Here is a 72,089-nt window from a genome sequence, read left to right on the forward strand (position 1 = left end):
AATCTGGATCCCAGGTGTTGGGGGGAGCTCCCACTGAGCCTGGGGTCGAGGGCAATCACCCCCCTGAGCAGTGAGCCACCCCAAACCTGGGTGTCAGAAGGAGCTCCCACAGCACCCAGGGATGAAGGCACTACCCCCTGAGAGGGGCAAAACCCCCGAACCTGGGAGACAGGGGTAGCTTCAACCACACACGGAGGCACTCCCCTCCCTGGGAGGGGCAAGACACCCTGAACCCTGATATCAGGAAACTCTCCCACCACACTTGGGGTCGACAGCACTCCCCCACCACTAGGTGGGGTGAGACACCCTGAACCTGGTTTTCGAGGGGAGCTCCGACCTCACCTGAGGTCGAGGGCACTCCCCCCATGGAGGGGCGGGACACCCTGAAACTGCGCGTCATGGGGAGTTCCACTGCACCCAGGGTCGAGGGCATTCTCCCCCCTGGAGGGCTGAGACAACCCGAACCAGGGTGTCAGGGGAGTTCTCACTGAACCTGGGGTGGAGGGCCTTCCCCACCCATATGGTTGAGACACCCCAAATCTGGGAGTGGGGGGAGCTCCACCTCACCCAGGGTCGAGGGCACTCCCTCAACTTGGAGGGGCCAGGCCACTGAACCGAGTGTCAGGAAGGGGAGACCCCCAAATCCAGGTGTTGGGGGGAGCACCCACTGCACAAGTGTCAAAGGCACTCCCCACCCCAAAGGGGCGAGAGTCCCGAACCCGAGTGTCGGGTGGAGCTCGCATGGCACCCAGGGTCTAGGGCACTCCACCCCCAATAGAGGGGAGTCCCCCCAAACCTGGGTTTTGGGGGGAGCTCCCACCTCACCTGGGGTGGCAGGCACATCCTCCTGGGAGTGGCGAGACCCCCAAACCTGAGTGCGTAAGTACTCCCCCTGTCCCAAGAGAAAGAGACTCCCGAACCCAGGTTCGGGGGGAGCTCCCAGTGCAACTGGGGTCAAGGGAACCCCTCCCCCCCCCTTGAGAAGCAAGACTCCCGAATCCTGGTGTCAAGGGGAGCTCTCACCGCACCCGGGATTGAGGGCACTACCCCAGAGGGGAGAGACCCCCCAAACACAAGTGTCCAAAGGACTTTGCCCCCAGGAAGCGGAGACCCTCTAACCTGGGTGTTGGGGGAAGTTCTCACCACACTTCGGGTTGAGAACACTCCACCCTCACCGGAAGGGGCATGATACCCCAAACTCGGGAGTAGGAGGGAGCTCCCACTGCACCCGGGGTCAAGGACACTCCCCCCCAGGAGGGGTGAGACCCCAGAACCTGGGTTCCGGGTGGAGCTCCCTCTGCACCAGGGTTGTAGGGCACTAGCCACCCCGAGGTGGGGCGAGACACTCTGACAATGAACCCGGGTGTCGCTGAGATCTCCCACCGCACCTGGGGTCAAGGGTAAGCCACACCCAAGAGAGGTTAGACCCCTGAACTCGGGTGTAGGAGTGAGGTCCCACCACACCTGCACTCCCCCATGCCAGGAGGGACCAGACCACCCAAACCTGGGTGTTGGGGGAAATCCCTCCCTGGAGGGTCGAGATTCCCCAAATTTGTGTGTTGGAGGGAGCTCCCACTGCACCTGGGGTCGAGGACACTACCCCCTCTGGAATGGGCGAGACACCCCATACTTGGGTGTCTGGGGGAGATCACAACGCACCCAGGGTTGAGAGCACTCCCACCCCAAAGGGAGGGGTGAAAAACCCTGAATCTGGGTGTCAAGGGAATCTCCCACCTCAACCGGGGCCAAGGGCACTCCCCCCGGGAGGGGTGAACACCCAAACTCGAAAGTCAGGAGGACTCCCGCTCAGAAGAGAAGACCCCCAAATCCGGGTGTCGTGGGGAGCTCCCACTGTACCCAGGATGGAGGGCACCCTCCCTCTGGGAGGGGGTAGACATCCCGAACCCAGGTGTTGGGGGGAGCTCCCACCTCAACTGGGGTCAAGGGCACTCCCCCCCCCCCAGAGGTGAGACTCTCAAAACAGAATGTCAGGGGGACTCCCCACCGGGAAAGGGAGACCCCAACATCCAGATGTCAGGGGTAGCTCTCACCGCACTCTGGATTGAGGGGCACTCCCCTCACTGGGAGGGGCGAGATCCCCCAAACATGAGTATCTGAAACAATCCCACCACCGGGAGGGGGAAACCTCCGAACTCGGGTTCCAGGTGGAGCTACCATTGCAACTGGGGTCAAGGGCACTCCCCCCGGAAGGGGCGAGACCCCCAAACCCAAGTGTCATAAGGTCTCCCACCCAGGGAGGGGGAGACCCCTGAATCAGGGTGTCGGAGAGAGCTCCCAGCGCATCCCCGGAGTTAAGGGCACTCCCCCACAGGGAGGGGAGAGACCCCCAAAACCAGATGTCAGGGGGAGCTCCCATCACACTCAGCGACTAGGGCATTCCCCCCGGAAGGGGTGAGACCCCAGAACCCAAGAATGGGGGATCTCCCATGGCACCCAGAGTTGTGTACTCCCCCTGAAGAGTGAGAACTCAGAACCCGGGTGTTGAGGGGAGTTCTCACCACACCTGGGGTCAAGGGCACTCCACACTGGGAGGGGTGATACCACCCGAAACTGGGTATTGGGTGGACTCCCCACCCCCGGGAGCCATGAGAACCTAACTCGGGTGTCGGGGGGTGGGGTGTTGGGGGTTGCTCCCACTGCATCTGGGGTCGAGGGCACTTGCCTCCTGTTGGGGTGAGCTCCCACGCACCTGGGGTTGAGTGCACTTCCCTTACCCAGGAGGGGCTAGACCCCCTAACCTGGGTTTTGGGGGGAGCTCCCACCACACCTGGGGTCAAGGGCACTCCATCTGTGGGAAGGGCAAGACCCCCAAATCCGGGTGTTGATGGGAGCTCCCACAACTCCCGGGATTGAGGGCACTGCACACCAGGAGGTTTGTGACCCCCTGAACCTGAATGTCGGAAGTACTACCCCCCTCCAGATGGGGAGACCCCAAACTGCGTTGTCAGGGGTAGCTCCCCGTGCACCCGGGGTTAAGGACACTCCCCCCCATGGAGGGGCGAGACCCCTGAACCCGGGTTCCAGGCAGAGCTCCCAATACACCCGGGGGTCAAGGGCACTCTTCTTCCCAGGAGGGGCGAGACCTCCTGAATCCAAGTAATGGAAGGTCTCTCATTCCGGGAGGGGGAGACGCCCAAATCAAAGTGTCCCTGGGGTCAAGGGCAGTCCCCCACTGGGAGGGGCAAGAACCCCCAAGTGTCTGGGGGATCTTCCACAGCACCCAGGGTCCAGGGCACTCACCACCAGGAGGGGCGAGACCACCCCAACACAGGTGTTGGGGCAACTCTCACCAGGAAGAGCTAGACCCCCTAAACCCGGTTGTCGGGGGGAGCTCCCACCGTACCTGGGGTCGAAGGCACTATCCCCTGAGAGGTGTGAGACACCCTAAACCTGGATGTCCGAAGGAGCTCCCACTGCACCAGGGGTTGAGGGCACTACCCGCCTGGGAGGGGTGAGATACACTGAACCCCGTTGTTGGGGGTAGCTCCTACCATAGCCGGGGTCGAGGGCATTGACAACCCGAGAGGGGAAATCCCCAACCTGGGTGTCTGGGGGAGCTCCCACCATACCTGGAATTGAGGGCACTCCCCACCCTGGGAGGGACGAGATTCCCAAACCCGGGTGTTGGGGGGACTTCCTCCTTGGGAGGGGGTGAAAACCCCTGAACCTGGGTGTAGGTTTCAGCTCCCACCGCACCCGGGATCGAGGGCACCCACCCCCAGAGGTGCGAGACACGCTAAACCTGAGTGTGGGGGGAGCTCCTACTGCCCCCGGGGTCAAGGGCACTCCCCCCATGAGGGATAGACCCCCTAAACCAGGGTGCTGGAAGGAGCTCCCACTGCACCTGGGCTCAAGGGCATTATCCCCCTGGGATAGGTGAGACCCCCGAATCTGAGTGCTGAGGGAATAATCCCCCCGGAGGGGGAGACCCCCAAATCCGGGTGTTGGGGGAGCTCCCAGTACACCCAGATTCAAGGGCACATTTCCCCCCTGTGAGGGGCAGGACCACTGAAACTGGGTGCCAGGGGGAATTCCCATCACACCGGGGTGGAGGACACTCCCCATCCCAGGGTGTCAAAACACCTCAACCTCAGTGTTGGGGGGAGTTTCCACGCACCTGGGGTTGAGGGCACTACCCCCCACCGGGAGGACCAAGATACTCCCAACCCGGGTGTCTGGGGGAGTCGCTACCGCACCCAGGGTGGAGGGCAGTGACCATCCCCTGAGGGGCGAGACACTTCGAACCCGGGTGTCGGGGAATGCTCCCACCACACCCACAGTCCAGGGAACACCCACCTCCCTGGAAGAGGAGATACATCTTGAACTCAGTTGATGGCGGGAGCACCCACCGCACCAGGTGTCGTGGTCACTCCCCCGGTGGAGGGGTGAGACCCCGAAACTGGGTGTCAGGTGGCGATCCCACTGCACCCTGGGTAGAGGGCACTCACCCCCCAGAATGGGTGAGACCCCCGAACTTGGGTGTTGGGGGAGCTCCCACCACAATTCCGGTATAGTGCATGCACTCCCTGGGAAGGGTGAGATCACCCCAACTTGGGTGTTTGGGGACTCCCCTCCAGGAGGGGCTAGACACCCCAAATGCGGTTGTTGTGGGGAGCTCCCACTGCACCCGGGGTTGAAGGCACTAACCCCTTGGAGGTGTGAGACACTCTCCGAATCTGGGTGTCAGGGGGAGCTCTCACTGTGCCCAGGGTCGAGAGCACTACCAAACCAGCAGGGGCGAGATACACCAAACCAGGGTGTCGGGGAAAGGTTTCACTGCACCCAGGGTCCACGGCAATCCCCACCCCATGGAGGGTCGAGACACCCCAAACCTGGGTGTCAGGGGGAGCTCCCTTTGCACCTGGGGTTGAGGGCACACCCCCCTGGGAGCGGTGAGACCCCCGGACCCTGGAGTAGGGGGAACTTCCCCCTTTGGGAGGGGCAAGACCCCCTAAACCCAGGTGTCAGTGGGAGCTGCAGTGCACCTGGGGTCGAGGGCACTTCCCCCCCCCCCCCCAAGAAATCACAAACCCGGGTGTTGCGGGGAGCTCCCAAGGGACCCGGGATGGAAGGCAGTATCCCTCCATAGGAAGGAGACCCTCTGGCCCGGGTGTCGTGGGGGGGATCCCCCCACACCTGAAGTCGAGGGCACTCCCATCCACCTTGATAGGCGGAGAACTCCAAACCCGGGTGTCCGGGAGAGGTCCCAACGCACCTGGGGCGGAGGAGACTCCCTCCCTCCGAGGCAGTAGACAATCGAACTGCATGTCTGGTGGAGCTCCCACCATATCTGGGATCAAGGGCACTCCCACCTAATCTAGGGGCAGACAACCCAAACCTGGGTGTCGGGAGGAGCTCCCTCCACACCCGGGGTCGAGGGAACTCCCACCCCTAGGAGAGGTAAGACCTCCTGAACTCGGGTGTTGGGGGTAGATTTCACCGCACGCTGGCTCAAAGGCATTCCCCTCCTCGTATCCAAGGGGCCAGACCCCACAAACCCGGGTATTGGGGGGAGCTTCCACCGCACCAGGGGTTCAGGGCACTTCCCACCCTGGAGGTGCGAGAAACCCCGAACCTAGGTGTCAGGGGGACTTCCAACTGCACCCGGGTCGAGGGCACTCCCCCACACCAAAGGTGCAAGACATCCTGATCCCAGGTGTTGGGGGAGCTCCCACCGCATCTGGAGTCAAGGGCACTCCCCTCTCCCGGGATAGGGGAGACACCCCTACCCGGGTGTCGGGTGTCGCAGGAAGCTCCAACTGCACCAAGTGTCGAGGGCACTTCCACCCCTGGAGGGGCAGAAACCTTCAAACCCAGGTTGGGGGACCTTCTCCCCCTCAAGGATGGGAGAGACCACCCAACCCAGGTGTCAGGGGGAGCTCCCTCTGCATCTGGGGTCGAGAACCCAGAACCTGGGTGTCTGGGGAGCTCCCATAGCACCGAGTATGAGGGCATTTCACTCCCCCAGGAGGGGCGAGACACCTTGAACCAGGGTGTCCAGAGGAGCTCCCACAGCACCTGGATAGAGGACAATCACCACCTAGAGGGGGGAGACCCCCGAACACGGGTTTCCTGGGGAGCTCCCACCGCATATGGGAATGAGGGCACTTCCCTGCCTTGGAAGGGGGGAGACATCTGGAAACCAGGTGTTGGGCAGAGCTCCCACTGCACCTGTGGTCGAGGGTACTTCCCCCGCCCCCCAAGAGGGGTGAAACGCCCCAACCTTGGTTTCAAAGGGAGTTGCCACTGTACCCAGGGTCTAGGGCACTCCCCCACCCGGGAGGGGCAAACCCCTAACTTGGGTGTCAGGGGGAGCTCCCACCACAGCTGGAGTTGAGGTCTCTACCCCCCCAGAGGCAAAACATCCCAAACCTGGGTTCCGAGGGAGCTCCCACCACACCCGGATTCGAGGCCACTACCCACCAGGAGGGGTGAGACCCCTCGAACCCGGGTGTTGGTGGGAGATCTCACTGAATACGGGGTCAAGGGCCCTTCCCCTCAGAGGAGCCAGACATCCCAACCTGGGTTCTGGGGGAGATCCCACCACACCTGGAGTTGAGGGCACTACCCCCCCCACGGGTGAGACCCCCGAACCTGGGTGTCGGGGACAGCATCTAACGCATCCAAGGTCACAGCCACTCCCCAACCGGGGTGTGAGATGCCTGAACCCGGGTGTTGGGGGAGCTCCCACAGCACCTGGGGAAGAGGGCACTCCCTCCTGGGAGAGATGAGATTTCCTGAACCCGGGTGTGTGTGGGGGGAGGGGAGCTCCCAGCGAACCCAGGGTCAAGGACACTTTCCCCCTCCGGGAGGGCGAGATCCCCAAACCTGGGTGTTGGGGGGAATTCCCACTACACCTGGGGACGAGGGCACTCTCCCCTCTTGGGACTGGCGAGACACCTGAACCCGGGTGTCAGGGGGAGCTCCCACTGCAACTGGGATCGAGGGCAGGTCCCAATGGGAGGAAGGGGATACCCAAACCCGGGTGTCAAGGGTAGCTCCCACCATACCCGGGATCGAGGGCACTCCCCCCCACCGGAATGTGCGAGACACCCCCGAATCCAGGTGTCGTGGGGATCTCCCACTGCACCCGGGGACTAGGGCACTCCTCCCTCTCCCGGAGTGTGAGGCCTCCCCAAACCCAGGTGTACGGGGAGCTCCCTCTGGACCCTGGGTCGAGGGCACTCCCCCTCTCTGGGAGGGGCAAGACATCCTGAACCCTGGTGTAGGGGGGAGCTCTCATTGCACCCAGGTTTGATGGCACTCACCCCAGGAGGGGTGAGATACCCCAAACCCAGGTATCGGAGGGAAGTCCCAATGTGCCTGGGTTCGAGGGCCCTTCCCCCTGGGAGGGGTGAGACACCCGAACCTGGGTGTCTGGGGGAGCTCCACCACACCTGGGGTCAAGGGCACCCGCCAAGGAGAGGCGAGACACCGAGAACCCGGGTGTTAGGGGAATCATTCACCGCACCAGAGGTCCAGGGCACTACCCCTCAGAGGAGCAAGACAACCCTAACCCAGGTGTCAGGGAGCTCCACCACACCCGAGATGGAGGGAACTCCCCCCTGGAGGAGCAAGACACCTCAAACACGGGTGTCAGGTGGAGCTCCCATTGCACCCTGATCAAGGGCACTCCCACCTGGAAGGAGCGAGACTCCCTATACCTTGTTGTCTGGGGCAGCTCCCACCATATCTGGAGTCAAAGGCACTCCCCCGTGGGAGGGGAGGGACCACCAAAGCTGGGTTGGGGGGAGCTCTCACTGCACCCGGGGTCAAGGGCACTGCCCCGCTGGGAGGGGCGAGACCCCTGAACTCAGGTGTTGGGGGGAGCTCCCACCGCATTGGGGGTCGAGGGCACTTTAATCCGGGGATGGGCAAGACCCACTATCCCAAGTGTTGGGAGGATCTCCCACAGAACTCGGGGGTCGAGGGCACTCCTACCTTCACAAGAGGGGTAACACACCCAGAACCTGGGTTTCCAGGGTTGCTACCCCAGGAATGGGGTCAAGGTCACTCACCCCTTTGGGATGGGCAAGACCTCCAAAACTGTGTTCTGTGGGTGCTCCCACTCACTCTGGGGTAAGAGCATTCTCCCACCCAGGGAGGGGTGATATCCCCCTAACCCGAGTGTCGGGGGACTCCCCACCGAAAGTGGAGACCCCAAAACCCAGTTGTTGTGGGGAGCTCCCACTGCACCCGGGATTGGGGGCACTTCCCCCTCCCATGACAGGTGAGACAACCCGAACCCTGATGTTGGGGGGAGATCCCACCACACCCAGCGACGAGGGCACTCTCCACCTCTGGAAGGGCTAGACACCCCGAACCTGGGTTCTGGAGCAGCAAGACCTCTGAACCTGGATGTCAGGGGGAGCTCCCACTGCACCCAGGGTCAAAGGCACTCTTCCCCCAGGAGGGGCGAGACCCCCATACCTGGGTCTGGAAGGAGCTCACACTGCACCTCAGGTTGAGGGCACTCCTCTCCTGGGAAGGACGAGACTCCTCGAACCTGAGTGTTGAGGGGACTCCCCCCCCAAGGGTAGACCCCTGAATCTGGGTATGGGGGAGCTCAAAGTGCAACTGGATTCAAGGGCACTCCCACCTCTGGGAGGGGTGAGATCCTGAAACCGGGTGTCAGGGGAAACTCCCACCACACCTGGGATCAAGGGCACTCCCACCCCCAGAGGGTGGAAACACACTGAACCCCGGTGTTGGGGGGAGCTTCCACTGCACCCGGGGTAGAGGGCACTACCCACAGCCAGGAGGGGCAGGATACCCCCAACCGAGGTGTCTGGGGGAGTTGCCACGTAACTCGGGGTCAAGGACACTTCCCTCCAGAGACAGGCAAGACACTTTGAACTGGGGTGGCTGGGAGAGCTCCTATCCCAGGTTTCAACCGAGACTGGTTGTCAGGTGGAGCTTCAACTGCACCGGGGGTGAAGGTCACTCCTCCCCCAGGGGAGAGACCCCAGAACCCGGGAGTCATGGGGAGCTCCCTCCTCAACCAGGGTCAAGGGCACTCCCTTCCCCGGAAGGGGCAAGACCCTTGAACCCCTGTGTCAGGGGGAGCTTCCACCAAATCCAAGGTCGAGGGCACTCCTGCCACCCGTTGGGTGAGACCCCAAACCTGGGTGTCAGGGGAGTTCTCACTGCAACTGGGGTTGAGGGTACACCCCTGGGAGGGGTGAGACCACCGAAATTGAATGTTGGGGGGACTCCCCAATGGGGAGGAGAGAGACCCTCTGAACCTGGGTGTCAAGGAAAGCTCCCACTGCACCCACGATGGAGGGCAGTCTCCTCATAGGAGAGGCCAGACCCCCAAACCCTAGTTTGAGGGGATTTCCCACAGCACCCGGGGTCAAGGGCACTCTCCCCTTGAGAGGCCTGACATCCAACCCCGGGTGTGGAGTAGAGCTCCCACTAAACATTGAGTCGAGGGCACTCCTCCCCCGAGAGGGGGGAGACCACCCAAACCCAAGTGTTGGGGGGACTTCCCCATTGACAGGGGCTAGACCCCCTAACCCAGTTGTGGGGCGGAGTTCACTTGGGTGGAGGGCACTCCACTCTCCAAAGGGCAACAACCCCGAAACAGGGTGTCCGCCAGAGCTCACAGAGCACCTGAGGCCAAGGGCCCTCCCCTGCCTCCAGTTTATTGTAGGACAGGAGGAGCATATATACATTACACACAGCTTATCTTAATTAACATAAACTAGATACAGCAGTCAACCAATAAGGAATCTCCACACTTAATGGCTTGCTGGCATTACTTCACAAACCACTCCCTCTGCAAAATGCCAGGCGCCATCCTGACTTGTTTACAGACCCTAACAAATCCCCCCTGGGAAGGGGAGAACCCCAAACCCAGGTGTATGGGGAGGTCCCACAGCACCCTGAATCGAGGGCACTCCCCCACCATGAGGGGCGAGACAACCTAAAATCTGGTGTCAGAAAAATTGCCCCCCGGGAGGAGGAGACACCCTAACCCAGGTGTTGGGGTACCTTCCAGCACACCCAGGATCAAGGACAATCCCCTTCTGTGAGGGGCGAGACCCCCTTACTCAGGTATCAAGGGAACTCCCACCACAACCAGGGTTGAGGCTAATTCCCCCTGGGAGGGCAGAGACCCTCCAAATCCGGGTGTCTGGGGGAGCCCCAACCATAACCGGGATCAAGGGCACTTGCCCCTGGGAGGGGTGAGAACCCAGAACCTGAATCTTGGGGGGAATCCCAAAGAAGGGGAGAACCCTGAACTGGGGTATATGGGGAGGTCCCACCACACCCGGAATCAAGGGCACCCCCCAGGAGGGGTAAGACACCTAGAACCCAGGTGTCAGGGTGAGACTCACCACACCCAGGATGGAAGGCAGTGCTCCCATCTGTGAAGGGCAAGACATCCTGAACCCGGGTGTCGGGTGGAGCTCCCACAGCTCCTGGGGTCGAGGGCACTCCCCCCCCCTCAACTGGCGAGATCCCCGAACTCATGTGTCGGGGGCAGCTCACACCTCACCAGGGGAAGATTGTACTCCCTCCCCAGGAGGGGCAAGATCCGCACAAACCAGGGTGTTGGAAAGTCTACCCATTCCGGGAGGGGCAAAAAACCACAAACTTGGGTGTCCGGGGTTGCTCCCACCACACCAGGGGTTGAAGAAACTCCCCCCCCCCTGGAGGGGCAAGACACCCCTAACCCCGGTGTCTGGGGGAGCTCCAACTGCACTGGGGGTTGAAGGCACTCCACCTCCCCAGGAGGGGCGAGACATCCAAAACTCGGGTATGGGGGGAAACTCCCATCACACCCGGGCTTGAGAGCAGGCCACCAACCTAGGAGGGGAGAGACAACCCAAACCCAGATGTTGTGGGGAGCTCCCACCACACCCAGATGAGAGCACTCTCATCTCCGGGTGGGGAGAGACACCCTGAATCTGGGTGTCAGGTAGAGATCCCACGGTACTGGGGGTCAAGGGTACTCACCACACCAAGGAGCGAGACCCCCGACCTGGGTGTCCAAGGGAAATTCTACCAAACCTGGGGTTGAGGGCACTTCCTCCCTCTGGGAGGGGAAAGATCCCCCGAACAAGGGTGTTGGGGGGCCTTCCACCTCAGGAGCATAGAGACATCTGAACCCACGTGTTGGGGGGAGCTCCCACCGCATCCGGGTTGGAGGGCACTCCCCCCACCAGGAGAGGTGAGACACCCAGAACCTGGGTGTGGGGCGGGGGCTCCCACCATACCCTGGGTCGAGGGCACTCCCCCCCTTGAGATGCTAGACCCCCATATCTGGGTGTCGGGGGGAAGCTCCCACCGCACCCAGGATTGAGGGCACACCCCCTCCCTGGGAGGCATGAGAACCCTCTTATCCAGGTTTTGGGGGCAGCTCCCATCTCATCTGGTATTGAGGGCACTCCCCCCCCCCCCAAGGGAGGGGCGAGACCCTTCGAACCCAGGTGTTTGGAGGACTTCCCATCCGGGAGGGGTGAGACCTCTGAACCCAGGTGTTGGGGGGAGCTCCCACCACACCCAGGAACCAGAGTACTCCCCCGTGAGGGGTGAGACACCCCGAACCCAGGTGTTGGGGGCACTCTCTGTCCCGGGAGGGGCAAGACCCCTGATCAAGGGTTCTGGGATGAGCTCAAAGCGCACACGAGGTGATGACACACCCCCTATGAGAGGGTTGACAAAACTCAAACCTGGGTGTCTAGAGGAGCTCACACCACACCGGGGGTCGAGGACACTCCCCCCCCCGTGAGACACCCCAAACCCAAGTGTCAGAAAAACTCCCCCCATGGGAGGGGGAGACCCCGATCCTGGGTATCAGGGGGAGCACATAGCACCCAGGGTCAAGGTATCTACCCCTTCCAGAAGTGCGAGACCTACAAACCTGGGAGTTGAGGGGAGCTCCCACTGCACTCGGGGTCGAGGGCCTTCTCCTCTGAGAGGGCTTATACCCCCGAACCCTGGTGTAGGGGTAGCTCCCACCACACCCGGGGTGGAAGGAACTCTCTCCCCCAACTGGTGAGACCCCGGAACCCATGTGTCAGGGACAGCTCTCACCGCACCTGGGGATGACTGCACTCACTCCCCCTGGGAGGGGTGAAACTCCCATGAACCAGGGTGAAATCCTAAACCTGGGTGTCAGGGATAGCTCCCACTGCACCTGGGGTTGATGGCACTCCCCACTCCTGGAAGAAATGGGACCCCTCGAACCAGAGGGTTGGGGGGACTCCCCCCTTAGGAGGGGAGAAACCCTCCGAACCCAAGAGTTGGTTGGAGCTCCCACCCAAGTGGTGGGGAGGGACACCCCAAAACCAGATGTTGTGGGGTGCTCCCACCACACCTAAAGTTGAGCTTACATCCCAGGAGGGGAGAGACATCCGAACCCAGTTATCAGGAGGAGCACCCACCACACCCAGGGTAAAGGTCACTCCCCCCCTCCCAGGGACAGGCGAGACCCTCCGAACCCATGTTTCAGGGGGCCTGCCCCCCCGGAAGAGGAGACCCCCCGCACCTAGGAAAGCTCCCAGTGCACCCGGGGTCAATGGCAACCCCACCCCTCAGGGAGGGGCGAGACACCCAGAACCCGGGTGTTGGGGGCCTTCCATCTGGGAGGGGTGAGACTCCCCAAATCTGGGTGTCTAGAGGAGATCCCACCACACCCGGAGTCTAGGGCACTCCCAACTCGGGAAGTGTGAAACACCCCGAACCCAGATGATGGGGGAGCTCCCACCACATCCAGGGTCATGGGCACTAGCTTCCCGCTGCAATGGGCAAGCAACCATGAACCTGCGTGTCAGGAGGAGCTCCCATCACACCTGGGGTCGAGGGCACTCCTCCCCCACAGGAGGGGCAAGACCCCCGAATACTGATGTCAGGGGTACTTATCCCCCCGGGAGGGGTGAGATCCCTAACTCAGGTGTCTGGGTGAGGTCCCACTGCACCTGGGGTCGAGGGCACTCCTCCCCCTGAACGGATGAGATCTCAGGAACCCGGGTGTCGAGGGGTGCTCTCACTGCACACCTGGTAGAGGGCAATCCACTTTCCAGGAGGTGTGAGACACCACAAACCCAGGTGATGTAGGGAGTTCCCACCGCACCCGAGGTCAAGGGCAATCACCCCCCCACCGGAAGGGGGAGACCTCCCAAACCTGGGTGTCAAGGGCACCCCCTCCCCAGGATTCGGGAGACCCCCGAAACTGGGTTTCTTGGGGAGGTCCCACAAGCACTCAGGGCGGAGGGGACTCCACTCGCCCTAGAGGCGGGAGATGCTTGAACCCAGGAGTCAGGTGGAGCACCCATCACATTCAGAGTTGAGGGCCCTCCCCTCAACGGGAGGAAATACCCCCAAAACTGGTGTCGGGAGTATTTCCACCACTGGGAGGGGTGAGACCTCGAACTTGGGTGTCCAGGGGAGCTCCCACTGCACCTAGGGTCGAGGGCCATTGCCCCCCAGGAACAGGGGAGACATCAGGAACCCGGGTGTTGGGGGGGTATCCACACTGCACACAGGGTCAAGGGCACACCCCACCCCAAGAGGGGCCAGTCACCCAGAACCTGGGTGTTGGGGAGAGCTCCCACCATACACAGGGACCAGGGCACTCATCCTCCCTGGGAAGGGAGAGACACCCCGACCCCTGGTTCAGGGGAGAGCTCCCACAACACCTGGGGTCAAGGGAACTCCAACCCCCGGGAGGGGTGATACACCCCAAACCCGGGTGTCAGGGTGAGCTCCTACCGCACCCGGGGTGAAGGGCACTTCACACCCCCCGGGAGGAGTGAGACGTCCAAACCCGGGTGTCAGGGGGAGCTCCCACCGCACCCTGGGATGGAGGGCACTCTCCCCTGGGGGCAAGACACTCAGAACACGGGTGTTTGGGGGCCTTTCCTCCCTGGAGGGGCGAAACACCCCGAACCGAGTGTGTAGAGAAGATCCAATCACACCCAGGGTCGAGGGCACTCCACCCCCTGGGGAGGGGCGAAACACCCTGAATACAGGGGTCATGCAGAGCTCCCACCTCACCCTGCACCCTTAGTCGAGGGCACTCCTCTCCCTGGGACAGGCAAGACACCCTGAATCCAGGTGTTGTGGAGAGCTCCTACCACATCCAGGGTCGAGGTCACTCTGCCCTCCCCATGGGCGAGACCTCCCAAACCAGGGGTCAAGGTCACTCCCACCTCCGGTTCATAGAGACCCCAGAACCCAAGTGTTGGGGGGACTGCCTCCCAGGAGGAGGAGACCCCCACACCTGGTTGTCGAGGAAAGCTCCCAGCGCACCTGGAGTCAAGGGCACTCCCCCACTGGGAGGGGTGAGACCCCCAGAATCTGGATGTTGGGGGTATCTCCCACTCCCACCTGGGGTAGAGGGCACTCTTCTCCCCCAGGAGAGGTGAAACACCACAAACCTATTTGTCAGAGGGATCCCCACTGCACCCAGGGTCTAAGGCAGTACACCACATGGGAGGGGCCAGACACCCGAAACCCAGGTGTTGGGGGACACTCCCCCATGGGAGGGGCCAAACATTCCATATACGGGTGTCTAGAGGACATCCCACTGCACCTGGGGTCGATGGCACTCTCCATCCTGGAAGGGCCAGACTCCCTGAAGCCAGGGGTCAGGGGGAGGTCCCACCGCACCCAGGGTCAGGGTCACTCCCCCTGGAGGGTCGAGACCCCTAAGCCGGTTTTCTGGGGGTGCTCCCTCCTCACCTGGTTCATGGGCCCTCCCTTCACCAAACGGATGAGAACTCAGGAACCCTGAGTGGCAGGGGATGACCTCACCACAACCAGCTTTGAGGGCACACCCCACCCCGGGAGGGGCAAGTCACTTGGAACCCAGGTGTTGGGGGGAGCTCACAGAGTTCACAGGGTCGAGGGCACTCCACCATCCCCCCCCGAGGGGCGAGACAACCTGAACCCAGGTGACGTGGGGAGCTCCCACCGCACCCGTGGTTGAGGGTGCTCCCTTCTCCTGGAGGGGCAAATCACCCCTAATCCAGGTGTTGGGGGTAGCTCCCACTGACTGGGGTTGAGGGCAATCTTCCTCCCGGGAGGTGCTAGACACCCTGAACCCAGGTGTCGGGGCAGCTCCCACCATATCCTGGGTTGAGGGCACTGTTCCCCCCGGGGAGGGGTGAGACACCCTGAACCCAGGTGTCAAGGAAAGCCCCCACCACACACGGGGTAGAGGCTACTCGCCCCCAGGAGGGGTGAGACACTCTGAACTCAGGTGTCGGGGTAGCCCTACTGAACCCAGTCGGGGGCACTCCACCCCATGGGAGGGGCGAGACACCCCAAACCCGGGTGTCATGGGGAGCTTCCACCGCACCAGTGGTCGAGGGCACTCCCCTCCTCGGGAGGAGTGAGACACCTGGAATTCGGTTTCCTGGGGAGCTACCACGGCACCTGAGGTCAAGGGCACTCCCCCACCCTGAAGGGGCAAGACCCCTCAAACCACTTATTGGTGGGAGCTCCCACCCACCCGGGGTTGAAGGCACTCCAATTTCTGGGAGGGGCAAGACTCGCCGAACCTGGGTGTCAGGGGAAGTTCTCTCACCTGGGGTCGAGGTCACTCCCCCTTCAGAGGAGTGAGACCCGCTGAACCCGGTTGTTGGGGGGAGCTCCCACCACACCCAGGATTGAGGTCCCTCCCACCCTGGAGTCGGTGGATACCACCATAACCCAAGTTTCGGGGGGATGCCTCCCCTGGAGGAGGAGACCTCCGCACCCGGGTGTCGGGGAAAGCTCCCAGCACACCCAGGGTCAAGAGCACTCCCCCTCTGGGAAGGGAGAGACCACCAGAATCCAGGTGACAGGGGTAGCTCCCACTGCACCTGGGTTCGGGGAACTCTTACCCCTGGGAGGAGCGAGACACCCCAAACCCATGTGTTGGAGGAATATCCCACCACAACCATGTCGAGGGCACTCAGGTCACTCGAGGGTCGAGACCCCCGAACCTGGGTGTGGGGGAAACTCCCACTGCACCTAGAGTCCAGGGCACTTCCTACCCCCACAGGAGGGGTGAGAACCTCTGAACCCGGGTGTTGGAGAGCCTTCCTGCCCCTGAGATGGGAGAGACCTCCCAACCTGGGTGTTGGAGGGAGCTCCCATCGCCCCTGGAGTCGAGGGCATATCCCCCTGGGGGGTCAGACACACTGAACCTGGTATCTGGGGAAGTCCCCACCACACACGGGGTAAAGGAAACCCCCAGGAGGGGCGAAACCCGTCGAACCCGGGTGTCGGGTGGAGTGCCCACTGCACCAGGGTGGAGGGCACTCCCCGCCCAGAGGAGCAAGATGCCCCAACCTGCATGTCAAGGGGAACTTCCACTGTACCAAGGGTGGAGGGCACTCCTCCTACCAAAAGGTGAGACCCCCGAACCCAGGTGTTGGTGGGATCTCTCACTGCACCTGGGGTCCAGGGCACTCCCTCCCCCCAAGGGCAGGACCCCCAGAACCCAGGTGTCGGGGGAGCTCCTATGGCACCCGAGGTCTAGTGCACTCCCACCCCCAGGAGGGGTGAGATACTTTGAACCCAGGGGTCGGAGTATCTCCCACTGCACCTGGGGTTGAGAGCACTCCCTGGGGAGGGTTCAGACACCCTGAACCCGAGTGTCAGAAGGGAGCTCCCACCACACCCGGGGTCGAGGGCACTCCCCCACCGGGAGACAGGAGACCCCCGAATCTGGGGTCAGGGGACCTTTCATCACACCTGGGCTCAATTGTACTCCCCACCCCCAACGGCAGGGGCGAGACCCCTCAAACCCAGGTGTTAGGGAGACTTCTGCCACTGGGAGAAGCGAGACCTACCAAACCCAGAAGTTGATGGGAACTCCCACTGCACTTGGTATTGAGAGACCCTTCCCAGGAGGGGTGAGACCCCCCCCCCCAATCCGGTTGTCCAGGGGAACTCCCACCGCACCTGGGGTTGAGGGCAAACCCTTCCCTGAAGTGGGAGACCCCTCAAACCTGGGTGTCGGGGGAAGCTCCCAATGCACCTGATGTTGAGGACACTCCCCAACCCTGGGAGGGATGAGACTCCCGAACCCAGGTATTGTGGATTCCCCCCTCTGGAGGGGTGAAACCTGCTGGACCCGGGAGTCTGTTGGAGTTCCCACTGCACCTGGGGTCGATGGCACTCCCCACACCGGGAGGGGCCAGACATCCTGAGCCCCGCGGTGTCAAGGGATGCTCCCACCACACCCGGGGTGGAGGGCACTTGCACCTTCGGGTGGGGTGAGACCCCAAAGCTGTGTTCCAGGGGTGCTCCCCCCGCACGCAGGAGCAAGAGCACTCCCCCACCCCTGGAGGGGCGAGACCCCCAATTCGAGTGTTGGAGGACTTCCCTCTGGGAGGGGAGAACCCTGAACCCGGGTGTCCTGGGGAGCTCGCCTGAGGTCGAGGGCACTCCCCCCGGGAAGTAAGACACTCAGAACCTGGGTGTTGGGGGGAGCTCCCACTCCACCCTGGGTCCAGCGCACTCCCCCCCCCCAGGGGCGATACACCCAGAACCTGGGTGTTGAGGGTTGCTACCACCGCACCTGGGGTCGAGGTCATTTGTACCTTCGGGAGGGGTGAGATTCCCAAAACCGTGTTCTGGTGGAGCTCCCACCAGACCGGGGTAGAGGGCACTCGTCTCCCCATGAGAGGCGAGACTCCAGGAACCTGGGTGTCGTGGGGGAACTCCCACAGCACCCAGCACCCAGGGTAGAGGGCACCCCCCCCCCGTAGAGACACCTGGAACTCAGGTGTCCGAGGGAGCTCCCACCACACCCGGTTGGAGGGCACTCCCCACCGCCCCCAAAAGGACGAGACCCTCAAACCCAGTGTCGGAGGAGCTCCAACTGCACCTGTGATCGAAGGCGCTTCCCCACTGGAGGGAAGAAACATCCTGAACCAGGGTTCTGGGGGAAACTCTCACCGCACCCGGGGTTGAGGGCACTCCCCCAGGAGGAACCAGACACCCGGAACTTGGGTTCCGGGGGGAAATTCCACTGCACCTGGGGTCGAGGGCACTCTCTCACCCCAGGAGCGAAACCCCCCTGAACCTGGATGTTGGGGAAAGCTCCCACCTCAACTGGGATCAAGGGCACTATCACCCCAGGAGTGGTGAGACCTCCTAACTTGGGTGTCAGGGTGAGCTCCCACGACACCTGGGGTCGAGGGCCCTCCCCCCTCTGGATAAGTGAGACCCCATACACCTGGGTGTGGCAGCGACTCCCTTCCCACAGGGGCGAGACCCCTTAACTTGGGTGTCCGTGGAAACTCCCACTACACCTGGGGTCAAAGGCACTCCCCACCCAGAGGAGCAAGACCCCCAAATCCGGGTGTCATGAGGAGTTCTCACCGCTTGTGGGAACGTGGACACTCACCCCCTCTCAGAAGGTGTGAGACATCTGGAACCTGGGTGTGGGGCACAGCCCCCACTGTGTCCTTGGAGCTGCCACCACACCTGGGGTCTAGGGCACTCTCCCCCATGGGAGGCCGGAGACCCCCTAACTTGGGTGGCAGGGAGAGCTCTCACCACACCTGAGGTCAAGGATTCTCTCCCAGTGGGAGGGGCAAGACCCCAGGAACCCAGGTATTGGAGGGAATTCCCACCACATCCAGGATCTAGGGCTCTCCCCCAACTGGGGGAAGAGATACCCCAAGCTCAGGTTTTGGTGGGAGCTCCTACTGCTCCCAAGGTCGAAGGCACTCCCCCCACCCCTGGAGCAGAGAGACACCCTGAACCTGGGTGTTGGAGGGAGCTCCAACTGCACCCGAAGTCGAGAGAAGTCCCCCCCCAGGGTCGTGACCCCCGAAATGGTGTGTTGTGGAAACCTCCCACCACACCTGAGTTTAAGGGCACTCCCCCGGGGAGAGGCGAGACCCCCAAACCCGGGTGTCGAGGGAGCTCCCAAAGCACCTTAGTTGAGGGCATTCCCTCCCCTGGGAGCAGCAAGACCACACGGACCTGGCTGTTGGGGGGACTCTCCCTCTGACAGGGGCTAGACTCCCCGAACATGGTTATTGGCGGAGCTCCCACTGCACCCTCGGTCGAGGGCACTACCCCCCACAGGAGGGGCATGATACTCCAAAACCGGGTGTTGGGGGGAGTTTCCACCACATCTGGGGTCAAAAGCACTCCACTCCTGGGAGGGGCTAGACACCCCAGACCTGGCTGTTGGGGAGAGCTCCCACAGCACCCGGGGTCAAGGGCACTCCACTTCTCTGGGAGAGGTGAGACACCCCAAAAGGGGATGTTGTGGGAAGCTCCCATCGTACCTGGGGACGAGGGCACTCCCCTCCCAGGTAGGGGGTGAGACCCCCCAAACCTGGGTGTCAGGTGGAAATCCCACCGCATCTGGGGTTGAGGGCACTACCACCCCTTGCAGCAAGATCCCCCGAACCTGGGTGTCAGGGGGAGCTCCCACTGGAACTGGGGTTGAGGTCACTACCTCTTTGAGGGGTGAGACCCCCCCCATCCAGAAAGTTGGGCAGACTCCCCAATCGGGAGGGGCAAGATCCCCCAAACTGGATATGTGTGAGAGCTCCCACCACACCCGGGGTTAAGGGAACTAGCCAACCCGGGAGAGGGAAGACACCCTGACACCAAACCCGGGTGTCACGGAGAGCTCCCACTGAACCCGGGGTCGAGGGAACTCTCCCCTAGAGTTGCAAACCCTCGAACCTGAGTGTCAAGGGGAGCTCCCACCGCAACTGGGGTCTAGGGCACTCCATCCTGGAAGGGGCGAGACACCCTGAACCTGGTTTCCTGCATAGCTCCCACCTCACATGGAGACAAGGACACTCCCCACTAAGAGGCGAGAGACCTCGAACCTGGGTGTCAGGCATAGCTCCCATTGTACCCGGGGTCAAGGGCAATCCCCCTTCCTGGGAGGGAAGAGACCCCCCTAACCCAGGTGTGGGGGGAGCTCTCACCACACCCAGGGTCGAGGTCACTCCCCCCTGATGGGCGAAACCCCAGATCCCGGGTGTTGGTGGGAGCTTCCACCGAACACAGGGTCAAGGGCACTCCCCCTCCGGAAGGGGTGAGAAACCCTGAACCTGGGTGTCTGGGGGAGACCCCCAACCCGGGGAGCTCCCACTGCATCTGGGGTCGAGGGCACCTCACTTCCCTGGATGGGGCAAGACTCCCCGAACTGGGGTGTTGTGTGGAGCTCCCACTGCACCCAGGGTCGAGGGCACTCCTCACTCCGGAAGGGGCGAAACCCCCAACCTGTGTATCAGGAGGAGCTCCCACTGTACATGGAGTTGAAGGCAATCCCGACCCCCCGTGGGGTGAGACCCCAAACCTGGGTGTCAGGGGGAGCTCCCACTGCAACATGGGTAGAGGACACTTTCCCCCAAAAGGGCAAGACCCCCTGAACCTGATGTTGGGGATACTCCCAACCGGGAGGGGCAAGCCGCTGTTGGGGGGAGCTCCCAGCACACCTGGGGTCGAGGGCAGTCCTTTCCCCCAGGAGGCACTCTGAACCTAGATGTCGTGAAGGGTAAACCCCCCAAACCCCAAATTTGAGGGGAATCCCCAACCTGAGGGGGCGGGACCCCTGAACCTGGGTTCTGCCTCATGACCAGTGCTGGCTTTATGAAAGAAGGTTCCATTCATGGGTAAATGCTAGGGAGTTTTAAATTAAAGAGGCAAGATTCTTATTACCTTTAAAACCAGCTCCCACCTCCAGCCACCTAATGCGGTAGTGAGGTTTACAGAGGAGAATAGAGAGAGGGAGGGAACACGCCAGAGAGTGGACTTTTTTGGGGGAACAAAAATTTCAAGGGAAAATCCCATCCAATGAAGGTTAAGGGGGCAGCATTCCAAGGTCAGGGGCAATGATTGGGCCTTTGGGGCAGTGGTCAGACAGCCTCTGCACGGACAAGCCCTTGGACCTGGAGAAGGTGGGGGGAAGCTCTGATACAGCTGTGTCTAAGCGCCTCTCACCCAGCCAGGGAGGTAACTCAAATCACGTGTGAGGATGGCCTCCCACATTTTACCCCTTTTTTTCTTTTAAAAAGCAGGTGATGATTTACTCTCTCAAGTCTCTGCACTCTCCCTCTGAAGACTCGCCATCCTATAATTACAACACAAAGATAACAATCCAGTAATGTACCAGGCTGAGTGTTTAAGAATATTTACAGGGTTAAATCCATTTAATTGCTTCAATATTTGATTAGCCAAAGAAGAAGGATCCAAAAAATTAGCTCTATTATTTTGAATATCCTGGATATGGTGATGGGGTTCCAAAAGATCCAAGCTATTATTATTATTTTGCCAAATACCCAACAAATGGTTCTTAATCTTCTCCCAATCCCAGAGAGAAGTATTGTACTTGGCAGCTGTAACACACACATATTTATAAATTGCATGACATTTAAGCCTTTCTTTAAACTTTAAATCCAAAAGTTCATTACCTATATTTATAACTAAGGCATTTAACTTAGTCTCAATCCTTTCATCAATATTTACTTGATTGTGCAGAGTCTTGGAAGTATTTTGGGCTAAACTATTAAGATTCTTGCATGTTGAATATTTTGAGATAAAGTTATCGAGACCGTGACAGTGGATGAAATGAAAGAAACAAAGGCTCAAACTCCCACAATTATAATTCCAATAGCATGTCTAGGTCTCACTAGCTGGGTATCAATTTGCTGTAAGACTTGAAAAACAGCATCAGCGTACCATGGCTCTGAAATATTAGCAGGCAATAAAACAAAAGAGGGATGATGAAGTACCAGCACTCCTTTTCCTCTATTATACCTAGTAATACAATTGGTTAGGTTACATTTGTTACATATCTGTCATCTATATATTTAAGTTTTACATTTCCAATGATTAAAACATAAGGAGATTGGACACAGGCTCATAAGCCATAGCAAGATTCCCTCCTTACAGCTCTTGCCAACAAATTTTGGTAAAGGCTTTTCTGTAAAATGTAAGAACTCTGAAGCAGTAATTAAGGACCAAACATCTTTTTGAATACCACCCTCACTGTAAGTCAAAATATTGCTAACAAATCCTGCAGGTGTCATATCAGAATTTTTTCATAATTGTCTTTTATCAATTTTTGGAGACCAGTCAAAAATATACCCACTACCTTTAGATACCTTATGTTGTACAGGAAAAGTATTTACACAATCTATCCATCTAGGAAACGTGTCAATCTCAATTGTAGAACTATTTGAACAATGAGGTATTTGTGGAGGTTTTGCAGAAATGACTGGTTTGTTATGGGAAAGTCCCATTTTAATCACTGATCTAGTATAAGGTTTTAAGTCTCTTTAAATAGTATGATTAGTCAGTCTAGGTCTCCCAACTGCTGTCTTTTCCTCAAATGATTCTATCAGACAGCCAGCTTGTTTACCATGGGACTAACACAAAGGTAATTGGGCATTGTAGCCAGAATAATTAAATCTAGTCACATGATTAGGAGTAATATGAGTATCTGTAAAACCTCCTATCATGAATGAGTCATTAGTAAACACTGGAATAGATACTCCAGGCCACACTGCTGAATGTACCAGCCAGGGATCTGGGAAATACATCCAGTAAGTGTCTGCTCGACTCCCTTTTACCTGACAGCCCAGCAGTGCAATCACCGAAGCTACCATCATCAATGGAGTCTTATTCCTTCCTAGGAGTCAAATTATTCACAAAGCTTGTGTTAGCTTCTTAATGTCTTCCCATGAGATCAGCTTTTCAGCTAGGTCATGTTGGTTCTTCTTCATTCTTCTTCAATGTCTCTTTCTTTTGAATGGAGGCTTCTCCAGGTTGATTTTCGGTTGCTTGAATCTCGGTTCTATCTCTTCCATGTGTGATTGCACATTCAGGCACCCAGATAGGATGGAAAGCACCTTCTGGGAAAATACAAGCATGACCTCTGCCCCACATAATCACTGGATCTGGGCCTTTCCATTGACCAGTCTGTAAGTCATTCCACAAATTTCTGCCTAAAGGGCCTGCTGTTGTGGGAGACATATGTCTCTCAGCTGTAGTGTGACCTTCTGTGTCACAATTAAAAAAAAATTAAAACAAGGCATGGTTGAAGCTATTTTGGGGAGTCATAAGTCTATTCCCCCTTTTAATTTTTGTAATTGCAGCTTAACTGATAAATATCTTGTTCCACAATGGCTTGACCTTGGGGGTTATAAGGAATTCCTGTTCTATGGTCAATTTGAAACTCTTGACAAAATTGTTGTAAAGAAGAGCTTACATAAGCTGGTGCATTATGTGTTTTAATCTATAAAGGGCATCCTCACACAGCAAAGGCTGCTAGACTGTGAGAAATTACATGTTGATTATTTTCTTTTGTATGTGCTGTGGCAAAAATAAATCTGGAATGTGTATCAAATATTACATGTACATAACATTGCTTACCAAATTGAGGAATATGAATTACATCCATTTGCCATATTTGATTTGGTTTTAATCCATGGGGATTTACCTCTGATGGCAGAGCAGAGATGGAGTGTGAATAACTCTCTTAGGGCAGTGACTTACAATTTGACGAGCTTGTCTCTGTTAATTTTAAATTTTTTACATAAGCTAGAAGCATTCTGATGATGCAAGGGATGTGAAGCTTGTGCACAATCATTTGGAGACATCTGTTGACAAACAGCTACTAATTTATCAATCTTGTCATTACCTGGAGTTAAAGGTCCTGGAAGATTAGTGTGAGCTTGTATGTGTCCTATGAAACATGGTATTTTGTAGATTATGAAATAATTTAAATAGCTCTTGTGATGAGGTATATCCAATAATGGAAGTTTCAATACTTTTGGTGACTCTGACTGCATATAAGCTGTCAGAATCAATATTAATAGGCTCATTTGTAAAGAAATTTAAGGCATAAATGAAAGCTTATAGCTCTGCTATTTGGGCTGAAGTATATGAGGTTTGTATTACCTCTGTGTGAACATGGCTATAGAAACCTGCTTTACCTGAGCTTGAACCATCAGTGGACACTGATAGGGCTCCATCTATGGGCTGGACACATACAATCTTTGGAAAAATGAGCAGTGTTATTGATGCAAGTTGAATAATTTTATCATGAGGGTAATGACTTTCTATCTGACTAGGAAAATCAGCAAAAGCTATTTGCCATAAACTAGAAGCTTGAAAAAGCCAATTATATTGATGAACAGAAAATGGAATAATTATAATATCATGTTCAGATCCAATTAATTGTAAAACTCTCATTTTACCTTTAATTATTAATTGACAATAGAGTCATGAAAATGAATCAATGTCTTTTGGGGAGAGTGGGCTAAATGAATCCACTCAGTAATTCCCAATCTTTGCCATATTGCTCCCGTAGGGGTATGCACCATTGGAAATATTAATAAATATATTAGTTATTTAGGATTAATCCTTGTAAGCTGTGTATTTTAAATTGCACTTTCAACTTTTTTAAAGCTTTTCTAGCCTCTATTGTCAGCTGACATGGAGAGGTTGGAGAAGGATCTCCTTGCAATATCTGAAATAATGGACTTAAATCAGAAGTAATCAGTTTTAAGGATGTCCTCAGCCAATTGATATCTCCTAATAGTTTTTGAAAATTATTACTGGTGTTTAACTCCTTAACTTTTATCTGTAGATTTTGAGGATGTATTGTACGTCCTTGAATTATCTGACCTAAATATTGAAAGGGAGGCATCTTTTGTTATCTTTTGAGGAGCAATGCACAAACCCATTGCTGTAAGTGAAGCCTCTGAGTAAAAATTTCTGAAAGTACTTCTGGATTAGCATGAACCAATAATATATCATCCATAAAATGAATAATATATGCATCAGGAGAGTTATCTCTTATAGGAGCTATTGCTTGACCTACAAATTTTTGACATAAAGTAAGAATATTACGCATCCCTTGAGGCAAAACCTTCCAGCAATATCTTTTAACAGATTCTTTAAAATTAATTGCTGTAACACTGAAAGCAATTTTTTCACAATCTTCAGGATGCAACCTTATTGACAAAAAAAACAATCTTTTAGATCTATTATCATTAAGTTATAATTTAAAGGAATTGCTGTGGGGGAAGAAAGTCTGGGCTTCAATGATCCCCTAGGCTGGATTGCATGGTTTATTGCCCTTAAATCCTGTAGTAACCTCCAAATACCTGACCTTTTTCTTAATAACAAAAATGGGTGTGTTCCAAGGACTAAGCGTTGATTCTATATGACCAGCCTGAAGTTGTTCCTCAACTAACATATGAATTATCTTAAGTTTTTCCCCTGAGATGGAACACTGAGAAATCCATATAGGCTCTTCTGTGAGCCAAGTGATTTTTTCTGCTGTCTTTTGGATCGGGGAGACACTCAGGGCCCCTAGTAAAAATTTTGATTTGGATTATTTACTAATCTCTGTCGAGGAGACTGGTTTGTAAGCAGAAACTCTCCCTGATAAGTTCCCTCATTATCTCCAGGAAGAAGCCCTTGATTAATTTCCTCAAATGATCTCATATAATTTGGAGTTACTAATAATAATCCTATTTTTTAAATATATCTCTTTCCCATAAGTTTACTGGTAAGGACTCTAACACATAAGGTTTTAAATCTCCATTGTTCCCATCAGGATCCTCCCAATGGAGATAATTTGCACTTTGAGCAGGCTGTGAGATTTGTCCAATTCCCTTTAAGTTAGCTGGTGCTATATGTAAGAGCCAATTTTTAGGCCAGAAGTGACTGGACAGGACTACTATATCGGCTCCAGTATCCATCACGTCCTTGAACTTTTTATGATTAATTTTAAGTTCCAGTAGGGGGCACTCCTGCCACACTAATTGAGACCAGTATACTCTGTCTGGCGGTTTGGAAACTGAATTTTGGGTGTCCATCAGAATTACAGGGTAATAAAATTAATTGAAAAAATATATTTTTTTTGGAGTAATCCAAAGGGCATAATTTTATTTTACAGTGACATCTAATTCTCCTTCAATATAAGAATTTACAACTCCAGGTATCACCTTGATGACCCCTTTTAAATTGTTATATCCCCAAATTAACACTATACTTTCTCTAAGGAGTAGCCTGAAAATCCCAGTAGGGATTTGTTGTCCCCCTAATTCAGGATTTAATTCAATTGTCATTGAGGGTTGTAAAGAAACTGTGAGATTTGCTCTGGTGAAAATGGCGGCTCCCTATAGTCAGGCTGGATGTCATTAAATTATGCCACTTTCTGTCTGGTTCCTTTGTTTTTCTGGCCTGGGGATGGGCCGATTGGAAGTTTTTTGTCTTCCTACTAGGTGGAAGTGAGGGCAAGAAGGCTGACTGATCAATGCCATCTTGGTCCGCCACATGGTCTTCAACCCTGTAATATCTATTACCAACAGCAGAGGGAGCCCTTGGCTTAAAATTAGGAGCATTACAATTTCAGGAGTAATAGTTATTCCTCCCACAGTGAAAGCATGTCCCGCGGGGTCTGCATACTAATTCTTGGGGCTGCAGAATTTATTTTAAAGCTGCCTTGAGTGTAATTGTTTGTAAATGGGCTGGATCAATATCAGAACACAAGCCAATAAATTCTGAAACTTTGCCCTTTTTTCTATGAGGTCTGAGAACATCTTGACAATATTTATTTGCATTTTCAAATGCCAATTGCTTAACAATAAACTCACAAGTACCTGGATCACCAATGGAGCCGTTTGCAGTTTGGTAGAGTCACACTATGAAATCAGAATAAAGCTGTTTGGCACCTTGCTTAACTTTAGTCAGAACTAAGCTAGATTGGTCCCTGGAGGCAATTTGTCTCCAGGCATGTGTTGCACAGGCTGTAATGTGATCATACACTGCAAATTCATAATTTAGCTGCCTTTCCAAATCAGTAAATTCACCCATTTCTAAAAATATGTCCACGGGTGTTTGAAGATCTTGCCTCCGATTCCTTTCTGCCTGCTCTGAATAAAAGTCTGTCCAGTATGACCTCCAAGGTAGAAAATCCCCCCCACTCAAGCAAGCCCTAGCAATAGAAATCCAGTAGTCACTGGGTGGAAGTGGTTGAGAGCAAATAGTCTGAAGCAAGGTCTGCATGAATGGTGAATATGGACTGTAGACCTCACAGGCGTTTTTTTAACTCTTTAATAGTTTTAAAAGAAATTACTGCATGGATGCGAACAGCTGGTCTTGATCATTAACCTGTTCAAAAACTGGGAAGAGCTGAAATTTGCTATTATCTTCCCCAGCTTCCTGTGCCTTCCTAATTCCCCATTGGAATGAAGTAAGAAAAGTCATTGCTAGCTCAGAGTATCTATTAAAATTTGTCCTTTTAACAGACAATGGCCAAATTTGAATGGCCGGGGGAAGGTGCTGATAAGCACAGCCTATTGAAATTCCCTGGTAAATCCTGGATTTCATTTTCAATTCCTCTCCCTCAGACTGCAATTCCTCCGTAGATTCTCCCCTGTTGCTATGTTAAATCTGAGCTTGTAAGCCATGTGGAGGAGGACTTTCTATCCCTCTATGAATCTCTTCTGGATTTTCCTCACCTGGAGAAGGACCTTCTATCCCCCTGGAGACTTCCTTTCTATGGTCTCCCCTTTCTATGGTCTTCCTCTGGATTACTCTGGTTTGGTTCAGGAAAGGCTAAGTTTTATACTTTTGGTTTTGCCTGATGTTTTTGTTTGAATATAATTTGTCTTAGTTTTTAGCCAGCCTAAAGGAAAAGATATTTCCTTAGCCTCAGGCAATTTTTCCATTTGAATAGACTTAATGGCTCTTTGAATACCTTTCAATAGATTGTCAGGGGGCCATGGACTATGGCCCATGTATTCAAAAAGACAGATCTCTAATGCAGTCCAAACCTTTTGAATATTCTCAAAGTTTCCAGGTAATTCATTAGAAAGGCAAATTTTATGTAATTTCATTCCTAATTTGTCCCATGTATGTAAATTTGGTCAATCTTTGTCACAAAACCAAGGGCAAAATTCACCTACAACCTGTAAGAATTGTAGCAACGGTGTCTTTTTAACTTGCTTTCCTTTCTGATTAATTATTTTCTCTAAAATAGACAAATACATGTCTTTATCAGTAGAAGTTGAATTCCCAATTATCAAATTAAAAACCTGGGTGTTGGAAGGAGTTTCAACCACATGCGGGGTGGAGTGAACTTCCCACTCCCTGATTGGGGTGAGACACCCTGACCCCTAACCTGAGTGTTGGGGGGGAGCTCCCACCACACCTGGGGATGAGGGGACTCCACCCCCAAGAGGGGTGAAACCCCCTGAACCAGATGTAGAGTGGAGCTCACACCAAAAACAGGGTAGAGGGCACTCACCTCCCTGAGGCACGAAACCCCTGAACCCAGGTGTTGGGGGGAACTCCCACCACATCTGGGAGCGAGGGCACTCCTCCCCAACAGGAGGGATGAGACACCCTTAACCTGAACCCGATTGTTGGGGGGATTCCCTCCCCAGGAGTTTCGAGACCCTCTGAACCCGGGTGTCAGAGGGAACTCCCATAGCACCTGGTGTTGAGGACACTCCCCCCCAGGAGGGATGAGACACCCCGAATTGGGTTTCAGAGGAGCTCCCAGGGCACCCAGGGTCGAGGGCACTCCCTCCCCAGGGATGGGCGAGGCACACTAAACCCGGGTGTCAGGGGGGAAGCTTCCCCCACACCTTGGGTTGAGGGCACTCCCCCTCTGGGTGGGGTGAGACATTTTGAACCCAAGGGTTGAGCGGAGCTCCCATTGCATCTGGCGAAGGTGCTCCCCACCCAGGAAGGGGCAGAAAATCCCAATGGTGTGTCAGGTGAAGGTCCAACCACACCCTGGGACAACGGCACTCACTCTCCCCCCAGAAGGTGCAGACACCCCGAACCTGGGAGTTGGGAGTTGCTCCTACCTCACCTGAAATTGAGGGCACTAGACCCATTGGGAGGGGTGAGACACCCCAAATTCGAGTGTCAGGGGGAACTTCCAACTTACCTAGTTTCCAGGGTACTTGCTCCCAGGAGGGGCAAGAACCACTGAACCTGGGTGTCTGTCATGGGGAATTCCCACCTCACCCAGGGTCGAGGACACTCTCACTTACCCTGGGAGGTGAGAGAATCCTGATCCCGGGTGTCGGGCAAGCTCCCAATGCACCCGAATTCGAGGGTACTTCCCCCTCCTCCAGAGGCAGCAGACCCACAAACACGGGAGTCAGGGATAGTTCTCACTGCCACTTGGGTCGAGGGTACTCCACCCCACAGGAGGGGAGAGACCCCTGATTCTGGATGTCGGGGAAACCTTCACCACACCTGGGTCAGGGCACTTTCCCCCTGGGATGGGTGAGACTCCTGAAACCAGATGGGGGGGGAGCTCCCACTGCACCTGGGTAGAGGGCACTCCCACCCCATGGAGGGGTGAGACACCCCGAATCAGGGTGTCGGGGGGGCTCCCTCCATACCCAGGGCTGAGGACACTCCCAACCCAGGGTAGGACGAGACCCTCTGAACCCTGGTGTGGGAGGAGCTCCTTCCATACCTGGGGTCAAAGGCACTCCCTCCGAGGGGCGAGCCTCTCCATATCTGGGTGTCAGGAGGAACTCCCACTGAGTTGTGGGCACTCCTCTGTGCAAGGGGAGGTGTAAAAGGGGTCCGTCGGAGGGAGAGACCACACAAGAGACTTACTCCATGCAATTGGCAAAAGGGGATTTATTGGGGATCCATTCCAGTGGGCTGGGGCTCTGTGCTCACTCAAGAAGGGAGAGCAGCCCAGAGCCCAGAGCAGAGGTCAAGCAGAGCTTAAGTACACTTTCTGGAGAGGGCGGTGGGCTTTGCATACATCAGAACAAATCATCATGAGGAACGGGAAAATTGAACAACAACTCTGAAACATGATTAGCACATTCATTGGAGGGAACAGGTCGGGTGGGGGTGATTGATCATTCTAAGCGGGTTACACATTTAAACTGATTGGTTCGGGCCCTGTGACAAACTGCACAGGGCCCTAGGCTAAATGGCCAGTAGGGCGTCGTTTTAACTATCTCAGGAATTTCAGGTTCTGGGTGTAACAGAGGAACTTAATAATACCTAATCTTTTACATTCAAGCTTTCTAGCTTAGAAAATTTACCCTTTCAGAGGGACCTCAGAAACACAGGTGTCAGGGAGAGCTCCCACCACACCTGGGGTGGAGGGCAAGACACTCCAAACCCGAGGGGTGTGTGTGTGTGTGGGAGCTCCCACCGTACAGGGGGTCGAGAACACTCACTCTCTGGGAGTGTCAGGGCGAGCTCCCACCACACCTGGGCTTGAGGGCATTCTATCCTTCCCAGAGGGGCAAGACACCCTGAACCCAGATGTCATGGGGTGCTTCCACCACACCCGGGTACAAAAGCACTCCTATCAGCGGGTGGGGAGAGACACCCCAAACCTGGGTGTCCTTGGGAGCTCACACCACACTTGAGGACGAGGGCACTCACCCCAACCAGGATGAATGAGACACCCAGAACCCGGGAGATGGGGGTAGCTCCCACCATACCTGGGGTCGAGGGCACTCCCCCCCAGGAACTAGACCCCTGAACCCGGGTATCAGGGGAAGCTCCCACCGCACCCAGGGTTGAGGGCACACCCCTCCCCAGGAGGGACAATTACCCTTGAACCTGGATGTTAGAGGCCGATCCCATGGCACCTGGTGTGGAGGGCTCTCCACACCCGGGGAGGGGTGAGACCCTCCAAACTGGGTGTTTGGGGAACTCCTCACCCGGGAGGAGCAAGACCCCTGAACCCGGGTGTACGTGGTAGCTCCCATTGCTCCTGGGGTCGAGGTAATGCCCCCGTATGGGCGTGACACCATGAATCCAGGTGTCAGGGTGCTTCCACCACACCCGGGATGGAGGGCACTCCCCCCAGTGAAGGGCAAGACACCCTGAACCCAGGATGTCTGGGGTGTCTGGGGTAGCTACCACTGCACCTGGGACACTCCAATTTCAGGAGGGTTGAGACCCCAGATCAAGGGTTCTGGGCTGAGCTCAAACTGCACCTGAGATGGATGACACCCTCTATGGGAGGGGAGAAATACCTCGAACCTGGGTGTCTAGAGGAGCTCTCACCAAACCCAAGGTCGAGGGCACTCCATCCCTCGTGAGGGGTGAGACATCCCCAACCCAGATGTCCTGTGGAGCTCCCACCTCACCCTGAGTCATGGGCACTCCCACCACAAAAGTGAGACTCCCCAATCCATGGTGTCAGGGGGAGCTCCCACCACAGATGGGGTTGAGGGCACTCCCCCCCACAGGGTCAAACCCCCCAAGCCTGGATCTTTGGGGGACTTTTTCCACAGGAGAGGTGAGACCACCCGAACCTGGGGGGAGCTTCCACCACACCAGGTTTGAGGACACTCTCCAGCAGGAGGGGCGAGATACCCTGAAATCGAGTATCAGAAACCTGCCCCCCGAGGAGGAGACCCCCAAACTTGGGTGATGGGGGTAGATCCCAGAGCACCTGGGGTATAGGGCACTCCACTCTGGGAAGGGTGAGACCTCCAAACCCAAGTGTTTGGGGGGGCTCTAACCGCACCCAAGGTTGAGGCCACTCCCCCCCCCAGGGGGAACCCCAACAGTACCCTGGGTCAAAGGCACTCCCCTGGGGAGGGGCGAGACCCCAGAACCTGGGTTCTGGTGGGAGCTCCCACCACGCCCAGGGTTGAGGGCACTTCCCACCTGGGAGGGGGGAAACATCCCAAACCTGATTGTCAGAAAATCTCCCCCCTAGGGAGAGGTAGACTTCTGAACGTGGGTTTCAGGGTGAGCACCCAGCACACCTGGGGTCAAGATCTCCCCCTTCCAGAAGGGTGATACCCACTAACCCTGGAGTCAAGGGGAGCTCCCACTGCACCAGGGGTCGAGGGTCCTCCCCGCTAGGAGGGCCAAGGCCCCTGAACCCTGGTGTAGGGGGGAGCTCCCACTGCACCTGAGGATGAAGGCACTGCATCCCCTGGAAGGATGAGACCTCCATGGACCAGGGTGTTGGGAAGACTTCCCCCATAGGGGCAAGACCCTGAACCCGGGTGTCCACGGAGCTCCCACTGCACCCGGGGTCGAGGGCACTCCCCCCACTGGGAGCAGCATGACCATCTGAACATGGGTGTTGGGGTGACTCCCTCCAGGGAGGGGCTAGACCCCCCAAACCTGGTTGTTGGGGGGAGATCCCATCGTACCCGGGGTCAAGGGCACTACACACTCGGAGGTGTGAGAGACTCCGAAAGTGGGTGTCAAGAGGAGCTCCCACGGCACTCGGCATTGAGGGTACTCCACCCCCAGGAGAGTCGAGACCCCCAAACCCAAGTGTCGTGAGGATCTCCCATAGCACCAGGTTTTAAGGGCACTCCCCCCACCCAGGGGCCAGATATCTGATCCCAGTTTTCAAGGGGAGCTCCTACTGCACCTGGGGTCAAGGGCACTCCCCCCAGGAGGGAGACCATCCAAACAAAGGCGTTGGGGGGACTCCCCCCAGGAGAGGCTAGAACCCACAAACTTGGTTGTTGGGGGGAGCTCTCACCACACCTGGGGTCGAGGGCACTACCCCACCAGGAGGGGCAAGACACACCTAACCGGGTGTCAGGGATAGCTCCCACCACACTTGGGATCGATGGCACTCCCCACCCCCAGGAGAGACTAGACCCCCAAATGCGGGTGTTGGGGGGAATTCTCCCCTCAGGAGGGGCAAAATACCCCAAACCCGGGTGTTGTTTGGAGCTCCCACTGCACCCGGGATCAAGGGCACCCCACCCCAGATGCTGGTATCAGGGGTAGTTCCCACAGCACCTGGGGTAGAGGGCACTCCCCACAACCTGGGAGGGTAGAGACACCCTAGACCCAGTTGTAGGGGGCAGTTCCACCACAATCGAGGTCAAGGGCACTTGCCTCCCCAAGGTGTGAAACCCCCAAACCCAAGTGTGGGGGGAGATCCCACCACACCTGGAATCAGGGGCACTTCCCTCAGCAGGGAGGGAAGAGATCCCTGAACACAGGTGTTGGGGGGACTCCCCACTGGAGGGGGACATGACCTGCCGAACTCAGGTGTAGGAGTGTGCTCCCAACCCACTGGTGGTGGAGTGAACTCCCCCACCGGGAGGGGCGAGACACACTGAACCCGGGTGTCGGCGGTAGATCTCACTGCACCCAGGGTCGAGGGAACTTCCCCCCTGGGAAGGGCGAGAACCCCTGAACCTGAATGTTGGAAATATTCTCACCCTGGAGGGGGAGACCCCTGAATACCCGGGTGTTGGGGGTAGCTCCTAGCCCACCCGGGGTCAAGGGCACTGCCCCCCCCCCCGAGGGGTGAGTCCCCTGAAACCGGGTATTGGGAAGAGCTCTCACTGCACCCAGGATTGAGGGCACTCCCCTTGCAGGACAGGCGAGACCCCTGAACCCGTGGGTCAGAGGGAGCTCCCAACGCAACTGTGTTGAGGTAACTCACCCTCAAGGGGTGAGACCCCCGAACCCAAGTGTGGGGGGATCTCCTACAGCACCGGAAATAGAGGGCACTTCTCCTCATAGGGGTGAGAACCTCGAACCCATGTGTCAAGGAAAGTTCTGACTGCACTGGGGGTCCAGGGCACTCCCACATCTGGGAGGGGCAAGACCACCTGAACCTGCATATTGGGGGGTCTCCCCCTTGAGAGGGGCTAGACCCCTCAAACCCAGTTGTCTGGTGGTGCTCCGACCCCACCCAGGGTTAGGGTACTACCCCCCCCAAGGGGCATCACACCCAGAACCGAGTGTTGGGGTGATCTACTGCACCCAGGATTGATGGCATGCCCCCCTCCAGGTGCGACACCCCTAACCCGGGTGTTGTGGGGAACATCCACCTCACCCAAGGACGAGGGTGCTCCCCTCCCAAGGGTGAGACACCCCAAACCCAGGTGTTGAGGGAGTTCCAATCCCCCCGGGGTGGAGGGCACTAGGCATTTTGGAGGGGCAAAACCCCTGAAATCCGGTTCTGGGGGTAGTTCCCACCACACTCAGCATCGAGGGCTCCCTTTCCCAGGAGGGGCAAGACACAGTGAACCCAAGTTTTGGAAGGACTCTAATCCCGGGAAGGGGGAGACCTTCTGAACCAAGGTGTTGGGGAAAGCTCCCAGCGTGCACCTGGGGTCAAGGGAATTCTCTCAGGAGGGGCGAGACAGCTAACTTGGGTGTTGCGGGGAGCTCTCACCGTACCTGGCATCGAGGGCACTCATCCCTCTGAGGGGCGAAATCCTGAACCTAGGTGTCGAAGGGAGCTCCCACTGCACCTGCAGTGGAAGGCACTCCCCACCCATGGGAGGGATGAGACCCCAAACCCAGGTGTTGGGGGGACTCCCCAATCAAGGTTTTGGAGGGAGCTCCCACTGCACCTGGGTTCGAGGGCACTGCTCCCCTGGGGAGGGGCTTGAGACATGGAACCTGGATACTGGGGATAGTTCCCACAGCACCCAAGGTCGAGGACAATCGCTTCCCCGAGGGGCGAAATCCGGAACCCTGGTGTCGAGGGGAACTCCCACAGCACCTGGGGTTGAGGGCACTCCCCACCCCTGGGAGGGATGAGACCCCCAAACCCGGGTGTTCAGGGGACTCCCACCTCGAGAGGGGCAAAACACCTGAACCTGGGTGTCGGTTGGAGCTCCTACAGCACTCAAGGTCTGTGCACTTCCCCTACCAGGGAGTGGCGAGACCCCCAAACCCGGGTGTGTGTGTGGGGAACTCCTACCGCACCCAGCGTGGAGGACACTCTTCCTCTGGGAGGGGCGAGACCCCTGAACCCAAGTGTCAGGGGGATCTCCCACAGCACCCAGGATTGAGGTCACTCTCCCACCAGGGGCAAGACCCCTGAACCCTGGTATTGAGGGGAGCTCCCACTGCACCTGGGGTCGAGGGCACTCCACCCCCAAGAGGGTTGAAACCCCCAACTGCATGCAGCTCAGAGCTCCCACTGCACCCGGGGTCAGGGCACTCGACCCCCGAGGAGAGAAATCCTCGAACTTGGGTGTCAAGGGGAGCTCCCACCGCACCTGGAGTTAAGGGCACTCTAGCCTCCCGGAGCTATGAGACAACCCAAAATCGGGTGTCTGGGGGAGCTCCCACAGTACCAGGGGTCAAGGGAACTTTCCCCCTCCCTGAATTGGTGAGATACCCTGAACCTGGAAGTTGGAGGGAGCTCCCACTGCAGCCGGGGTCAAGGGTACTCTCCCTCATGAGAGGGGCGAAACACCTAATTCAGGTTACAGAGGGGTGAGACCCCCAAACACGAGGGTCTGGAGGTGATCCCACTGCACCGGGGGTAGAGGGCACTCCCAACCTGGGAGGAGTGAGAAACTCTCACCCGAGTTTCAGGGAAGCTCCCACTGCATCCGGGTCGAGGGCACTCCATTCTCCTGGGAGGGGCGAGACACCTCAAACGGGTGTCGTGGCGGAGCTCCCACTGCACCTGGGGTAGAGGACACTCACCTCCCCGAGAATGGCGAGTCTCCCCCAACCCGCGTGTCTGGGGGAGCTTCCACGATACCAGGGGTTGAGGGCACTCCTGCTCCCGTGGGGCTAGACCATTAAACCTGGGTGTTGGGGTAGCTGCCACCACAACTGGGGTTGCGGGCACTCCCCCACCAAGGTTGGAGACCACATGAACCAGAATGTTTGGGGGACTCTCCAACTGGGAGGTGCAAGACCCCCAACTCGGGTGTTGGAGGAACTCCCACTGCACCTGGGGTCAAGGCACCACCCATTGGGAGGAGTAAACACCCCAAACCCAAGTGTTTGGGGATCTCCCACAGTACCTGGGTTCTACGGCACTCCGCCCCCAAGAGGCAAGACCCTGGACCACAGGTGTCAAGGGGAGCTCCCATTGCACCTAGAGTCGAGGGCAACCCTCCCCCTGGGAGGAGCGACCATCTGAACCCAGGTGTTGGGGGGACTCCCCCCATGACAGGGGATAGACCCCCAGCAGCTGGTTGTTGTGGGGATCTCCCACTGCACACGAGGTCGAAGGCATTCCCCCCGGGAGGGGGATGACACCCTGAAACTGGATGTGGGGGAAAGCTCCCACTGCACCCAGGGAAGAGGTCACTCACCCCCTGGAGAGGCGAGACCCCAGAACTCAGGTGTTGGCTGGAGTTCCAATCGCACCGGGGTCAAGGGCACTCCCCCCACGGGAAGGATGAGAAACCCCTAACCCGGGTTTGGGGGGGAGCTCCCACCACATCTGGGGTAGAGAGCACTCCACACCCCCAGGGAGGGGCAAGATATCTGGAAAGGGGGTGTGTTGTGGAGCTACCACTGCACCTGGGGTCAAGGGCACTCCCCTCCCTGGTAGGCGTGAGACCCCCCCAAACCAGGTATCGGTCTGAAATCTCACCATGCCTTGGATGGAGGGCACTCCCACCCCCTTGGGGCGGGACCCCCGAACCTGGGTGTCAGGGGGAGCTCCCACCAGTACTGGGGTTGAAGGCACTCCCCCACAAGGGATGAGACCACATGAACCTGAATGTTGGGGGGACTCCCCAACCTGAAGGGTGAGACCCCGAACCCGGTTTTCCAGGGGAGCTCCTACCACACCAGGGTCGAGGAGTCTACCACCCTGGGATAGGCAAGACACACCGACCCTGCTGTTGGGGATAGCTCCCAACGCACCCTGGGTTGAGGGCACTTGCCCCCACCACATGCAAAATCCCGAACCCGGGTTTCAGGGTGAGCTTCCACTGAAGCTGGGGTCGAGGGCACTCCCCACTCCCAGGAGTAGTGAGACCCCAGAACCCAAGTGTTGGGGTATTCCCAAATAGGAGGGGAGACCCCCAAACCCAGGTGTTGTGGGGAGCTCCCACCACACCCAAGGTGGAGGACACTCCCCTTCCCAGGACTGGCAAGACACCCCGAACCCGGATGTCGGGAAGAGTTCCCACCACACCCGGGTTTGAGGGTACTCTCTCCCCCAGAGGAGTGAGACACCCGCACCTGGGTTCCAGAGGGGTGAGACCCCTGAACCCGGTGTAGAGTGGTGATCCCACTGCACTCGGGGTAGAGGGCACTCCCACTCCAGAGGAACAAGAAACTCTGAACCTGAGTTTCAGGGGGAGCTCCCATCACACCCAGGGTTGAGGGCACTCTACTCCCCTGGGAGGGGTGAGATGCCCCAAACTAGGGGTGTTGTGGGGAGCTCCCACTGCACCCAGAGTCGAAGACACGCCCCTCCCCAGGAGTGGCAAGACTCCCTGAAACCTATGTGTCGTGGGGAGCTCCAACCCCACTGGGTGGAGGGCACTCCCACCCCGTGGGGTGAGACCCCCAAATGTGGGTGTTGGAGGAAACTCCCACCGCAACTGAGGTTGAGGGTACTCCACTCCTGGAGGGGTGAGACCCCCCAATCCTGAAGGTTGGGGGTACTGTCCAACCCAGAGGGGCAAGACCCCCCAAACCCTGGTGTCAGGGGGATTTCCCACAGCACCTGGGGTCGAGTCTCTGCCCCTCGGGAAATGCAAAACTCCCCGAACCAAGTGTTGGGGGGATCTCCCACAGTACCCGGGGTCGTGGGCACTCCACCCCTGAGCGGAAAGACCCCCCTAACTCGGGTGTCAAGGGGAGCTCCCACCACACCTTGAATCAAGGGCACTCTCCTCTCTGGGAGGGGGCAAGACCACCCGAACCCAGGTGTTGGGTAGACTCTCCCCCTGACAGGGGCTAGACCCCCACACCTGGTTGTCATGGGAAGCTCCCACTGCACTGGGGGTTGAGGGCAGTATCCCCCCAGAAAGGGAGAGAAATCCCCAAATGGGACGTCATGGGGAGCTCCCACCACACCCGGGGTGGAGGGCACTCCCCCCACAGGGGTGAGATTTCCTAATATGAATGTGGGGAGACCCCTCATCCAGAAGGGGAGAACCCCAAACCCAGGTGTCAATGAAGCTCCCACTGCACCTGGGGTCGAGGGAACTCCCCCACCAGGAGGGGCAAGACACATTGAATCTGGGTGTCAGAGGGAGCTCACACGCACCTGGGGTGGTGGGCTTTCTGCCCCCTCAGGAGGGGCAAGAACTCCAAAACTGGGTTTGGATGGAAGCACTCATCACACACATGTTGGAGGGTACTACCCACCGGGAGGGGCAAGACACCAAACCCAAATGTCAGGGAGACTCCCCCACAGGAAGGAGAGACCCCCGAACCCGGGTGTCTGTGTCGAGCTCCTACCGCACCCAGGGTTGAGAGAACTCCCTCCACAGGAAGGGTGAGACATTCCAAACCTGGGTTTTGGGGGGAGCTCCCAACATACCCGAGGTCCAGGGCACTCCTCCCTGGAGTGGTGAGATACCCCAGAGCAGGGTGTCAGAGAGAGTTCACACTGTATGCAGCCACAAGGCAAATATCCTCCAGGGAGTAAGACACCCCGAACATAGGTGTCAGGGGAAGCTCCAAAAGCACACTAGTTCGAGGGTACTCCCACACCCCACAGGAGGGACCAGACAACCCTAACTCTGGTATCAGGATGCCTTCCCACCATACCCAGGGTCAAGGCCCTTCCCCCCCCTCCCCACTAAGTGGTGAGTAACCCCATCCCAGGTGTCTGAGAGTGAGTGTGTCAAGGTTCAAATAAGTAGGACAAACCTTGTTTGAGTTCCAAATGCATCTATTCCTACATGGGAAAACGAAGTGAAACCTAAAAATTTAAAGTGTTACTGTAAACTAACACTTCAACCAAGAAGAAGGAAATTTGGAGGCCAAGTGCGAGTGGAGTACCAGTCATTCCTGCAAAGTATCAACAGATCTAATGAAAAAATACTTGCTGAGATTCCAGTAAACTCGGAGTTCTTTGGAAGCTTGGCAAATGGTTTCAAATGAAAGTGTTCTTTTTTCATTGCCTTTGCTTAGGACAACTTCAACAAGAAATAAAGCATAGAGAGTGCACTGAGAACTAATTGAGTGTTTCAAGTTTCAAGCAGCTAGCATGAACCCTGTTTGATTTAGAGTTCCAACTGCATCTATCTCTATAGGGGAAAACGAAGTGAAACCTAAAATTTCAAAGTGTTTCTGCAAATGAATGCTTCAAACTATAAGAATGAAATTTGGGGAGCGAAGTGCGACTGGAGTACCAATCATTCCTGCCAAGTATCAACAAGATCGGGTGAAAAAATATTTGCTTATATTCCAGAAAAATCGGACTTCTGTGTAAGCTTGGAAAATGCTTTCAAATAGAATTGTTTTCTCCTTGCCTCTGCTTAGGGCTATTTGAACAGGGAACAAAACATAGAGATCAAAGTGAGAACTAATTGAGTGTGTCAAGTTTCAAGCAGCTAGTACAAACCATTTTTGATTTAGACTTCCAAGTTCCTCTATCCCTATAGGGGATAACGAAGTGAAACCTAAAAATTCAGTGTTCCTGAAAACGAACACTTCAACCTAGAAGAATGAAATTTGAGGGGCCAAGTGCAACTGGAGTAGTGATCATTCCTTCAAAGTATCAACAAGTTCAGGTGAAAAAATATTTGCTGACATTCCAGTAAACTCGGGGTTCCATGGAAGCTTGGCAAATGCTTTCAAATTAAAGGGTTTTTTCCTTGCTTCTGCTTAGAGCTACATCAACAGGGAACAAAGCATAGAGAGTACACTGAGAACTAATTGAGTGTGTCAAGTTTCAAGCAGCTAGCACAAACCACATTTGATTTAGAGCTCCAAATGCCACTATCCATGTATGGGCAATCCAAGTGAAACCTAAAAATTCAGTGTTCCTGAAAATGAACACTTCAACCTAGAGGAATGAAATTTGGGGGGGCCAAGTGTGACTGGAGTACCCATCATTCCTTGAAAGTATCAACAAGATCGGGTGAAAAAATATTTGCTGAGATTCCAGTAAACTCGGATTTCTGTGGAAGCTTGGCAAAAGCTTTCAAATGAAAGTGTTTTTCCTTGCCTCTGCTTAGGGCTACTTCAATAGAAAATAAAGCATAGAGAGCTCACTGAGAACTAATTGAAAGTGTCAAGTTTCAAGCTGCTAGGACAAACCATGTTTGATTTAGAGTTCCAACTGCCTCTATCCACATAGGGAAAAATGAAATGAAACCTAAAAATTCAAAGTTTTCCTGCAAATGAACGTTTCAACCTAGAAGAATGAATTTTGGAGGGCCAAGTGCGATTTGAGTACCGATGATTCCGTCAGAGTATCAACAAGTTTGGGTGAAAAAATATTTGCTGATATTTCAGTAAACTCGGAGGTTTGTAAAAGCTTGACAAGTGCTTTCAAATGAAAGTGTTTTTTCTTTGCTTCTACTTAGGCCTACTTCTACAGGGGACAAAGCATAGAGAGCACACTGAGAACTAATTGAGTATGTCAAGTTTCAAGCATTTAGCACAAACCATGTTTGATTTAGAATTCCAACTGCCTCAATCCCTATAGGGGAAAACAAAATGAAACCTAAAAATTCAAAGTGGTCCTGCAAGCGAATGTTTCAACCTAGAAGAATGAAATTTGGGGGACCAAGTGCGACTGGAGGACCAATCATTCCTTCAAAGTATCAACAAGTTGGGGGAAAAATATTTGCTGAGATTCCAGTAAACGCGGAGTTCTGTGGAAGCTTGGTAAATGCATTCAAATGAAACTGTTTTTTCCTTGATCTGCTTAGGCTACTTCAACAGGGAAAAAACCATAGAGAGCACATGGAGTACTAATTGAGTCTGTCAAATTTCAAGTAGCTAGGCCATGCCATGTTTGAAATAGAGTCTCAAATGCCTCTATCCCTATAGGGAAAAATGAAGTGAAACCTGAAAATTCAACGTGCTCCTGCAAACGAATGCTACAACCTAGAAGAATGTCATTTGGGGGCCATGTGTGACTGGAGTACGAATGATTCCTTGAAAGTATCAAAATGATTGGTGAAAAATATTTGCTGAGATTCCAGTAAACGCGGAGTTCTGTGGAAGCATGGCAAACACTTTCAAATGAGTGTTTTTTTCCTTGCATCTCCTCAGGGATACTTCAACAGAGAACAATGTGTAGAGAGTGCTCAGAGAACTAATTCAGTGTGTCAAGTTTAAAGCAGCTAGGACAAACCATGTTTTATTCAGAGTTCCGACTGACTCAATCCCTATAGGGGAAAATGAAGTGAAACCTAAAAATTCAAAGTGTTCCTGCAAGCGAACATTACAACCTAGAAGAATGAAATTTGGGCGGCTAAGTATGATTTGAGGTCCCATCATTTCTTGAAAGTGTCATCAAGATCAGGTGAAAAAAATATTTGCTGAGATTCCAGTAAACTTGGAGGTCTGTGGAAGCCTGGCAAATGCTTTCAAATGAAACGGTTTTTTCTTTGCCTCTGCTTAGGGCTACTTCAAAAAGGAACAAAGCATAGAGAGCACACTGAGAATGAATTGAATGTGTCATAGTTCAAGCAGCTAGCACAAGGCGTGTTTGATTTAGAGTTTCAACTGCCTCTATCTCTATAGGGGAAAACAAAGTGAAACCTAAAAATTCCATGTGTTCCTGTAAATGAATGCTTCAACCTAGAAGAATGAAATTTGGGGGGCCAAGTGCAACTGGAGTACTGATCATTCCTTCAAAGTATCAATAACTTTGGGTGAACAAATATTTGCTGAGATTCCAGTAAACACGGAGTTCTGTGGAAGCTTGGCAAATGATTTAAAATGAATTTTTTTCCTTTCCTCTGCTTTGAGCTAGTTCAACAGAAAAAAAAACATACAGAGACCACTTGGAATTGATTGAGTCTGTCAAGTTTCAAGCAGCTAGCACAAACCATGTTTGATTTAGAGTTCCAACTGCCACTATCCCTATAAGGGGAAAATGAATTGAAACCTAAAAATTCAAAATGATCCTGCAAACGAACGCTTCAACATAGAAGAATAAAATTTAGCAGGCCAATTTCAACTGGAGTTACAATCATTCCATCAGAGTATCAACAAGATCAGGTGAAAAACCATTTGCTGTGATTCAGTAAACTCAAAGTTGTGTTGAAGCTTGACAAAGACTTTCAAATGAAAGTTTTTTCCCTTACAACTCTTAGGGCTACTTCAACAGGAAACAAAGCATAGAGAGCCCACTTACAAATAATTCAGTCTGTCAAATTTCAAGCATTTAGCACAAACCATGCTTGATTTAGATTTTCAAATGCTTCTATCCTTAGGGGAAAATAAATTAAAACCTAAAAATTCAAAGTGTTCCTACAAACGAATGCTTGAACCTAGAAGAATGAAAAATTTGGGGGGCCATGTGCGACTGGAGAACCAATGATTCCTTCAAATTATCAACAAGATTGGTGAAAAAATGTTTGCGTACATTTTAGTTAACTCGGAGTTCTGTGGAAACTTGGTAAATGCTTCCAAATGAAAGTGTTTTTTTTCCTTGCTTCTTCTTAGGGCTACTTCAACAGGGAAGAAAGCATAGAGAGCACACTGAGAACTAATAGAGTATGTAAAGTTTCAAACAGCCAGCACAAATCATGTTTGATTTATTGTTCCAAATGCCTCTATCCCTATAGGGGAAAACAGATTGAAACCTAAAAATTCAAAGTGTACCTGCAAACAAATGCTTCAAACTAGAAGAATAAAAATGGGGGCCAAGTGCAACTGGAGTACTGATCATTCCTTCAACGTATCAACAAGATATTGTGAAAAAATATTTGCTGAGATTCCAGTAGACTCAAAGTTCTTTGGAAGCCTGGCAAACACTTTCAAATGAAAGTGTTTTTTCCTTGCCTCTGGTTAGGGCTACTTCAACAGGGAACAAAGCATAGAGAGAGAACTGAGAACTAATTAAAACTTTCAAGTTTCAAGCAGTTAGCACAAACCATGTTTGATTTAGAGTTCCAAATGCCTCTATCTCTATAGTGGAAAATGTAGTGAAACCAATAATTGAAAGTGTTCCTGCAAACGAATGCTTCAAGCTAGAAGAATGAAATCTGGGGGACAAGTGCAACTGGAGGACCGATCATTCGTTGAAAGTATCAAGAAGATTTAGTGAAAAAATATTTGCTGAGATTCCAGTAAACTTGAATTTTGGTGGAAGCTTGGCAAATGCATTTAAATTAAAGTGTTTTTTCCTTGCCTGTAGTTGGGGCTACTTAACAGGGAACAAAGCATAGAGAGTGCACTGAGAATTAATTGAGTCTGTCAAATTTCAAACAGCTAGGACAAACAATGTTTGATTTAGAGTTCCAACAGCCTCTATCCATATAGGGGAAAACGAGGTGAAACCAAAAAATTCAAAGTGCTCCTGCAAAAGAATGCTTCAACCTAGAAGAATGAAATTTGGGGAGTCAAGAGGGACTGGAGTACCGATGATTCCTTCAAAGTATTAGCAAGATTGGTGAAAAAATATTTGCTGAGTTTCCAGTAAACTAGGAGTTCTGTGGAAGCTTGGCAAACGCTTTCAAATGAAAGTGTTTTTCCCTTGCTTCTACTTAGGGATACTTCAACAGGGAACAAAGAATAGAGAGTGCAGTGAGAAGCAATTGAGTGTGTCAGGTTTCAAGCTGCTGGCGCAAACCATGTTTGATTTAGAGTTCCACATTCCTCTATTCCTATAGGGGAAAACGAAATGAAACATAAAAATTCAAAGTATTCCTGCTAGTGAATGCCTCAATCTAGAAGAATAAAATTTGGGAGATGAAGGACAACTGAAGGACCGATCATTTCTTCAAAGTTTCGTCAAGATTATGTGAAAACATATTTGCTGAGATTTGAATAAACTCAGAGTTTTCTAGAAGTTTGGCAAATGCATTCAAATGAAAGTGTTTTTTCCTTGCCTCTTCTTAGGACTACTTCAACAGGGAAGAAAGCATAGAGAGTGCACTGAGAATTAATTGAGTTTGACAAGTTTCAAGCAGCAAGGAAAAACAATGTTTGATTTAGATTTCCAACTGCTTCTATCCCTATAGGGAAAAATAAAGTGAAACCTAAAATTTAAAGTGTTCCTGCAAACGAATGATTCAACATAGAAGAATGAAATTTGGGGGGCCAAGTGTGCTTGGGGTAGCAATCATTTCTTCAAAGTATCAACAAGATCACCTGAAAAAATACTTGCTGAGATTCCAATAAACTCTGAATTTTGTGGAAGCTTGGCAAATGCTTTCAAATGAAAGTGTATTTTTCTTGCCTCTGCTTAGGGCTACTTCAACAGGAAACAAAGCCTAGAGAGCACACTGAGAACTAATTGAGTGTGTCAAGTTTCAAGCAGCTAGTACAAGGCATGTTTGATTTAGAGTTCCAACTGCCTCTATTCCTATAGGTGAAAATAAAGTGAACCTTAAAAATTCAAGTGTTCCTGCAAATGAATGCTTCAACCTAGAAGAAAGAAATTTTGGGGGTAAAGTGTGACTGGAAGAACAATCATGCCTTCAAAGATCGGGTGAAAAAATATTTGCTGAAAGTCCAGTAAACGTGGAATTCTATGGAAGCTTGGAAAATGCATTCAAATGAAAGTGATTTTGCCTTGATCTGCTTAGGGCTACTTCAACAGGAAACAAAGTATAGAGAGCACACTGAGAACTAATTGAGTCTGTCAAGTATCAAGCAGTTAGCACAAACCATGTTTGATTTACAGTTTCAAATCCCTCCATCCCTATAGGGGAAAATTAAGTGAAACCTAAAAATTCAAAGTGTTCCTGCAAATGAACGCTTCAACCTAGAAGAATGGAATTTTGGGGACCAAGTGTTACTGGAGTACTAATCATTCCTTCAAAGTATCAACAAAATTGGATGAAAAAATATTTGCTGAGGTTCCAGTACACTCAGAGTTCTGTGAAAGCTTGGGAAACGCTTTCAAATGAAAATGTTTTTTTCCTTGCCTCTGGTTAGGGCTACATCAACAGGGAGCAAAGCATAGAGAGCGCAGTGAGAAGTAATTGAGTGTGTCAAGGTGCCATCAGCTAGCACAAACCATGTTTGATTTAGAGTTCCAACTGCCTCTATATGTATAGGAGAAAAAATGTGAAACCTAAAAATTGAAAGTGTTCCTACAAACGAATGCTTCAACCTAGAAGAATGAAATTTGGCGGGCCAAGTGCGAATTGGGTACTGATCTTTTCTTCAAAGTATTAACAAGTTCCAGTATAAAAATATTGCTGAATTTACAGTAAATTCAGATTCTGTGGAAGCTTGTCAAACGCTTTCAAATGAAAGTGGTTTTTCTTGCCTCTGCTTAGGGATTTTTTACAGAGAACAAAGCATAGAGAGTGCACTGAGAATTAATTGAGTGTGTCAAGTTTCAAGCAGATAGCACAAACTATGTTTGATTTAGGGTTCCAAGTTTCTTTATCCCTATAGGGGAAAATGAAGTGAAACTTCAAAATTCAAAGTGTTCCTGCAATAGAACACTTCAACCTAGGAGAATGAAATTTGGAGAGCCAATTGTGCCTGGAGTAGTAAACATTCCTTTAAAGTATCAACAAGATCAGGTGAAAAAATATTTACTGAGATTCCAGTATACTCAGAGTTCTGTGAAAGCTTGGGAAATGCTTTCAAATGAAAATGTTTTTTCCTTCACTCTGCTTAGGGCTACTTCAACAGGGACAAGCAAAGAGAGTGGACTGAGAGCTAATTGACTGTGTCAAGTTTCAAGCAGCTAGGACAAGCCATTTTTGATTTAGAGTTCCACATGACATTTTACCTATAGGCAAAATGAAGTGAAACCTACAAATTCAAAGTGTTCATGCAATTGAATGCTTCAAACTAGAAGAATAAAATTTGGGGGTCCAAGTGCAACTGAAGTACCGATCATTCCTTGAAAGTATCAACAACATTGGTTGAAAAAATATTTGCTGTGATTCCAGAAAACTCACACTTCTGTGGAAGCTTGACAAATGCTTTCAAATGAAAGTGTTTTTTCCTTGCCTCTGCTCAGTGCTACTTAACAGGGAACAAAGCATAGAGAGTGCTCTGAGAATTAATTGAGTCTATCAAGTTTCAAGAAGTTATCACAAAAATGTTTGATTTAGAGTTCCAAATGATTCTATCCCTATAGGAGAAAATGAAGTGAAACCTAAAAATTCAATGTGGTCCTGCAAGCGGAACACTTCAACATAGAAGAATAAAATTTGACTAGCATAGTGCAATTGGAGTACTAATCATTCCTTCAAAGTATCCTCAAGATCAGATGAAAAAATAATTGGTGAGATTCCAGTAAACTTGGAGTTCTGTGGAAGCTTGGCAAATGCTTTCAAAATAAAATGTTTTTTCTTCCTTCTCTTTGCTTAGGGCTACTTCAAAAGGGAACCAAACATAGAGAGTGCACTGAGAACTAATTGAGTGTGTCATGATTCAAGCAGCTAGGACAACCATGTTTAATTTAGAGTTCCATATGCCTTTTTACCTGTAGGCAAAAATTGAAACCTAAAAATTCAAAGTGTTCATGCAAATGAATGCTTCAACCAAGAAGAAATGAAATTTGGGGGGCCAATAGTACCTGGAGTACCAACATTTCTTCAATGTATCAACCAGTTCATATGAAAAAATATTTGCAGAGATTCCAGTAAAATTGGAGTTCTGTGGAAGCTTGGCAAACGCTTTTAAATGAAAGTGTTTTTTCTTTGCTTCTACTTAGGGCTACTTCAACAGGGAACAAAACATAGAGAGCACACTGAGTACTAATTGAGTATGTCACGTTTCAAGCAGATTACACAAACCATGTTTGATTTAGAGTTTCAAATGCCTCTATCCATATAAGGGATAATGAAATGAAAACTAAAAATTCAAAGTGTTCCTGCAAATAAATGCTTCTATCTAGAAGAATGAAATTTGGGGAGCCAAGAGCAACTGGAGTTGTGATCATTCCTTCAAAGTTTCAACATCATTGGTTAAAAAAATATTTGCTGAGATTCCAGTAAACTTGGAGTTCTGTGGAAGTTTGGCAAACACTTTCAAATTTAAGTTTCTTTTCCTTGCTTCTGTTTAGGGCTACTTCAACAAAAAACAAAGCATAGAGAGGGTACTGAAAACTAATTGAGTGTGTCAAGTTTTAAGCAGCTAGACAAACCATGTTTGATTTAGAGTTCCTATTTCCTCTATCCCTATAGGGGAAAATGAAGTAAAACCTAAAAATTCAAAGTTCTCCTGAAAAAAAACCCTATAATAATAAAATTTGGTGGGGGGCAAGTGTGACCAGAGTATGGATCAGTTCTTCAAAGGATCAACTAGATCAAGAGAAAAAATATTTGCTGAGATTCCAGTAAACTCAGAGTTCTGTGGAAGCTTGGAAGATGCTTTCAAGTGAAAGTGTTTATTCCTTTCCTCCGCTTTGGGCTACTTCAACAAGGAACAAAGCATAGAAATAATACTGAGAACTAATTGAGTGTATCAACTTTCAAGCAGCTAGCATAAACCATGTTTTATTTAGAGTTCCAACTGCCCCTATCCCTATAGGGGAAAATGAAATGAAACCTAAAAATTCAAAGTGTTCCAGCAAAGGAACCATTCAACCTAGAAGAATGAAATTTGGCAGGCAAGTGCAACTGGATTTCCAATCATTCCTTCCAAGTATCGACAAGATTGGGTGAAAAAATATTTGCTGAGATTCCATTAAACTCAGAGTTCTTTGGAAGCTTGGCAAATGCTTTCAAATTAAATTTGTTTTCCTTGCCTCTTCTTAGCCCTAATTCAACAGGAAATAAGGCATAGAGAGGCCACTTAGAACTAATTGAGTATGTCAAGTTTCAATCAGCTAGCACAAAGACTGTTTGATTTAGAGTTCCAACTGCCTATATCCCTCTAGGGAAAACTGAAGTGAAACCTAAAAATTCAAAGTGATCCTGGAAACGAACACTTCAACCATAAAGAACGAAATTGGGCAGGCCAAGTGCAACTGGAGTTCCAATCATTCATTCAAAGTATCAACAAGATCTGGTGAAACAATATTTGCTGTGATTCCAATAAACTCAGAGTTCTCTGGAAGCTTGCCAAACGCTTTCAAATTGAAGTTTTTTTTTTTTATCTTGCCTCTGCATATGGCTACTTCAACAGGAAACAAAGCATAGAGAGCCCCTTAGAACTAAATGAGTCTGTCAAGTTTCAAGGAGTTAGCACAAACCAAGTTTGATTTAGAATTCCATCTGCCTCTATCCCTATAGGGGAAAATGAATTGAAACCTAAAAATTCAAAGTGTTCCTGCAAACGAATACTTCAATCTAGAAGGATGAAATTTGGGGGGCCAAGTGCAACTCCGGTACTGATCATTCCTTCAAAGTATCAACAAGATTGGTGGAAAAATATTTGCTTAGATTTTAGTAAACTAGGAGTTCTGTGGAAACTTGGCAAACGCTTCCAAATGAAATTGTTTTTTTCTTGCTTTTATTTAGGGCTACTTCAACAGGGAACAAAGCATAGAGAGCACACTGAGAACTAATTAAGTGTGTCCTCTTTCAACAAGCTAGCACAAACCATGTTTGATTTAGAGTTCCACTTTCCTGTATCCCTATAGGGGAAAATGACGTGAAACGTAAAAATTCAAAGTGTTCTTGCAAAAGAATGCTTCAACCTAGAAGTATGAAATTCGGGTATCCAAGTGAGACTAAAGTACAGATTATTCCTTCAAAGTATCAAAAAGATCTGTTGAAAAAATATTTGCTGAGATTCCAGTAAACTCGAAGTTCTGTGGAAGCTTGGCAAATGCTTTCAATGAAAGTGTATTTGCATTTCCTCTGCTTAGGGCTACTTCAACAAGGAACAAAGCATAGAAAGCACACTGAGAAGTAATTGAGTGTGTCAAGTTTCAAACAGCTAGCGCAAAGCATGTTTGATTTAGAGTTCCAACTGCCTCTATCCCTATAATGGAAAACTAACTGAAACTTAACAATCCAATGTGTTCCTGCAAATGAATGCTTTAGCCTAGAATAATGAAATTTCAGGGGTCAAGTGCGATTAGAATACTGATTATAACTTCAAAGTATCAACAAGATCCGGTGAAATAATATTTGCTGAGATTCCAGTAAACTCAAAAGTTCTGTGGAAGCATGGCATATGCTTTCAAATAAAAGTAAGTTTTCCTTGCCTCTTCTTAGGTCTACTTCAACAGGGAACCAAACAAAGCGAGCACACTGATAAATAATGAGTGTGTCAAGTTTCAAGCAGCTAGCACAAACCATGTTTGATTTAGAGTTCCAACTGCCTCTATCCCTGTAGGGGAAGACAAAGTGAAACCTAAAAATTCAAAGTATTCCTGCAAATGAATGCTTCAACCTAGGAGAATGAAATTTCAGGATCCTAGTGCGACAGGAATACCAATCATAACTTCAAGGTATCAACAAAATTGGGTGAAAAAAATATTTTTAGAGATTCCAGTAAACTGAAAGTTCTGTGGAAGCTTGAGATATGCTTTCAAATAAAAGTTTTTATTCCTTGTCTCTGCTTAGGGCTACATCAACAGGGAACAAATCATTGAGAGTGCATTGAGATCTAATTGAGTGTGTCAAGTTTCAAGCAGGTAGCACAAACCATGTTTGATTTAGATTTCAAAATGCCTGTATTCCTATAAGTAAAATCAAAGTGAAACCTAAAAATTCAAAATGCTCCTGGAAATGAATGCTCCAAACTTGAAGAATGATCTTTGTGGGGACAAGTGCAACTTCAGTGCCGATCATTCCTTCAAAGTATCAAGAAGTTCGGGTGAAAAAATATTTGATTATATTCCAGTAAACTTGGAGTTCTGTGGAAGCTTGGCAAACGCTTTCAAATGAAAGTGGTTTTTCCTTGCCTCTGTCCTGGGCTACTTCAACAGGAAACAAAGCATAGAGAGTGCACTGAGAACTACTTGAGTGTCTCAAGATTCAAGTAGCTAGCACAAACCATGTTTGATTTAGATTTCAAAATGCCTCTATTTCAGTAGGTGAAATGAAGTGAATCCTCAAAATTCAAATTGTTCCTGTAATCAAACACTTCACCTTAGAAGTATGAATTATTGGGGGCCAAGTGCGTCTAGAATACCAATCATTCCTTCAAAGTATTAACACGTTCTGTTGAAAAAATATTTGCTGAAATTCCAGTAAACTCGGTGTTCTGTGGAAGCCTTTCAAAAGCATTCAAATGAAAGTGTTTTTTTAATTGCCTCTGCTTCGGGCTACTTCAAAAAGTAACAAAGCATAGAGAGAAAACTGAGAAGTAATTGAGTGTGTCAAATTTCAAGTGGCTAGTACAAATTGTGTTTGATTTAGGGTTTCAAATGCCTCTATTCCTATAGGGTAAAACGAAGTGAAATCTAAAAATTCAAACTGTTCCTGCAAATGAATGCTTCAAACTGGAAGAATTAAATTTGGGGAGCCAAGTGTGAATGGAATACCAACCATAACTTCAAAGAGTCAACAAGAATGGGTGAACAAATATTTGCCAAGATTCCAGTAAACTTCGAGTTCTGTGGTAGCTTGGAAAAAGCTTTCACATTTACATGGTTTCTTCTTTCCTCTTCTTAGCTCTACTTCAACAGGGAACAAAAGATAGAGAGTTCAATGAGAACCAATTGAGTGTGTCAAGTTTCAAGCAGGTAGCACAAACCATGTTTGATTTAGAATTCCAACTGCCTAAATCCCTATAGGGGAAAACAAAGTGAAACCTAAAAATTCAAAATGTTTCTGCAAATACACGCTTCAACCTAGAAAAATAAAATTTTGGGTCCAAGTGTGACTAAAGTACCGATCATTCCTTCAAAGTATCAACACAATTGGTTGGAAAAATATTTTCTGAGATTCCAGTAAACTCAGTGTTTTGTGGAAGCTTGGCAAATGCAGTCAAATGAAAGTTTTTTTTTCTTGCCTGTGCTTAGGGTTACTTCAACAGGTATCAAAACATGAGGAGCACAGAGAGAACTCATTGTGTGTTTCATGTTTCTGGAAACTAGTACAAACCATGTTTGATTCAGAGTTCCAACTGCCTCTACCACAATATGGGAAAAACAAGTAAAACCTAAACACTCAAAGTGTTCCTGCAAACAAATGCTTCAACCTAGAAGAATAAAATTTGGGGGGCCAAGTGCAACTGGAATACCAATCCTTTCTTCAAAGTATCAACAAGATCTGGTGAAAAAAAATTTGCTGAGATTCCAGTAAACTCGGAGTTTCATGGAAGCTTTCAAACACTATCAAATGTGTTTTTTCCTTGCTCTGCTTAGGGATACAGCAACAGAAAACAAAGCATAGAGAGTGCACTGAGAACTAAATGAGTGTGTCAAGTTTCAAGCAGCTAGCACAAAACATGACTTATTTAGATTTCAAACTGCCTCTATCCCTATAGGTGAAAATGAAGTGAAACCTAATAATTCAAAGTGTTCCTGCAAACAAACACTTCAACCTAGAAGAATAAAATTTTGGGGACCATGTGCGTCTGGAGTACCAATCATTCCTTCAATATATCAACAAGATCGGGTGAAAAAATATTTGCTGAGATTCCAGTAAACTCGGCATTCTGGGGAAGCTTGACAAACACTTTCTATTGAAAGTGTTTTATCCTTGCTTCTGCTTTGGGCTATTTCAACAGAGAACATGCATACAGAGTGCACTGAGAACTAATTGGATGTGTAATGTTTCTATGAGCTAGCAAAAACCATGTTTGATTTATAGTTTTGACTGCCTTTATCCCTCTAGGAGAAACAAAGTGAAACCTAAAAATTCAATGTATTCCTCCAAACGAATGCTTCAACCTAGAAGAATAAAATTTTGGAGGCCATGTGCGACTGGAGTACCAATCATTCCTACAAAGTATCAACAAGTTCAGGTGACAAAAATTTGCTAATATTCCAGTAAACTCAGAGTTCTGTGGAATCTTGGCAAACATTTTAAAATGCCACCGCTTATGGTTACTTCAACAGGGAACAATGCATAGAGAACATACTGAGAACTAATAGAGTGTGTCAAAATTTAAGCAGCTCGCACAAGCCACTTTTGATTTAGAGTTCCAACTGCCTTTGTTCATATAGGGGAAAATGAAATGAAACCTAAACATTCAAAGTGTTCCTGCAAATGAAGGCTTCAACCTAGAAGAATGAAATTTGGGGCACCAAGTGCGCCTCGAGTACCAATCATTCCTTCAAAGTATCAACAAGATCGGTTAAAAATATATTTGTTGAGATTCCAGTAAACTTGGAGTTCTGTGGAAGCTTGGCAAACACTTTCAAATGAAAGTGTCTTTTTTCCTTGCCTCTACTTAGAACAACTTCAACAGGGAACAAAGCATGCAGAGCACACTGAGATGTAATTCAGTGTGTCAAGTTTTAAGCAGCTACTTCAAAGCTTGTTTGATTTAGAGTTCCAATTGCCATTATCCCTATAGGGGAAAACAAAGTGAAACATAAAAACTCAAAGTGTTCCTGCAAACAGAAGCTTCAACCTAGAAGAATGAAATATGGGGGGCCAAGTGCAACAGGAGTACTGATAATTCCTTCAAAGTATCAACAAGATACTTTGGTGAAAAAATATTTGCTGAGATTCCAGTAAACTAAGAGTTCTGTGGAAGCTTGGCAAATGCTTTTTTTTCGTTTTATTATTGGTTGTTCAAAACATCACAAAGCTCTTGACATATCACATTTCATACATTAGATTCAAGTGGGTTATAAACTCCCATTTTTACCCCAAATAGAGATTGCAGAATCACATTGATTACACACCCACAGTTTTACATAATGCCCTATTAGTAATGGCAAATGCTTTCAAATGAAAAAGTTTTTTTTTTTTTTTTTTTTTACCTTGCCTCTCCTTAGGGCTACTTCCACAGGGAACAAGGCATACAGAGAGTGCACTGATAACTAATTGAATGTGTCAAGTTTCCGCAGCTAGCACAAACCATGTTTAATTTAGATTTCAAAATGCCTTTAACTCTATAGGGGAAAATGATGTGAAACCTAAAAATTCAAGCGTTTCCTGCAAATGAATGCTTCAACTCAGAAGAATTAAATTTGGGGGTCCAATTGTGACTGGAGTACCAATCATTCCTTCAATGTGTCAACAAGATTGGGTGAAAAAATATTTGCTGGCATTCTAGTAAACTTGGAGTTTTGTGGACGCTTGGTGAACATTTTCAAATTAAAGAGACTTTATCTTGCCTCTGCTTAGGGCTACTTAAACAGGGAAAAAAGCATAGAGTGCCCATTTAGAACTTATTGAGTGTCTCAAGGTTCAAGCCACTAGCACAGACCATGTTTGATTTAGAGTTCCAAATGCCTCTATGTGTATATGGGAAATTAAAGTGAAAACTAGAAATTCAAAGTGTGCCTGAAAATGAATGATTCAACCTAGAAGAATGAAATTTGGGGGACCAAGTATGGCTGGAGTTTCGATCCTTCCTTCAAGGTATCAACAAGTTCTGTTGAAAAAATATTTGCTGAGATTCCAGTAAATTCTGAGTTCTGTTGACGCTTGGCAAAGGCTTTCAAATTAAAGTTTTTATTTTTGCCTCTGCTTAGGACTACTTCAACAGGGAACAAAGCATAGAGAGCACACTGAGAACCAATTACGTGTGTCAAGTTTCAAGGGGCAAGGCAAAACATGTTTGATTTAGAGTTCCACCTGCCTCTATTTGTATAGGGGAAAATGAAGTGAAACCTAAAAATTCAAAGTGTACCTGAAAACGAATACTTCAACTTAGAAGAATAAAATTTGGGTGGCCAAGTGAGTCTGGAGTACTGATCATTGTTTCAAAGAATCAACAAGATCGTGTGAATAAATAATTGCTGAGATTCCAGTAAACTTAGAGTTCTGTTGAAGCTTGGCAAATGCTTTATAATGTAAGTGTTTTTTCCTTTCTTCTGCTTAGAGCTACTTCAACAGGGAATATGCATAGAGAGTGCACTGAGAACTAATTCAGTGTGACAAGTTTCAAGCAGCTAGCACAAACCATGTTTGATTAAGAGTTCCAAATGCCTCTATCCCTATAGAGGAAAATGAAGTGAAACCTAAAAATTCAAAGTGTTCCTGCAAATGAATGCTTCAACCTAGAAGATTGAAATTTGGGGGAGCCTTATGTGCCTTATTAGCAATCATTCCATCAAAGTATCAACAGGATCAGGTGAAACAATATTTGCTGAGATTCCATTAAATTCAGAGTTTTTGGAAGCTTGTCAAATGCTTTCAAAGGAATGTGTTTTTTCTTTGCCTCTGCTTAGGGCCAATTCAACAGGGATCAAAGCATAAAGAACACACTGAGAACTAATGAGTAATTCATGTTTTTATCAGCTAGCACAAGACATGTTTGATTTAGCATTCCAACTGCCTTTGTCCCTATAAGGGAAAATAAACTGAAATCTAAAAATTCCAACTTTTCCTGCAAACAAATGCTTCAACCTAGAAGAATAAAATTTATGGGTCCACGTATGACTGGAGTACTGATCATTCCTACAAAGTATCAAGAAGTTCGGGTGAAAAAAATATTTCCTGAGATTCCAGTAAACTCAGATTTCTGTGGAAACTTTTCAAACAATTTAATATGAAAGCATTTTTGTTGCCACCCCTTAGGGTTACTTCAACAGGGAAAAAAGCATAGAGAATGTACTTAGAAGTAATTGAGTGTGTCAGGTTTCAATCAGCTAGCACAAGCCTTGTTTGACTTAGAGTTCCAACTCCCTCCTTCCCTATAGGGGAAAAAGAAGTGAAACCTAAAAACTCAAAGTGTTCCTCCCAATGAACACTTTAACCTCCAAAAAGGAAATTTGGGTGGCCAAGTGCACCTGAGGTCTGATCATTGCTTCATAGATTCAACAAGATCGAGTGAATAAACATTTGCTGAGATTCCAGTAAACTCAGAGTTCTTTGAAAACATGGGAAATGCTTTCAAATGAAAGTGTTTTTTCCTTGCCTCTACTTAGGGCTACTTCAACAGGGAACAAAGCTTAGAGAGAACACTGAGAAGTAATTCAGTGTGTCAAGCTTCAAGGAACTAGCTCAAACCATTTTTGATTTAGAGTTCCAAAAGCCTCTATCCCCTATAGGGGAAAATGAAGTGAAACCTAAAAATTTAAAGTGTTTCTGCAAATGAATGCTTCCACCTAGAAGAATAAAATTTGGTGAGGCAAGTGCGACTGGAATACTGTCATTCCTTCAAAGTATCAACAAGATCTGGTGAAAAAGTATTTGCTGAGATTCCAGAAAACTCAGAGTTATGTGGAAGATTTGCAAATGCTTTCACATGAAAGTGTTTTTTTTCCTTGCTTCTGCTTAGTGCTCTTTCAATAGGGAATAAAGCATAGAGAACACATTGACAACAAATTGAGTGTGTCAAGTTTTAATTAGCCAGCACAAACTATGTTTTGTTTAGAATAAAAACTGCCTCTATCTCTATAGGGGAAAATGAATCAAAACTGAAAAATTCAAAGTGTTACTGCAAATGAACACTTCAACCTAGAGGAATAAATTTTTTTTGGGGGGGGAGAAATGCGACTGCAGTACTGATAATTCCTTCAAAAAATCAACAAGATTGGGTAAAAAAATATTTGCTGAGATTCCAGTAAACTTGACTTTTGTAGATGATTGACAAAAGCTTTTAGATGAAAAAGTTTTTTCCATGCCTCTGCTTAGGGCTACTTCAGCAGGGAACATATATAAAGAATGCACTGAGAACTAACTGATTGTGTCAAGTTTCAAGCACATGTTTGATTTAGAGTTCCAGCTGCCTCTATCCGTATAGGGGAAAAAGAAGTAAAACCTAAAAATTCAAACTGTTCCTGCAAACAAACACTATAACATAGAAGAATAAAATCTGTGGAGCCAAGTGCAAATGGAGTACCAATCATTCCTTCAATGTATCAACAAGATCATGTGAAAAATATTTGCTGAGATTCCAGTAAACTCAGAGTTCTGTGGAAGCTTGGCAAATGCTTTCAAATTAAAGGGTTTCTTCCTTTCCTCTCCTTAGGGCTTCTTCCACAGGGAACAAGGCATAGAGAGTGCACTTAGAGCTAATTGAATGTGTCAAGTTTCAAGCAGCTAGCACAAACCATGTTTAATTTAGATTTCAAAATGCCTTTAACTATATAGGGAAAAATGATGTTGAAAGACCCCAGCCTCAAAGCCTTAAGCTTAATGTTAAGAAATATAACCTTTTGCCCTACAGTCACAAGATGCTTCCTCCTAACAGCAACCCATGCCCCACACCCCCCATGTTGTAACCCATATATTAACACCCTCATGTCAAAACTCCCCCAGCAGCACATAGCCCCCTCAAGTCTTGCACAAAGCAACCGCAAGATGTCCCAGATAGTTAAGAAACCACGAGATGTTCCAGAGGGGCAAACTTGAGCAAAAGAGGACAAAAACAGAAACAGGTAGGTGGGTCTCCAAAACCACTCTGCCCCCCGTGACCACTTTTAGGGGAGCTTGAGAGGGGGCCAATAAAATAGCTGTTACTGTGCTAAGCTGTCATGAGGGCCAATAAAGTAGCTGTTACTGTGCTAAGCTGGAATCTTGTCCCTTGTACCCTATAAAAACCCTGTAACCCCGAGCCCAGGTGTGCAAGCTGCCTAAGCTACGGCCGAGGTTCTGCTTTGCACCCATAGGTGCCTATGTGAGAATAAACTCCTCCTGCTGATTGCATCCAGTGACTCGCGTGTTCCATTCTGGGTTGGGGTCTCGGGGGTCTTTCATTTGGGGGCTCGTCCGGGATCACCAGAACAACCCAGACCCAAATCCGGAGGACACTCGACTTCACTGGGAGGTAAGCCGGCAAATACGAGCTCTCTGAGGTTTCTCTATGTTTAATGTTTAATGTCTTGCGCAGCGTTTGTATTCTGAAGTCTACGCGTAGCTCAGTATTTGAAGGCAGCTTGAGAAGGAGCTAATTTGAGGTTTAGCTCGGACTTCTCCCCTGCCACCCTGGGAGACGTCCCAGGGATCCGAGGGGTCCATTTTCTCGGGGCCCCCAGTGTTTCTGAAGGATACACTGTCTTTGTGGGCGAAAGAGAAGTACTAACTTCTCCCAAGCCATCTGATTCTTTCGGTTTCTGCCGGCACCGCGCAGCGCTCGTCCCGTTCAGTTTCATTTTTGTACTTCTGTGTCTGTCTGTCTACTTTCTGTCTGAAAGAAATATGGGGAACACTCTAACTACCCCTTTGAGCCTTACTTTAGATCATTGGCAGGACGTCCAAAAGCGCGCAAACAACCTGTCCGTGACGGTCAAAAAGAAGAAATGGAAAACTCTCTGTGCCTCAGAATGGCCAACATTCAATACCAGCTGGCCTCCTGAAGGAACCTTTAACATTGATTCTATCTTACAGGTGAAGTCTCGAATCTTCATCCAAGGTCCTCATGAACACCCTGATCAAATACCCTATATTATTACCTGGGAAGATTTAGCTTCCAAGCCACCCTCCTGGGTGGCTCCTTTCTCTCCTCCTAAGTCCCCTTCTCATTCTTCTCCCCTCGAGCCCTCTGCCCCTCTCCTTCCAGTTCCTCCTCCTCCTCCACCTCTACCCCCTCAAACCTCCTGACTTTACCCTGTTCTCGACAAATCTGAAACTTCGACTAAGCCAGGGGCAACACCAAAGAAGGTTTTGCCGCCAGAAGACTCAGCCCTAATTGACCTGCTAGCTGATGAGCCTCCTCCTTATCAGCCCCAGCCCTTACCAGCCCCTGGGTCCAATCCACCTTCCTCGGAGGAAGAAGAAGACAACCAAGAGGGTCCAACCGCCAGTGCTCCCCCAGATCCATCCCCCATGGTGGGACGACTCCGAGGACGACGGGATCACACTGCACCAGGGGACACTTCTAGAGTTCTCCCCCTGCGGCAAACGGGGGGTCCCAATGGCCAATATCAGTATTGGCCATTCTCAGCCTCTGACCTCTATAACTGGAAAACTCATAATCCTTCCTTTGCTAAAGACCCTGTAGCTTTAACCTCTCTGATTGAATCTATTCTAGTGACTCACCAGCCAACATGGGATGACTGCCAGCAACTCTTGCAGATACTCCTCACTTCAGAGGAGAAACAAAAAGTTCTTTTGGAAGCTCGCAAAAATGTACCAGGGGATGATGGGCGACCTACCCAACTCCCAAATTTGATTAACGAGGCTTTTACTTTAACCCGGCCAAACTGGGACTATACCACTGAAGCAGGTAGGAATCACCTACGTCTCTATCGCCAGTTACTCATAGCGGGTCTCCAAGGAGCAGGGCGTCGGCCCACTAATTTGGCCCAGGTAAGACAAACTATTCAGGGAGCAGAGGAGAGCCCAACAACATTTTTAGAAAGACTAAAGGAGGCATATCGGAGGTTTACTCCCTTCGATCCTGATAGTGAGGACCAGAAAGGAAATGTCTCTATGGCTTTTATTTGGCAGTCTGCCCCAGACATTAGAACTAAGTTGCAGAGACTGGATAATTTGCAGGATTTCTCTCTAACAGATTTGCTGAAGGAAGCAGAAAAGATATTTAACAAGAGAGAAACCCCAGAGGAACGAGAGGATAGGATCAGGAAGATGCAAGAAGAACGAGACCTTAAGCTTAGAGAAGAGTTAGACAAAAAAGAAAGAGAAAGGGATCGAAAGCGTAACAGGGAACTAAGCAAAATATTGGCCACTGTAGTTCAGGCAGGACGTCAGGGAGACAAAGTAAGTCAGGACAGGGAACGGAGCAGACCCCGTGTAGACCGAGACCAATGTGCCTACTGTAAGGAAAGAGGACACTGGGTAAAAGACTGCCCAAAGAGACCCCCCAACCCCAGAAGAGGTGCAAATCGGGCCTCGCAGTTACTAGCATTAGATGAAGACTGAAGGAGTCAGGGCCAGGAGCTCCCCCCTGAGCCCCGGGTAACTCTACAAGTAGGGGGGCAACCTGTGACCTTCCTAGTGGATACGGGAGCCCAACACTCAGTGCTGACGCAAGCACCAGGACCCATAAGCCACAAAACGACATCCTTGGGTCCAAGGTGCCACCGGGAGCAAACCATACCGATGGACTACCGAAAGAGAAGTACACCTTGCCACAGGTAAGGTTTCTCATTCGTTTCTACATGTGCCTGATTGTCCATATCCACTACTAGGAAGAGACCTGTTAACCAAATTGAGGGCCCAAATTTATTTCAAAGACGGGGGTGTCTCTATTACCGGGCCAAACCAGACCCCCTTGCATGTATTGACTTTCAAACTAGAAGATGAATACAAACTTTTTGATAAGTCCTCTCTACCTATTAAAAACATGGACTATTGGCTTAGTTCCTACCCGGAGGCCTGGGCAGAAACTGGAGGAATGGGAATGGCTAAACAACAACCTCCAATAGTCATACAGCTAAAAGCCACTGCAACTCCCATTAATATTAAACAATATCCTATGTCAAGGGAGGCCTACCAAGGCATCAAGTCGCATATCAAACGCCTCCTAGATCAAGGCATTCTAACACCCCTTGCCGGTCGCCCTGGAACACCCCGCTGCTACCGGTCAAAAAGCCAGGGACTAATGATTATCGACCAGTCCAGGATTTAAGGGAAGTTAACAAAAGGGTAGAAGACATTCACCCCACAGTGCCAAATCCCTACAATCTCCTCAGCACCTTGCCTCCGACCCATACCTGGTATACTGTTTTGGACCTGAAAGATGCCTTTTTCTGCCTAAGACTGTCTCCCCAAAGTCAGGCCCTTTTTGCATTTGAATGGAAAGATCCCGAGGAAGGGGTCTCTGGACAGCTGACTTGGACGAGACTACCACAAGGATTTAAAAACAGCCCAACACTCTTTGATGAGGCTCTGCATCAGGATTTGGCTGAATTTCGGGTAAGACACCCTTCCTTAATTATGCTTCAATATGTGGACAATATCTTGTTGGCTGCAACCTCCAAAGAAGACTGCCTAACAGGTACGAAAGAATTGTTGCAAACCTTGGGACTACTGGGGTACAGGGCATCAGCAAAGAAGGCCCAAATCTGTCAGACAAAGGTTACCTATCTTGGCTATGAACTTTATGATGGTCGGCGCTGGCTGACAGCTGCCAGGAAAGAGACTATCTCAAATATACCAACCCCCCAGAGTCCCAAGCAGCTGCGGGAGTTTCTAGGAACTGCAGGTTTCTGCAGACTCTGGATTCCTGGGTTTGCTGAGATAGCAGCCCCCTTGTATCCACTGACTAAACCAGGTATTTCCTTTACCTGGACTGAGGAACATCAATTGGCATTTGAACAAATTAAATTGGCTCTTCTGTCGGCCCCCGCCTTAGGCCTGCCAGACATTACCAAGCCTTTTGATTTGTTTATAGATGAAAAACAGGGTTATGCAAAAGGGGTTTTAACCCAAAAGCTGGGACCCTGGAGGCGTCCTATAGCCTACCTGTCAAAGAAATTGGATCCAGTGGCAGCCGGATGGCCACCATGCCTCCGGATGATAGCCGGATGATAGCCGCTGTGGCTCTTCTGATTAAGGATGCCACCAAACTGACTTTGGGACAGCCATTAACCCTATTAACCCCTCATGCCATTGAAACCATAATTCGCCAGCCACCCGACCGCTGGATATCAAATGCCCGACTCACCCATTACCAGTCTTTGTTATTGGATACTGACCGAATTCAGTTCGGCCCCTTGGTGACATTAAATCCAGCAACCCTCCTGCCGCTCCCGGAAAAAGCAGATCCTCACAACTGCCAGCAGATTCTTGCAGAAACACAGGGGACCCGGCCAGACCTCACAGACCAACCAATGAAGGATGCAGAGCTGGTCTGGTACACAGATGGAAGCAGTTATCTGCTCAATGGAGAACGACGAGCAGGAGCAGCCATCACCATCGAATCTGAGGTAATATGGGCGAGTGCGCTTCCGGGCGGAACGTCAGCTCAGCGGGCAGAACTGATAGCTCTGACTCAAGCCTTAAAGCTGGCAGAGGGGAAAAAGCTAAATGTGTACACAGACAGCAGATATGCTTTTGCCACTGCTCATATACATGGGGAAATTTACAAGCGCCGAGGATTATTGACCTCAGAAGGAAAAGAAATCAAAAATAAGACTGAAATATTAGCTTTACTTAAAGCTTTATTTTTGCCTAAGAAATTAAGTATCATGCATTGTCCCGGCCATCAGAAAGGAGACACTCCAGAGGCCAAAGGGAACAGATTAGCAGATGAAACAGCCAAGAAAGCAGCTCTAGGGCCGCAGCTCTTAATAATGACTCTATTGCCCCAACAAGTAGACCCACCACATGATAACCACGAGGAACAATGGGTCTATGAAGACAAGGACTTAAATGTCATACAGAGACTGGGGGCTACTTACAGCTCAGAGGATAATACCTGGAAATATCAAGGAAAGACTATCATGCCCCTTAAAAATGCAAAACAACTAGTGAAGTCCCTACACAGACTCACACACCTTGGAGCTAAAAAGATGAAAGAACTTTTAGACCGCGGGGAAGGTACTTTATATCTCCCAAACAGGGATCAACTTCTTCGCCAGACAGCAGAAAATTGTCAAGCATGTGCCCAGGTAAATGCTGGTAAAAACAAGATTGGAACCGGAATTCGAATGAAAGGGCATAAACCTGGAACCCATTGGGAAATAGACTTTACTGAAATCAAACCAGGTATGTATGGCTATAAATATCTTCTAGTTTTTGTTGATACCTTCTCCGGATGGGCAGAAGCATTCCCGACTCGACATGAAACTGCTAAGGTGGTTGCAAAGAAATTACTAGAGGAGATTTTTCCCAGGTATGGGGTACCTGGGACAATTGGATCGGATAACGGGCCTGCCTTCATTTCTCAGGTAAGTCAGATGGTGGCCAATATATTGGGGATCAATTGGAAATTACATTGTGCTTACAGACCCCAAAGTTCAGGACAGGTAGAAAGAATGAATAGAACTATTAAGGAGACCTTGACCAAATTAACGCTTGAAACTGGCACTAGAGACTGGGTACAGCTCCTGCCTTTAGCCTTATATCGGGCCCGAAATACCCCAGGCCCACAGGGACTAACCCCATTTGAGATTCTGTACGGTGCCCCACCACCTGCTGTTAACTTTTATGAAACTGAAACCTGTGCCTCCCTCACCCCATCTATGCAGACTCATTTGCGTGCCTTGCAGTTGGTTCAGAATGAGGTCTGGAAGCCTTTAGCCGCAGCATACAAAGAGGAACTTAAAACCCCATCGCTGCCACATCCCTTCAAAGTCGGAGACACCATCTGGGTACGCAGACACCAGAGCAAGAACCTTGAACCACGGTGGAAAGGACCCTATACTGTTCTGCTGATGACTCCTACTGCAGTCAAGGTGGATCCACGCCTCTCATGTAAAGGCTGCTCATCCACTGGAATCCACCAGCACCTCTTCAGGATGGAAATTGCAGCGCACTCAAAACCCGCTAAAGATAAGACTCACTCGCTGCTGACTTTATTCACTTTATGTCTAGCTCTCCCCATGTCAACTGCCAGGCACCACTTGTATAACCCCAACCAGCCTGTGAGCCAGACATGGCAAATACTGTTGGGGGCGGGAGAGATAACTTGGGAAATAACTTCTACTAAATACCCCCTTTGGGCATGGTGGCCTACCCTGGAGCCTGACCTCTGTCAGATGCTAGCTGGATCAGAAGACTTTGACATTCCAACTACTGATCCTGCTAGACCAAGTGAACCAGAGGTATGCACCCATAGCGGGAGCTGCCCCTGTTCACGTTATCCGGCAGGATGTAGGGACCCCAGAGCTCGGGCGGCCTTAAGAAAAAAATCGTTTTACGTATGTCCAAGGGATGGGAGAATTAGATCTCAGGCACGGAAATGTGGACAACATGAAAGTTACTATTGTAAGGCTTGGGGATGTGAAACTACGGGGGATGCTTGGTGGAACCCAAGCTCATCCTGGGATTTAATACAAGTAAAAAGAGAAAAGCAAAGTGAACCCCCGCTCTCTACCGACTATTGCAGGAGTAAACCCAGGACGGTTGAAACTCTATGGTATGGGGACAGGCCATGCACTTCATTTGCCTGCAATCCCTTAAATATCACCTTTACCCCGGCAGGCAAAACATCTAGAGATTGGCTACAGGGGAGGCTATGGGGACTGAGGGTATACCATCAAACTGCCTATGACCCCGGGGTCCTGTTCAAAATAAGATTAAAAATAAATACCGACCCCCAGCCATTAGGCCCCAATAAAGTACTCCCAGATCAAAAGCCCCCTCCTCCAAGAAGACAGAGACTGATGCCCTCAAGGATAGCGCCTCCACCCAATACCACCCATCTAAAACCCCCCGCACCCCCAACCATGCTTGTCCCTCTGACCCTACCAATTGTCACCTCCCCCACGCTATCAGGGTCAGGGGAAAGGCTGATAGACCTAATTGAAGGAGGATATGAGGCCCTTAATTTTACCCAGCCCAATCTCACTGAGTCCTGCTGGCTTTGCCTTCAGTCGAGCCCTCCCTATTACGAGGGAGTGGCAATTAATGGGAGTTTTACTTATGATGCTCCCACTAGCTGTAACTGGGGAACAAGACACATGCTGACTCTGTCCGAAGTAACCGGCTCAGGGACATGCTTAGGGCGCCCCCCCATGTTAGGGAACAACGAGCTCTGTGCACGTACTATAAGCAAGTTATCTTCTGATAAATCCAAATATGTGGTGCCCTCGCCAGGTCAATACTGGGCATGTGACACCGGGATTACCCCATGTGTTTCAATAGCTACCTTTAACCAGTCTAGAAATTTTTGTGTCCTAGTCAAGATCTATCCCAGGCTACTCTATTATTCTACAGAGGAATTCGAAGGACATTTCATGGGAAGGACCCGATTCTCCCGAGAACCTGTTAGCATTACCCTGGCTGTTCTATTGGGGGCAGGAGTATTGGCAGGAGTTGGAACTGGGGCTGCAGCCTTGATTGAAAGTCCCAGACAGTTGGGGATCCTAGAAGCCGCAGTACAGCAAGATCTGAGGGCAATAGAAACCTCTGTAACTGCTTTAGAAAAATCTATAACCTCCTTATCAGAGGTAGTATTGCAAAATAGACGGGGTCTAGACTTATTGTTCTTAAAGGAAGGAGGGCTTTGTGCTGCCCTAAAAGAAAATTGTTGCTTTTACACAGATCATACAGGGGTAGTAAGGGAATCCATGACAAAACTCAGAGAAAGACTAGATGCACGGGAAAGATCCCTGCGGAGCTCTCAAAGTTGGTTTGAAGGCTGGTTCAATAAGTCCCCATGGCTGACTACTCTATTATCTACTATAGCTGGACCCTTGATTACCTTGCTGTTGATTTTAACGTTTGGACCCTGTATTTTTAACAAATTGATGCAGTTTATAAAAGACAGGCTTTCTGTAGTACAAACCATGGTCCTTACCCAGCAATATCACTTGCTTCAACAACAGGCTGAACCTGAACCCGAACAGGCAGATCTATGGATATAAGATTATATCCCTGATAAAAGAAAAGGGGGGAATGAAAGACCCCAGCCTCAAAGCCTTAAGCTTAATGTTAAGAAATATAACCTTTTGCCCTGCAGTCACAAGATGCTTCCTCCTAACAGCAACCCATGCCCCACACCCCCCATGTTGTAACCCATATGTTAACACCCTCATGTCAAAACTCCCCCAGCAGCACATAGCCCCCTCAAGTCTTGCACAAAGCAACCGCAAGATGTCCCAGATAGTTAAGAAACCACGAGATGTTCCAGAGGGGCAAACTTGAGCAAAAGAGGACAAAAACAGAAACAGGTGGGTGGGTCTCCAAAACCACTCTGCCCCCCGTGACCACTTTTAGGGGAGCTTGAGAGGGGGCCAATAAAATAGCTGTTACTGTGCTAAGCTGTCATGAGGGCCAATAAAGTAGCTGTTACTGTGCTAAGCTGGAATCTTGTCCCTTGTACCCTATAAAAACCCTGTAACCCCGAGCCCAGGTGTGCAAGCTGCCTAAGCTACGGCCGAGGTTCTGCTTTGCACCCATAGGCGCCTATGTGAGAATAAACTCCTCCTGCTGATTGCACCCAGTGACTCGCGTGTTCCATTCTGGGTTGGGGTCTCGGGGGTCTTTCAATGTGAAACCTAAAAATTCAAATGGTTCCAGAAAATGAACGCTTCAACTTAGAGGATTAAATTTGGGGTCCAATTGTGACTGGAGTACCAATCATTCCTTCAATGTGTCAACAAGATTGGGTGAAAAAAAATATTTGTTGAAATTCTAGTAAACAGAGTTCTGTGGAAGCTTGGTGAATGCTTTCAAATTAAAGAGATTTTTTTCTTGACTCTGCTTAGGGCTATTTAAACAGGGAATGAAGCATAGAGTGCCACTTAGAACTTATTTAGTGTCTCAAGGTTCAAGCCACTACCACAAACCATGTTTGATTTAGAGTTCCAAAAGCCTCTATCTATATATGGGAAAATAAAGTGAAACCTAGAAATTCAAAGTGTGCCTGCAAATGTATGCTTCAACCTAGAAGAATGAAATTGTGGCGGGGGGGGGGCAAGTGTGACTGGAGTTCGGATCCTTCCTTCAAGGTATCAACAAGTTCTGGTGAAAAAATTATTTGCTGAGATTCCAGTAAACTCTGAGTACTCTTGACGCTTGGCAAAGGCTTTCAAATTAAAGTGTTTTTTTTTTCCCTCTGCTTAGGACTACTTCAACAGGGAACAAAACATAGAGAGTGCACTGAGAACTAATTAAATGTGTCAAGTTTCAAGTTGCTAAGCAAAACATGTTTGACTTAGAGTTCCACCTACCTCTATTTGTATAGGGGAAAACGAAGTGAAACTTAAAAGTTCAAAGTGTTCCTGCAAACGAATGCTTCAACTTAGAAGAATAAAATTTGGGTGGCCAAGTGCATCTGCAGTACCTATCATTCTTTCAAAGAATCAACAAGTTTGGGTGAAGAAATAATTGCTGAGATTCCAGTAAACAGGGCGTTCTGTCGAAGCTTGGCAAACGCTTTCTAATGAAAGTGTTTTTTCCTTTCTCTGCTTAGGGCTGCTTCAACAGGGAATATGCATAGAGAGTGCACTAAGAACTAACTCAGTGTGACAAGTTTCAAGCAGCTAGCACAGACCATGTTTGATTAAGAGTTCCAAATGCCTCTATCCCTATAGGGGAAAATGAAGTGAAACCTAAAAATTCAAAGTGTTTCTGCAAATGAATGCTTCCACCTAGAAGAATGAAATTTGGGGGGCCAAGTGCACTTGTAACAATCATTCCTTCAAAGTATCAACAAGATCAGGTGAAAAAATATTTGCTGAGATTCTAGTAAACTCAGTTTTTGGAAGCTTGTCAAATGCTTTCAAATGAATGTGTTTTTTCCTTGCCCCTGTTTAGGGCCACTTCAACAGGGGTCAAAGCATAGAGACCACACTGAGAACTAATTGAGTATTTAATGTTTTTATCAGCTAGCACAAACCATGTTTGATTTAGAGTTCAAACTGCTTTTGTCCCTAAAGGGGAAAATAAAGTGAAACCTAAAAATTCCAACTTTTTCTGCAAATGAACGTTTCAACCTAGAATAACCAAATTTGGGGGTCCACATGTGACTGGAGTACTGATCATTCCTACAAAGTATTAACAAGTTCAGGTGAAAAAATATATGCTGAGATTCCAGTAAACTCAAATTTCTGTGGAAGCTTGGCAAAAAATTCAATATGAAATTTTTTTTCGTTGCCAACCCTTGGGGCTACTTCAACAGGGAAAAAACCCTAGAGAATGTACTGAGAAGTAATTGAGTGTGAAAAGTTTCAAGCATCGAACAAAAGCCTTGTTTGACTTAGAGTTCCAACTCCCTCTTTCCCTATAGTGGAAAAGAGGTGAAACCTAAAAAAACTCAAAGTGTTCCTGCCAACAAATGCTTTAACTTAGAAGAATAAAATTTGGGGAGCCAAGTGCGACTAGAGTACCAATCATTCATTTAAAGTGTCACCAAGTTCGAGTGAAAAAATATTTGCTGAGATTCCTGTAAACTCAGATTTTTGTGGAAGTTTGGCAAACGATTTCAATGAATGTGTTTTTCCTTGCCTCTGCTTAGGGCTACTTCAACAAGGAACACAGCATAGAGAGGACACTTAGAACTAATTGAGAGGGTCATGTTTCAAGCAGCTAGCACAAAGCATTTGTGATTTAGTGTTTCAACTGCTTCTACCCTATAGGGGAAAATGAAGTGAAGTCGAACAATTAAAATTGTTCCTGCAACCAAACACTTAAACATAGAAGAGAGAAATTTGGGGGGCCAATTGTGACTGGAGTACTGATTATTCTTTTAAAGAATCAAGAAGATCAGGTGAAAAAAATATTTGCTGAGATTCCAGTAAACTCAGAGTTCTATGGAAGCATGGCAAATACTTTCAAATGAAAGTGGTTTTATTTTGCCTCTGCTTAGAGTGATTTCAACAGGGAACAAAGCATAGAAAGTGAACTGACAACTAATTGAGTGTGTCAAGTTTCAAGCATCTAGTACAAATCATGTTTGATTTAGAGTTCCAACTGCCTCTATTCCTATAGAGAAAAATTAAGTGAAAAGTGAAAAGTGTTCCTGCAAACAAATGCTTCCACCTAGAAGAATGAAATTTGGGGGCCAAGTGCAACTGGAGTATCAATCACTCCTTCAAAGAATCAACAAAATCGGGGGAAAAATATTTGCTGATATTCCAGTAAACTCGGATTTCTGTGGATGATTGGCAAACACTTTCAAATGATATTGTTTTTTTCTTGCCTCTGCTTAGGGCTATTTCAACAGGCAACAATGCATAGAGATCACACTGAAAACTAATTCAATGTGTCAAGTTTCAGGCAGCTAGTAAAAACCATCTTTGATTTAGAGTTCCAACTGCCTCTGTCCCTATAATGGAAAACAAAGTGAAATCTAAAAATTCAATGTATTCACTCAAACGAATGCTTCAAACTTGAAGACAAAATTTGAGGGGCCAAGTTTGGCTGGAGAACTGATCATTCCTTCAATGTATCAACAAGATCAGTGAAAAAATATTTGCTGAAATTCCAGTAAACTAGGAATTCTGTGGCAGATTGGCAAATGCTTTCAAATGAAAGTGTGTTTTCCTTGCCTCTGCCTAGGACTATTTCAATGTGGAAAAAAGCATAGAGACCACAATGACATCTAATTTAGAGTGTCAAGTTTCAAGCAGCTAGCACAAATCATGTTTGATTTAGAATTCCATCTGCCTCTATCTCAATAGGGGAAAATGAAGTGAAACCTAAAAATTCAAACAGTTCCTGAAAACGAACGCTTCAACATAGAACAATGAAACTTGGTGGGTCAAGTACAACTGGAGTTATGATCATTTCTTCAAAGAATCAATAAGATTGGGTGAAAAATTATTTGCAGATATTCCAGTAAACTCGGAGTTCTGTGGATGTTTGGGAAACACTATAAAATGAAATTGTTTTTACCTTGCCTGTGCTTAGAGCTATTTCAACAGGGAGCAAAGCATAGACAGCACACTGAAAACTCTTTGTATGTGTCAAGTTTCAAGCAGCTAGTATGAACCATGTTTGATTTAGAGTTCCAAGTGCCTCTATCCTTATAGGGAGAAGCAAAGTGAAACTTAAAAATTCAAAGTGTTCCTGCAAAGGAATGCTTCAACCTAGAAGAATAAAATTTGTGGAGCTAAGTGTGACTGGAGATCTGATCATTCCTTCAAAGTATCTACAAGTTTGGATGAAAAAATATTTGCTGGGATTCCAGTGAATTCCAAGTTCTTTGGAAACTTGGCAAAAGCTTTCTTATGAAAGTGTTTTGTCCTTGCCTCTTCTTAGGGCTACATCCACAGGGAAAATGCATAGAGCATGCACTGATATCTAATTGAGTGTGACAAGTTTCAAGCAGCTAGCACAGACTACGTTTGATTTAGAGTTTCAAATACATCTATTCCTATAGGGGGAAAATGAAGTGAAACGTAAAAATTAAAAGTTTTCCTGCAAAAGAATGCTTCAACCTAGAAGAATGAAATTTGAGGGGCCAAGTGTGACAGGAAAATTATCATGCTTACGAATTATCAACAAGATTGAGTGAAAAAATATTTGCTGAAATTCCGGTAAACTCCGAGTTCTGTGGAAGCTTGGAAAATGCTTTCAAATGAAAGTGTTTTTTCCTTGCCTTTGCTTATGGCTACTTCAATGTGGATCAAAGCATAGAGACCACACTGAGAACTAATTAAATATGTCAAGTTTCTAGCAGCTAGCACAAAGCATGTTTGGTTTATATTTCCAAATGCCTTTATCCCTATATGGGAAAAAGAAGTGAAACCTAAATATTCAAAGTATTCCTGCAAATGAATGCTGCAACCAAGAAGAATGAAATTTGAGGGGCCAAGTGCACCTGGAGTACCATCATTCCCTAAAAGTATCAACAAGATTGGGTGAAAAAATATTTGCTATGATTCCATTAAACTCGAAGTTCTGTGGAAGCATGGTAAACATTTACAAATAAAATTGTTTTTTCTTTGCCTCTACTTATGGCTACTTCAACAGGAAACAAATCACAGAGAGTGTACTGAGAACTGATTGAGTCTGTCAAGTTTGAAGCAGCTAGCACAACTATGTTTTATTTAGAGTTCCAACCGCCTCTATCCCTATAGGGGAAAACAAAGTGAAACCTAAAAATTCAAAGTGTTCTTGCAAATGAATGCTTCAAACTAGACGAATGAAATTTGTGGGGCCAATTGCGACTGAAGTATCCATCATTTCTTCAAAGTATCAAAAAGTTCGGGTGAAAAAATATTTGCGGAGATTCCAGTAAACTCGAAGTTTTGTGGAAGCTTGGCAAATACTTTCAAACGAAAGTGTTTTTTCCTTGCCTCAGCTTAGGGCTACTTCAACAGGGAACAAAGCAGAGAGAGCACACTATGAACTAATTGAGAGTTTCATGTTTCATGAAGCTAGCGCAAACCATGTTTGATTAGGAGTTCCAAATGCCTCTATCCATATAGGGGAAAATGAAGTGAAACATAGGAATTCAAAGTATTCCTGCAAAGGAACGCTTAAACCTAGAAGAATGAAATTTGGGTGCTAAGTGCGACTGGAGTACTGATTATTCCTTCAAAGTATCAACAATATCAGGTGAAAATATATTTGCTGAGATTCCAGTAAACTCGGAATTCTGTGGAAGCATGGTAAATGCTTTCAAATGGAAGTGTTTTTTTTCTTGCCTCTGCTTAGGGCTATTTCAACAGGGAACAAAGCATAGAGAGCACACTGACAACTAATTGAGTGTGTCAAGTTTTAAGCAGCTAGCACAAATCATGTTTGATTTAGACTTCCAAGGGACTCGATCCTTAAAGGGAAAAAGAAGTGAAACCTAAATCTTCATTGTGTTCCCACGAACGCTTCAACCTAGAAGAATAAAATTTGGGGTGCCAAGTGTGACTGGAGTACTGATCATTCCTTCAAAGGATCAACATGATTGGTTGAATAAATATTTGCTGAGATTCCAGTAAACTCGAGTTCTGTGGAAGCTTGGCAAACACTGTCAAATTAAAGCGTTGTTTCTATTTAGGGCTACTTCAACAGGGAACAAGCATAGAGAGCACACTGAGAACTAATTGAGTGTGTCAAGTTTCAAGCATCTAGTGTAAAGCATGTTTAATTTAGAGTTCCAACTCCCTGTATCTCAGTAGGGGAAAATTAAGTGAAACCTAAAAACTAAAACTGTTCTTGCTAATGAACTCTTCAAGCTAGATGAATGAAACTAGGAGGTGAAGTGTGACTGGATTAACAATCATTCTTTCAAAGAATCAACAAGATAGGGTGAAAAAAATATTTGCTGTGATTCCTGTAAACTCAGAGTTTTGTGGGAGATTGGCAAACACTTTCAAATCAACGTGTTTTTTACTTGCCTCTGCTTAGGGCTACTTTAATATGAAACAAAGCATAGAGAGCACACCTTGAAGTAATTGAGTGTGTCAAGTATCAATCATCTAGCACAAAGTATGTTTGATTTAGAGTTCCTACTGCCACTATCCCTATAGGGGAAAATGGAGCGAAACCTAAAAATTTAAAGTGTCTCCTCAAATGAACGCTTCAAACTAGAAGAATGAAATTTAGGGGCCAAAGTGCACATGGAGTATCAATCATTCCTTGAGAGTACCAACAGAATCAGATGAAAAAATATTTGCTAAGAGTCCAGTAAACTGGGAGTTCTGTGGAAGGGAAAACGAAGTGAAACCTAAAAATTCAAAGTGTTCCTGCAAATGAATGCTTCAACTTAGAAGAATAAAATTTGATGGGTAAAGTGCTACTTGAGTATTGATCATTCTTTCAATGAATCAGCAAGTTCGGGTGAGAAAATATTTGCTGAGTTTCCAGTAAACTCAGAGTTCTGTGGAAGCCTGGCAAATGAGTTCAAATGAAAGTGTTTTTTCTTTGCCTCTGCTTAGGGTTACTTCAACAGGGAACAAATCATAGAGAGTGCACTGAGAACTAACTGAGTGTTTCAAGTTTCAAGCAGCTAGCACAAAACATGTTTGATTTAGTGTTCCAAGTGCTTCTATCCCTATAGGGGAAAAGGAGGTGAAACCTAAAAATTCAAAGTGTTCCTGTAAATGAATGCTTCAACCTAGAAAAATGAAATTTGGTGGGTCAAGTGTAACTGGAGTATGGATCATTCCTTCAATGTATCAACAAGATTTGGTGAAAAAATATTTGCTGAGATTCTAGTAAACTCATAGTTCTGTGGAAGATTTGTGAATGCTTTCAAATGAAAGAGCTTTTTCCTTTCCTCTGCTTAGGGCTACTTCAACAGGGAACAAAGCACAGAGAGCTCACTGAGAACTAATAGAGTCTTTCAAGTTTTAAGCAGATAGCACAAACCATGTTTGATTTAGAGTTCCAAATGCCTCTATCCCTATAGAGAAAAACGAAGTGAAACATAAAAATTCAAAGTGTTCCTGCAAATGAACACTTCAATATAGAAGAATTAAATTTGGAGTCAAATTGCAACTGAAGTACACATAATTCCTTCAAAGTATCAATAAGATCTGGTGAAAAAATATTTGCTGAGATTCCAGTATACTTGGAGTTCTGTGGAAGCTTAAAAAATGCTTTCAAATGAGTTTTTTCCTTGCCTCTGCTTAGGGCTACTTCAACAATGAACAAAGCAGAGAGAGCACACTGTGACCTAATTGAGTGTGTCAAGTTTTATGCAGCTAGCCCAAAGGATGTTTCATTAGGAGTTCCAACTGCCTCTATCCCTATAGGGGAAAATGAAGTGTGAAACCTAAAAATTCAAAGTGTTCCTGCAAAGGAATGCTTAATCCTCGAAGAATGAAGTTT

This window comes from Ictidomys tridecemlineatus, chromosome 1, assembly GCF_052094955.1.
Source record: "Ictidomys tridecemlineatus isolate mIctTri1 chromosome 1, mIctTri1.hap1, whole genome shotgun sequence".
Lineage (NCBI taxonomy): Eukaryota > Metazoa > Chordata > Mammalia > Rodentia > Sciuridae > Ictidomys > Ictidomys tridecemlineatus.